Source organism: Mobula birostris, chromosome 4, assembly GCF_030028105.1.
Source record: "Mobula birostris isolate sMobBir1 chromosome 4, sMobBir1.hap1, whole genome shotgun sequence".
Classification (NCBI taxonomy): Eukaryota; Metazoa; Chordata; class Chondrichthyes; order Myliobatiformes; family Myliobatidae; genus Mobula; species Mobula birostris.
The window spans coordinates 189,074,970-189,147,058 of NC_092373.1; positions in this window are offsets into that span (position 1 = coordinate 189,074,970).

The following is a 72,089-nucleotide window of genomic DNA, read 5'->3' on the forward strand; positions in this document are numbered from 1 at the left end:
AGGTGTGAAAGAAAGAGCTGGGAAGTTGATTGGTGGAAGAGATTGGCAGAATTGTTCCAGAGTAATGGAAAGTTGCAAATGTCACCCACTTTTTAAGAAGGGAAGTAGGCAAAGGACAGGAGTTTATAGGTCAGTTAGCCTGACTTCAGTGGTTGAGAAAATATTAGAGTCCATAACTAAAGGTGCGATTTTGTGGTACTTGGAGGCATATGATAAAATAGATCAAAGTTGACATGGTTTTCTGTAATGGGACATCAGCATTTGGGCTCCTTATCCAAGAAAAATATTTTCTTGGACAGAGTCCAGAGGAGGTTCATGAGAAGGTTTTTGATTAATAAGGATGTTAAAATGTTACAGGGACAAGGCAGGAGAATAGCTTTGAGAGGGATCATAAATCAACTATGATGAAATGGTGGAGCAGACTCGATGGGCTGAATGACCTAATTCTCCACCTATTTCTTATGGCCGTATGGTCTATTTGCTCTTGGCACAGCTACTGCATTAATATGCAATGTATCATGTCTTGTCTAGAATAAAACAACACACACAAAAAGTTCAAGAAACTTAACAAGTCAGAGAGCACCTATGGAGCGGAGCAACAGTCGACACTTCGGCCGAAGATTCTTCATCAGGACCATAACTTCGATAGTTTACTCTTCTCCATAGATGCTCTCTGATTTGCTGTGCTCTTCTAGCATTTTGTGTGTGTTACTCAAGATTTCCAGCGTCTGCAGAATCTCTCATGTGTTTCTGTCTATAGACTCGAACCTTCTGAAGATTTCATCAATGACAAAGCTTCTTAATAAATTATATTTTACAAGATGCAAACTTTAACCACAATCTTAAAGTTCAGGGATGCTTCTGAGGGGCCAGGTTGGCTGTTTTGCTCTGCATGGTGTCAGGCTTCTTAAGTGTAGTGGGAGTTGCGCTCATCCACGTAAGAGAAGAGTTTAAATTGACAGAGGAAGAGAATCCTAGAAGAGGGAATGATTCAAAGCTGGAAGTGGAAATGAGAAATGTAATGGACATAACAAAAAAATCAACAGAAACAAAGGCAAGAAGCAAATTATACAGAAAATGTTTAAAAAATAAGAACTGAGAGAGAGTTTATCTAAATGTAAATGAAGCCACGAAAGGGTGAATGGATTAGCAACACAAATGGTGTTAAATGGACGTGAACGAGTTGCCATGAGAGGATACACAAAATGCTGGGAAGTAAATATTTTAGGGTCAATGGTATGAACTAAAAGTGAAGAGAATTACGACTGGCAGTAGAAAATATTTTTTTATTTTAACCAGCATACAGTTGGAATCTGGAATGTACTGCTTGTAGTTGCAGTGGAGGAAGATTCCACTATGTCATCCAAGACGGGACTGGGTAAATATAAGATGGAGAACAAATTTCAAGGCTATGGTGGGGCTAGCGGGTTGGCCTCATAGGGATGTGCATGATGCGCTAATGGCATTCTTCTGTGCTGTAAGCATTCTGTTGTTAAAGGCTGTGTAATAGGTAGGTAACATCTAGCATTTAAGCAAATAATACATAACTTCCAGGCAAGATGGTGTCAGTGAACAACAATTCCTTGGGTGCCTTCTTCCAGGCAGCCAACCTCTTCAATTATTTCACATTTTCTACACCGTCTGCTTGTTCTTTTTGTCTTGGTTGTGTTATGGGAACTGTTGGAGACTGTGACGTGAGGTTTGGAATTTGATTCAATGATCCAGCGTTCTGCTGTGTCCAGAGAGCTGCCCTGCCTCGTGGAGAAGATCAGAGACAGAAACCCAGAAATGGCTGAGAGCATGAGCTGCCTCATGGAAGTGACCAGAAACAGGCTGCAGGGTCGTGAATGATTCAATATCAAAGCATCAAGGAAGGCTGAAGCATCGAGGCAAATGCAGAAGGGGTCAGCAATCGCTCTCAAAGGAGGCCATGGGGGCAACCATGGTGGGTAGCTGGGTTGGCACCATTGGGACCTGGCATGATGGTCACTCTTCACAGACTGAGTTCTTACAGCCACTCTCCTCAAATGTTGATGGGAAGATGTTTTCGATATTCTGAGATTTATGTGACTATTTGACTGTACTTTACACTGGTCTCCTTCAGTTTTTTTTGGTGTTTTATTTCTTGTAGCCAATTGGTGGGTGAGTGTTCTGTTAGTTTTTGTGTGTGAGATAGGGGGTTGTGGTTTTGATACTACTGTCACTGTTGTTTGTTGTGAGTAAGGGGTTTGAGGATTAGATGCTATTGTCTGATTTTTTTTCCTGCAAGGGAGGGGTGGGGGGCTGTTGGGGTTTGCGAGTTTAGTTTCTTTTTCTTTTTCATGCTGGGGGGCGTGGAGTTGGGGAGTTGATGTCTTTTCTTTCAAGAAAATCTCATGACCTTTGGAAATTTCATGGCTATCTGGAGAAGGAGGATATCACAGCTGTATTGTACATGCATACTTTGACAATAGAATGAACCCTTGAACTTTTGATTTGCAGCTAACGTAGACTCCCTTTGACAAAATGGCAGTTCAGTAAAAGTGGATTATAGTTAGCATTAAATTGAAACAAAATGCACAGGGAGTGGCCAGGGAAAGCAGTAAACCTCAGGATTGGTAGTATTTTAATATTCATCAAAAAATGGGAACAATCTTATCAGATGAAGACAACATGGTATTGTGAAAGGGACATCATGTTTGACCAATTTATTGGAGTGATTTGAAGAAGTGAGAAGTAAATTACTATCCCACATTTCCAGAAGATGCAGCAAACAATCTGCTGGAGGGACTCAGTGAGCCAAGCAACATCTGTGGAGGAAGGAAGACTTGTCCCCATTTTGAGTTGAGAACCTGCATCAGAATTGTCTCCATTTCAGAAAGTGTTTGATGAAGTGATGTATCAAGGCCACGGTAGTGTAGCAATAAGCAAAATGCTATTACGGCTCAGGGCTTCAGAGCTTGGAGTTCAATTCCAGCACAGTCTTTAGGAGTTTGTTCATTCATGTGGGTTTCCTTGGAGCACTCTGGTTTTATTTATTTATTTATTTGTTGAGCTACAGCGTGGAGTAGTTCCTTCAAGCCGCACCACCCAGATACCTGTGATTTAACCCGAGCCTAATTACGGGACAATTTACAATGACCAAGTAACTAGCAACTGGACTGTGGGAGGAAACTGGAGCACTTGAAGGAAACCAGTGTGGTCACGGGGAGAATGGACAGTGGCAGGAACCCCCCACAATCCACAGACGTACCAGTTAGCAGGATAATTGGTCATTGTAGGTGGCCCTGTGATTGACTGAGGCATCCATTAGTCTTGCGAGACCATGGATCTGCGCCTGGAAAGTCTTCACTGGGCAAGGTTGTATGGAAGACCAGCAGTTGTCCATGCTGCAAATCTCCCCACTCCACGACACCAATGTTGTCCAAGGGAAGGGCATTAGGACCCATACAGCTTGGCACCGGTGTCGTCGCAGAGCAATGTGTGATTAAGTGCCTTGCTCAAGGACACAACACATTGCCTCGGCTGGAGCTCGAACTCACAACATCCAGGTCGCTAGTCCAATGCCTTAACCACTTGGCCACTTGGCCTTGTGATTAGCCTAGTGTTAAATAGGTAGGTTGCTGGGTGCGGAGGCTTGTTGGGCTGGAAGGGCCTATCCCACAATGTATCTCTAAATAAAACAAAATAAAAATTATTCCAGAGAAAATAAATATTTTATGTTGTAGGATTCAACATATTGGGGTGGATACAACAATGGCTAACTAATAAATACATTTTTTTACTGGGTGGCCTCATCCGTGAATGGTGTGCTATGTGGATCGGTACTGGATCTTTCACTTTTTACTGTTTATATATATCAATATGTAAAGTCCATAGGGTACCAGAGGTCAACAGTGAACCTAGGACACTCAGCAGATCTACTCACTGCACCAGTGTGCAATCATGTGATTCAGCACTATCAAAGACATAGACGTTTAACTTCCTCTTCAGTTCAAAGACAATTGGGGATTAACAATAAGTGTCACCATTGCCAGCACTTTTCCCATCCTGTGAATAACTACAGAAGGAGTAACTTGAAGAAATCCTCCTCCACCGATGATATTACAAAGGATATTCTGCCAAACTTGGAGTCTGATACGCAACCTGTTTCATTAACACGGTTATTGACTCAACCACACAAATGCTGGAGGAACTCTGAAAGTTAGGCAGCATCTTTAGAGAGGAATTTATATCAAAAGGAAGGAATGGAGAAGTTGATGTTTTGATCAAGTCTCAATGAAGGGTCTCATTCCAAATCATCAGCTGTTTATTTCCCTCCATAGATGCTAGTTGACCTGCTGAGATCCTCAGCACGCTCAATGTTTCCAGCATCTGTAGAGCCTCTTGTGTTTATTGTCTCATCTGTGACAGTCAATACTTCATCTTAAAGTCTTCATGCAAACCCAGACTACTTTCAGGCAAAAAGACAATAATATTCAATCTAACACCTGTGACGTTGGTGCAGAATCTGCCAGAACCCTCATCTGCGTACCTCTTTGATCCAGACAAAATTTATTATGTTTTTTTCCTATTAAAATTAAAGAATACAGTAAATTGATTGTTCATACCAACTAAGCTCCATTTTCATTTTTGTGTGACTCCTAGTGTACCTGATCATGCTTCAGGCAATGGTAGCACAATACAGGTACCAGCTATTCTTCTCTTTACAGCTGGGAATCAATTCATTCTGGCTGAGCCATTGCATTGAAAGCAATTGTTAAAAATAATGCATGCAAAATGAAATGAAACATTGAAAAATGTCAATATTATTTTTTAAAGGTCAAGGGAGATGGTTTTTCAATTTCCTGACAAAGTATATTTTATATATATATCGCTGGATGACGTTGTAATTTTTTCACAGTATTTTTACAGTAGTTTTATGTACCATTAAAGTTAAAGCTTAAGGTGCGGACAAATGGTTGGATATAAGTTCTGGTTAGCACAATGCTTTTACAGCTTGGGAAATTCTGCAGTTCAATCCCAGTGGTGGTGCTATCAATAAGGAGTTTGTCTATTTTCCCCATGATAGTGTGGGTTTCCTCCAGGTGCTCCAGTTTTTTCCCCGCAACTCATAGACATATTGATTAGTAGGATAATTGCTACTTTCTCCCATGATTAAGCTAGGATTAACCCAGAGCATAGAACATAGAAATCTATAGCACATTACAGGCCTTTCAGCCCACAACGTTGTGCCAACCATGTAACCTACTCTAGAAACTGTCAAGAATGACCCTACCACATAGCCCTCTATTTTTCTAAGCTGCATGTACCTCTCTAAGAGTCTCTTAAAAGACCCTACTGTATTTGCCTCCACACCGGCAGTGCATTCCACACATCCACCACTTTGTGTGAAAAACTTACTCCTGATATCCCCTCTGTACCTACTTCCAGGCACCTTAAAACAATGCCTTCTCGTATTAGCCACTTCAGCCCTGGGACGAAGCCTCTGGCTATCCATGCGATCAATGCCTCTCATCATCTGATATACCTCTGTTGGGTCACCTCTCAACCTCCATCACTCCAAGGAGAAAAGGCCAAGTACACTCAACCTTTTCTCATAAGGTACGCCCTCCAATCCAGGCAACATCCTTGTAAATCTCCTCTGCACTCTCTCTCTATAGTATCCACATACTTCCTGTAGTGAGGTGACCAGAACTGCGCACAGTGCTCCAAGTGGGGTCTGACCACGGTTTTATATAGCTTTAACATTACCTCTCGGCTCTTGAATTCAATCCCATGGATGATGAATATCAACACACCATATGCCTTCTTAACAACACTATCAACCTGTGCTGCACCTTTAAGTGTCCTATGGACACGGACACCAAGATCTCTCAGATCCTCTGCACTGCCAAGAGTCTTACCATTAATGTTATATTCTGTCTTCAAATTTGACCTTCCAAAATGAACCACTTCACACTTATCTGGGTTAAAGTACTCTGATTAAATCAGGGGACTGCTGGGGGTGCATGGCTCAGACAGGTCTATTCAAATGGTTCAAAGGCTTTAATTTAATATCAGAGAATGGATACAGTATACAACCTGACATTCCTACTCTTCACAAACTTCCATGAAACAAGAAGCCCCGTAGAATGAACGATAGAAATATCAGAACCCCAAAGGCCCGCCTCCTCCCCACACTCGAGCAGCTGCAGAAGCATTGACTCTCACCCCACTTCCACCAGCAGCACTGACTCCATGCAAGCAATAGTAAAAACACCCCAGAGAAACTTTGATCAAGACTCCATCAAAATCTACAGTCCACAACCCAACACCTCGGTTTCTCAAACAGGCCCTTTCCCCCCATCGAGGGAGAGAGAGCCCACCCCTGCAACAGTGAGAGTGGAGACCAGCAACCTGATGTTTTGATGTTACAGCTTTCCACATCATTTCTCCAGGCCTCCTGAATTGAGGACCAACAGGCTCTCACTCTGTACTAGAAAGAGAGAGGGATTGCTTCAGTACAGAGGCCTTCCTCTAACAGTGGTGCACACCACTTACTGTCTCAATGTTTTAGTCTTCCACGATGCTTCAGTCAACAAAATCGTCTATTGGGGCATTATAGACATTATAAGAGAAAGATGGGATTCCACAGATGCTGGAAATCCAGGGTAACATACACAAGATGCTGGAGGAACTCAGACAGCACCTGTGGAAGGAAATGAGTCGTCAATGTTTCAGTCTGGGGCCCTTCAGGACTGGTAAGGAAGGGGAAAGAAGCCAAAATAAGAAAGTGGTGGAGGGGAAGGAGTACAAGTTGGAAAGTGACAGGTGGAGCTAGGTGAGAGAGAAAATAGGTGGGTGGGGGAGGAGGGATGAAGTGAGAAGCTGGGAGGTGATAGCTGGAAAAGATGAAGGACAGAAGAAGAAGGAATCTAGAGAGGGGACCAATGGAGAAAGGGTATGAGGAGGGGCACCAGAGGGAGTGGATAGGCAGGTGAGGAAAAGAGAACAGGTAAAAGGGGTGCCAGAAAGGGGAATGGTAAAAGAGATTAAGAAGAGGGGGAGAAATTACTGGAAGCTTCAGAAATCAATGTTCAGAAGGGAAATTGAAATTAACAGAACTTATACCTAATATTACTGAACAAAATAAGTATAGTGACATTAGTGCAAGCTGAGAGAGGGAGATAAGTCTGAGGTAGTTTTAGGGTTTTTCAAAATAGTTGGCAGCGAGGGAGAAGCTAGTGTTGGACATTGATGTGTGGGTGTTTAGGCTCTTGTAGCACTTGCCTGAGAAAAGGGCAGGACCCAGATGGTTTCCATGAAGGTAGATGTTGCCCTCCTGAGACATCAACTCTTATAGATGACTTCAATGTTGGCAAGTTCTGTACCCTTGATGGTCACCTCAGCCTTCACAGAAGGTTTTTAAGAATCAACGACATCAGTCAGTCTGGAATCACATTTAGATTGGGGCTGTTAAAGGTAACATATTTCCTTTGCAGTAAAGAATATTAATGCTGCAAGTGGATTTTTATGACAATCTGTTAGCTTTATGATCACTATTACTGATTCTAGATATTTTTATTCCAGGTTTATTTGATTATATGAATTTAAATTATGGACTTGGTGGGATTTGAGCTCACATCTCTGGATCAATATTCCAGCCATTTGGATAGAAGCCCAGTTAACAACAGCAGGCAAAACTCATCACCTCACTTTACAATATTAAGTCCCTGTCCACTCATCACTAACCTTTATAATCCCTTTAGATTTCTACAAAATGACTCTGCCGCCTTTCATGAAATCATCAGTAAATCTTGATAAGTCCCTTGTGGACATAAATTGAAATCTGTACAGATGCCCTGAACTGTATATTATGGGTCTCCTTACTTCCAATCATCATTGAAATAAAGTTCAAAGTTCAAAGTTCACTGGCAAGCTCACCTTCCTCTTTTCCAACAGATCTTTAACTGGCTTATTGTTCTTCTCATGTATCCATCCCGTTCATCACCTCCAGTAAGTTAATATGCTGAAGGTTTTACTGAGTTACACTAGAATTCCCCTCTCTCTAATATTCACAATTTCCCTGAAGAACTGTGTGAGATAAGAGAGACACAAGAGTTTGCAGCAAAAACAAACTGAGGAACCCAACAGATCAGACAGCATAAGCTGTGTAGAATTATTTCAAAACATATCTCCCTTTTAAATCTTTACTGACTACCCAAATTTGTCACTCAGGTTGGAGGAGCAACACTTTATATCCCATTTGGATACCCTCCAACCTAATGGCATGAACATCAATTTCTCAGACTTCTGATAATAATCCCACTCCCTCTCCATCACCATTCCCTATTCCCATTTCCTGTTTGCACCTTATCTCCTTACCTTCCCATCACCTCCCTCTGGTGCTCCTCCCCCTTCCTTTTCTTCCATGGTCTTTTACCCTCTCCCATCAAATTCCTCCTTCTCCAGCCCTTTATCTCTTCCACCAATCAACTTCCCAGCTATTTACTTCATCCCCTCCCCTTCTCCCAGTTTCACCTATCATCTGCTACCTTGTACTTCTTCCTGCCCTCCCCCCACCTTCTCCTTCTGGCTTCTTTCCCCTTGCTTTCCAGTCTTGATGAAGGGTCTCGGCCTGAAACATTGACTGTTTATTCCCATCCATAGATACTGCCTGTCCTGCTGAGCTCCTCCAGCACGTTGTGTGTATTGCTCGAGATTTCCAGCATCTACAGTACCTTGTATCAACTCAAATTTGTTCCTTTTAGCTAAATGCAGAGTAATTCCATTCTTAATCAAAGATTATAAAAACTCCTTACAATATAAGTTAAATTATAGTTACCAAGGTGAATACAAATCTCTCACTTTAAACATAGGAATCTCTTGACACACATCTATACTACAGTGCCTATAAAAGTCTGTTCCTCTCCACAGATGCTGCTTGACCTGCTGAGATCCTCCAGCACTTTGTGTGTGCTCTTCAAGATTTATTTTTGGAGTTGAGCAGGAACAGATCATGTGTCCGCTCAAGCCTACTCTGTCATTTTGCAATATAACTCAAGGGCTTTTGTTATAGAAAGAGGTTGACATCGAAGAGTTTATTCCTTAGAGTGTAGGAGACTGAAGGCTGACATAGAGGTGTATACAATCATGAGGGCCAAAGATAGAGTGACGACTCATAGTCTTTTTCCCATGGTAAGTAATCAAAGAGGATAGATTTAAGGTGAGAGGGAAAAGATTTAAAATAAACCTGAGGAGCAATTTCATGCAAAATGTAATGTGTATTTGGAAGGAGATGCCTGAGGGAGTGTTTCGGTCAGATACAGTACCAACATTAAAAAACAGGTACGTGGATCGGAAGGGTTTAGAGGCATATGGGTCAAATGCTGGCAAATGAAATTAGGTCAGTTGGGAATTCTGTTCAGGGAAAACATGATATATATCATAGTCTTCCTTACCACCCTATCAACCTGCCAAGCCACTTTCATAAGATATGGGCATGGACCTCAAGATCCCTCTGTGTTCCAGGGTCACGTATAGAGCAAACCGGGTAAGATCAGCAAATTTCCTTCACTAAAAGGCAGTCGTGTAGAAGATGGATTTTCTTTTTAACAGTCTGGTCGTTTCAAGTTCTCCATTACCGATACTAGTTTTTTTCTTTAATTCCAGACACATTTAATTATTGAATTAAATTCATTAATCATTCATTAAAGTTCCAGCTACCACAGTAGTATTTGAACCATTCTCATTAATCCACGCCTCCGGATATGATTCCAATGAATTATCCACTGTGTAGCTTTGCCAACTATGTGAGAATTAGCCTCATCATTCTATCCTTTCTGTGAAATACTTTGCCATTGTCTGAGCAACATGATTTTATGAAGACAAAAAGAAGTGTAGATGTTGAAATTTGGAAGGTAAGACAAATGGCAGATATAACTCAATGGGCCAGTTGGCATCTGTGGTGTACAGAAGGTGGTTGATGATATTTTTTGTCTAGATATTTTATGCATAGTATTGAGAGGCAGGACAAAAAAAATTACTGGTACCTAGCATTCTGAAGGGCAGTGGGATTGATGCTGGGTGATAGGTGGAATCAGACAGGGAGGGGAACGATGAACAGATGAAACTAGATAGAAAACGGTGAGCAAAAGGAGGAAAAAACCAAGTAGATAGGTGGTTTGAGGGAGGAAGAAAATGGGTGTTGTGTGTTGGAAATTGGAGAATGCAATGTTCATACAATTGGGTTGTAAGCTACCAAGTGCAATATCAGATGTTCTTCTTCCATTTTGTACTTGGTCTTTCCATAGCAATGGAGAAAACTGAAGACAGAGCAACAGGCTGGTGTTGGTGTCAAAATGTTGTGCAACTGGCAGTTTCCAATCTTGAAATGGGTGCCAAACAATCATCAATGTCTTTCTTCAATCCTCTGAACATTTCATTTTACTTTTGGTTCAGTTCTGAGGAGAGCAATTGCATTTTTATTTTGTCAAAATTAGCTATTTTCCATTATTAAAATGAGCCAGCAGAAGCAACAACGTTTGACTGCTAAAAAGTGCAGACAAAAAAATCCATTCTTTGCTTTACCCATGTCATTTCTTTGGCATTATCTCAATTTTCTTTTATATCTCTTTTTGTTCTGTCTTGCCCCATTTTCCTTCCATTCACCGTTCCACTTATTTTTCTTGATGTCACAGCATTAATTGCCGCAGTGCACACACGCCTGGGATCAGTTAGTCAATAATATGAGCATTTTGAAAGCCCTGTGCAGCATTGCTGAAGAAAAATGGATGAGAAAAGTAAGTTCTACACCAATTGGCATTTATCATCGCATGGAACTTTATTGAAGAAAAATAACATTTATAGCTAGCCTTTGGGAATGTTTTATGGATTAAAATTGAAAAATGGAAGTCCTTTGTAAATGTTCTTGTCATTATATTCTGGATCATTTTCATCCTTCTTAAAACAACATGGGCTCTTTGACCCTTCAGAGATGCCCCACCACATAGTAAGATCATGGCTGATCTTCGGCCTGACTCCATATCCATCTTGGCCCAAGTTTTATATAATAAATTTATATCAACGTAAAATGTATGTCAACACACAAAAAAACTGGAGGAAGTTAATGGGTCAAGCAGTGTCTACGTACGGAAATTGACAGCTGATACTTTATGTCGAGACACATCATCTGGACTGTCGACTGTCCACTTCCACCCACTGAGAAGCTGTTTGAATTCCTGCAACATATTGTGTTTTGTTCCAGATTGCAGTATCTATGGTTTCTTACGTCACCATCAAACTTATACCTATGATTAATCAGAGCCTAGCCATTCCAGATTTCAACTTATTAATACAATTTGTATCTAGTGCTTTTTGTAGCATAGTGCTGTACCATTTTTTGAACAGATTGTTTTAGTTCCAAAATGTTCTTGTTGTGATATTAAATTTATTTCACTGATCCTTGGCACCTTTTTTTAGTGAACAGTGGTTATTTCTCTTGACACCACTGAGTTCTTTCAAATTTTTGATAAGCAATAAATTTTCAGTTGATATTACTGTTTTCCAAACACTACCAGCTCAATTTATAAACTATCATGCTGTCGTATAATCCTTAGAATCTAAGTAACAATCTGGTGGACCTGCCCCACGTTATTTCCAAATGCAGCCTAACCCATCCTCCACATTGATCTTTTACCTCTTCTCGCCTCTCTATTATTTCCCCCTGAATCTGCTCCTTCTTCTCTTTCTCTTATGGTCCACTCTCTTTTCCTAACAGATTCCTTATTTTTCAGCCCTTTTACTTTTCCCACCCATCTGGCTTCACCTTATCATCTTCTTCTCCTCCACCCACCTTTTTATTCTGGCATCATTCCCCTTCCTTCCCTGTCCGGAAGAATGGCCTTGGCCTGAAATGACAACTGTTTCTTCATTTCCATAGGTGCTGCCTGACCTGCTGAGTTCCTCCAGCATTTGTATGTGTTGCAGTGTATGTCTGTTTTAAAGTGCATTGACAAAGCTCTATACAATTTAACTGAGATCTTCTTTCTTTATATTCAACCCCTGCAGATAATGTTTAGAAACATAGAAAATAGGTGCAGGAGTAGGCCATTTGGCCCTTCGAGCCTGCACCGCCATTTATTATGATCATGGCTGATCATCCAACTCAGAACCCCACCCCAACCTTCCCTCCATACCCCCTGATCCCTTTAGCCACAAGGGCCATATCTAACTCCCTCTTAAATATAGCCAATGAACTGGCCTCAACTGTTCCCTGTGGCAGAGAATTCCACAGATTTACCACTCTCTGTGTGAAGAAGTTTTTCCCAATCTCGGTCCTAAAAGGCTTCCCCTTTATCCTCAAACTATGACCCCTTGTTCTGGACTTCCCCAACATCGGGAACAATCTTCCTGCATCTAGCCTGTCCAATCCCTTTAGGATTTTATACATTTCAATCAGATCCCCCCTCAATCTTCTAAATTCCAATGAGTACAAGCCCAGTTCATCCAGTCTTTCTTCATATGAAAGTCCTGCCATCCCAGGAATCAATCTGGTGAACCTTCTTTGTACTCCCTCTATGGCAAGGATGTCTTTCCTCAGATTAGGGGACCAAAACTGCACACAATACTCCAGGTGTGGTCTCACCAAGGCCTTGTACAACTGCAGTAGTACCTCCCTGCTCCTGTACTCGAATCCTCTCGCTATAAGTGCCAGCATACCATTCGCCTTTTTCACCGCCTGCTGTACCTGCATGCCCACTTTCAATGACTGGTGTATAATGACACTCAGGTCTCGTTGCACCTCCCTTTTTCCTAATCTGCCACCATTCAGATAATAATCTGTTTTCCTATTTTTGCCACCAAAGTGGATAACTTCACATTTATCCACATTAAATTGCATCTGCCATGAATTTGCCCACTCACCCAACCTATCCAAGTCACTCTGCATCCTCTTAGCATCCTCCTCACAGCTAACACTGCCACCCAGCTTCGTGTCATCCGCAAACTTGGAGATGCTGCATTTAATTCCCTCATCCAAGTCATTAATATATATTGTAAACAACTGGGGTCCCAGCACTGAGCCTTGCGGTACCCCACTAGTCACCACCTGCCATTCTGAAAAGGTCCCGTTTATTCCCACTCTTTGCTTCCTGTCTGCTAACCAATTCTCCATCCACATCAATACCTTACCCCCAATACCGTGTGCTTTAAGTTTGCACACTAATCTCCTGTGTGGGACCTTGTCAAAAGCCTTTTGAAAATCCAAATATACCACATCCACTGGTTCTCCCCTATCCACTCTACTAGTTACATCCTCAAAAAGTTCTATGAGATTCGTCAGACATGATTTTCCTTTCACAAATCCATGCTGACTTTGTCTGATGATATCACCGCTTTCCAAATGTGCTGTTATCACATCCTTGATAACTGACTCCAGCAGTTTCCCCACCACCGACGTTAGGCTAACCGGTCTATAGTTCCCCAGTTTCTCTCTCCCTCCTTTTTTAAAAAGTGGGGTTACATTAGCCACCCTCCAATCCTCAGGAACTAGTCCAGAATCTAACGAGTTTTGAAAAATTATCACTAATGCATCCACTATTTCTTGGGCTACTTCCTTAAGCACTCTAGGATGCAGGCCATCTGGCCCTGGGGATTTATCTGCCTTCAATCCCTTCAATTTACCTAACACCACTTCCCTACTAACATGTATTTCGCTCAGTTCCTCCATCTCACTGGACCCTCTGTCCCCTACTATTTCTGGAAGATTATTTATGTCCTCCTTAGTGAAGACAGAACCAAAGTAATTATTCAATTGGTCTGCCATGTCCTTGCTCCCCATAATCAATTCACCTGTTTCTGTCTGTAGGGGACCTACATTTGTCTTTACCAGTCTTTTCCTTTTTACATATCTATAAAAGCTTTTACAGTCAGTTTTTATGTTCCCTGCCAGGTTTCTCTCATAATCTTTTTTCCCCTTCCTAATTAAGCCCTTTGTCCTCCTCTGCTGAACTCTGAATTTCTCCCAGTCCTCAGGTGAGCCACTTTCTCTGGCTAATTTGTATGCTTCTTCTTTGGAATTGATACTATCCCTAATTTCTCTTGTCAGCCACGGGTGCACTACCTTCCTTGATTTATTCTTTTGCCAAACTGGGATGAACAATTGTTGTAGTTCATCCATGCAACCTTTAAATGCTTGCCATTGCATATCCACCGTCAATCCTTTAAGTGTCATTTGCCAGTCTATCTTAGCTAATTCACGTCTCATACCTTCAAAGTTACCCCTCTTTAAGTTCAGAACCTTTGTTTCTGAATTAACTATGTCACTCTCCATCTTAATGAAGAATTCCACCATATTATGTTCACTCTTACCCAAGAGGCCTCTCACGACAAGATTGCTAATTAACCCTTCCTCATTGCTCAAAACCCAGTCCAGAATAGCCTGCTCTCTAGTTGGTTCCTCGACATGTTGGTTCAAAAAACCATCCCGCATACATTCCAAGAAATCCTCTTCCTCAGCACCTTTACCAATTTGGTTCACCCAATCTACATGTAGATTGAAGTCACCCATTATAACTGCTGTTCCTTTATTGCACACATTTCTAATTTCCTGTTTAATACCATCTCCGACCTCACTACTACTGTTAGGTGGCCTGTACACAACTCCCACCAGCGTCTTCTGCCCCTTAGTGTTACGCAGCTCTACCCATATCGATTCCACATCTTCCCGGCTTATGTCCTTCCTTTCTATTTGCGTTAATCTCTTCTTTAACCAGCAACGCCACCCCACCTCCCCTTCCTTCATGTCTATCCCTCCCGAATATTGAATGGTACTCTCCATTAGCATTTTCGAGTAATTCTGTTTCACTCCACAGCAACTTTTGATCTGTGCAACTGGGTCATGAATCCATTTGGGCCGCCATTGCTACTGAACTAGCAAGCTACTCATTCTTGTACTTTTCTGATTCATAAGAGGTGACTTAACTGGTACTAGAAAAGACAAACCTTCACAAATAAAAGCAGTAAATGCTGGCAACTCTCTGTAGGTCTGACATCAGTTGTGAAAAAAAATGAACAACGTTAATATTTCAGGCCAAAGAGCCTTTATTCTTCAAGCATAAACGTCAACTGCTCTTCTTTCCACAGATGCCACCTGACCTGCTGAGTGTTTCCTGTGATTTTCGTTTTTTTCAGATTTCCTGCAGTTGCTTGATTTTCAGAAAAAAAAGTTAATGCTTTGGTAGTAGTGATATAACTGGAAGAGAAGGCTCTGTGGGAGCCCCTCTTCTCTGAGGCAGACAGTTCTGAATTTGGAAAATAATCAGGAAATCAGACATTATCGATGGAGGCAACACAATATTCGTCTATTCAGGATAAGATCCTGCATCAGTTCTGATGCTGGATCTCAACTGGAGCCGTTGACCCATGGTTCCATAGATGCTGTTTCACCCACTGAAAACCTCCAGCAACTTGTTTTCTTTTTATGCTCAAGATTCCAGCCAGGAGCCTCTTAGTGTCTCCTACTCTTCAGAATCAGAATCTTAATATGAGCCATTCCACAGACATCAAGATTGATATTTCAGAACCCCATTGAAGGATTGCTGGAGTGCCACCTTTCTGATCTCGCAATATATGAAAATTACAGAGAATTGCCAGGTCAGCAGAAAAGATCATTAGGCTGCAGCCTACCATCGCTGCAGGAGTTGTATGTGTCTAGGACAAAAAAGCAGGGCAGAAAAAAGTCATTTCAGACACTACCCTCTCAAATTTCCCTCCTGGAAAGCATTATAGGACTATTAAAACAAAAACTTCGCACTATCTTAGGATTTTCTGTCCCCAATACAGTTAATCTTATCAACCATTCTAGTTGGCCCCCCAGCCACATCTGTCTATTATCTGTCACCGCACTGTTCTGTAAACACTTTAAACCACTTTCTGGAATACTGTTTACATTATAAATACATGATGGTATTTATGTATTTAGGTTTATTTAATTTCATATCTGTACTTTAACCTCTAACTATTTTATGCAATTCTTTATAATTGTTGACTGTTATTTTTTGATGAATATCACGCCCTGATCAACCCACTACAGCAAATTACTAATATGTGAAAATGCTCACTCAGTGGCTATGTTATTAGGTATCTAATTAAGTGGTCGTTCAGTGTATGTTCATGATCTTCTGCTGCTGTAATGCATCCACTTCAATGTTCAATGCATTCTGTATTCAGAGATGCTGTTCTGCACACCACTGCAGTAATGTGTGGCTATCTGAGTTACTGTCACCTTCCTGTCAGCTTGAGCCAGTCTGGCCATTCTCTTCTGACCTTTCTCATTAACAATCTTTTTCACCCACAGAACTGCTACTCGTTGCATGTGTTTTTTGTGTTTTGCACCATTCTCTATAAACTGTTGTGCATGCAAACCCAGGCAGATCAGCACACCATCCAGTACCAACAATCATTCCATGGTCAAAGTAACTTAGATCACATTTTTCCCCATTCTGATGTTTGGTCTGAACAACTTCTTAACCATGTCTGCATGCTTTTATGAGTTTCTGTCACATGGATTGGTTGAATGAATGAATGAAATTTATTTCGGTTCGTACAAACATAACAAAAGCATCATTTTCTACGATGATTTCATAAGACAAAATTATAGCAAAAAACATAGATATTCTTTAAAACAGACTGAAAGGGAGTAGGCTGAAGCTACAGCTTATTACGCCTACCCCTCTTACTTATACAACAACATATTTGACGTCAATCATCACATCAAAACAAAAAAATTTGTAATCCTTTAACACAAAATTCAATTCCAAGTATCATTTATTTGCATTACTCCCATTCATTTTAAATCACATATTTTATATTTGTTCATTAAATTATTTTTGAATAATTTTTTAAACTTGTTAAGTGTGGTGCATGTTTTTAAATTCTCACTACAACTGTTCCATAGATTCACCCTTCTGACTGAGATACAATGATTTTTTACATTTGTTCTTATCCTTTGTTTTTGAAATATACATGTTCCTCTCAAATAGTTGGTTGATTAGATATTTGCATTTCTGAGCAGGTGTACCGGTGTACCTAATGAAGTGGCCATTGTGTGTGTAAGAGCCCATGCCACAGCTTCATAGAAGAGGCAGGGGACAATATTAATCCTTCTAATGGCACCATTTAAAGCAGACCATCTGATCATTTTCATGCACTAATTTGGGAGATTCCTGTGACCAGATTTGGCTGCTACATTCGCTGGAATACAACAGTGACTGCACATCAGAAGTGATGGCTATAAGTCACATTGAGATATTCTGAGCCTGCAATGAACACTACTTACATGCCTTCAGGTTTCCTTTTAGCTTCACCGTGCAGCTGTTCTGAAGAAGTGTGAAGTGATTATCTGTCCAGACCAACAATTGCACCAGCCCACTGTACAGTGATCTGTGCCTCACTGGGATCTAAGAGCTCTATACCTGCTTATACCAAGAATGGAGCCTCTGCCCACTTTTAAGTGCCTAACACAATCAACATCTGCTTGGGCTAACAAGTGGGTGTATTTGAGGTGTTCTGAATATCAGGTCTTCCAAATCAATTTAAGAAGATCACACTCATGCCAGCACCTGATAATAAGGGCTTCAGGAATCTAAACTACTTGACTTGCTGCCAATAGATTATAAACACAAGAGACTCTGCAGATGCCGGAAACCTTGGACAGGAATACACATCCGTGGAGGAGAATAATCATTCTCGGCCTGAAAAGTCTGCTGTTTATCCACTGTATAGGTGCTGCCTGATTGGTTGAGCCCCTCCTGCATTTTGTGTGTGTTGCTCTGAATATAAGCCATGTTGGCTGTGACAAGTGTGAATGTCCTCTTTCCTCAGCCAGACTGCTGACAAGCTCTTCATACTTTCTACCTAGAACAACAGTTATACCCTGTTGTGACTGTGAACAAGGTCGCTGGAGAGACATTGAAGCTGGCGACATAGAAGCCTTTATTCAGCAAAACAAGCAGGCACCATACTGGAGACACTCCTGGAAGAAGAGGCCTCCTAACTTCAAAGTACATCACATTTTTATACTTTTAAGATCAATAGTAACTCAACATAATTTCAATAGTTACAATGACATAGTTTACTTCAATACTTTGGGTTGACAATGCTTCCTTTGAGTTGCATATAATTTTCAGACACATAGATCTTCAGACCAGCTCTCCAGATAATCTCGAGTGAATGTTAATTACCGCCGTCTCTGAGCTGCATTCATGCATATTCAGACATCTCAATTCAATGGGATGTTTCCTGGTTTGCAGTTGACCCCAGTCTGCAGCTCCAAGAAGACCATTGTTCTAAGCTGCATTTTAAATTCAATCTCCAATCCATATTCAAATCTGAGGACTGGTTGCTGTTGAAACTAATATTTGCTATATTCCATTACTCCAGAATACACCCATGCTTTCCATTCACCGTGTGAGTACCTTCAATACCACTTCTAATGTTATCTAAACATGTCAGCACATCATTGCATGTACCTCAAAAATCTTCTCAACAATTGGTTGGATGGGACTTCAAAAGTTAAAAGCAAAGGTCCTTCCAGGTGAGGGAACACTTCACCTGCAAGTCTGTCAGGGTCATCTACTGTAGCTGGTGCTCCCAATATGGCCTCCTCCACATTAGTGAGACCTGATGTTGAATGGGGGCTGCTTTGTTGAGTATCTTCGCTCCATCCACAACAAGCAGGAATTCCTGGTGGCCAACTATTTTAATTTCAATCCCCATTCCCATTTTGACATGTCTGGTTTGCTGCTACAGTGAGGCCACTTTCAGGTTGGAAGAATAACATCTCTTATTCCGCGTGAGTAGCCTCCAACCTCACAGCATAAATAATGATTTCTCTAATTTCTAGTAATTTCTTCCTCCAACCTTTTCTCCTTTTCCATTCCCCTTCTATCTTCCCTCTTACGTATTCTCTTCTTCCCCACTGCCTATCACCTACCCCTAGTAGCCTTCCTACTTCTCTTTCTCCCATGGTTCACTCTCCCCTCCTAGCAGATTCTTTGTTCTTCAGCTCTTTACCTTTTCCCCTTCTCACATCCTAGCTTCTCATTTCATCTCTCCTCCCCACCCACCTATCTTCCCTCTCACCTGGTCTCACTTATCACCTTCTAACCTGTCCTCCTTTCCTCTCCCCCCTCCTTCTTATTCTAGCATCTTTCTCCTTCCTTTCCAGACCTGATGAAAGATCTCGGCCTGAAATGTCAGCTGTTCATTTCTTTCCATAGCTGCTGCCTCTCCTGCTGAAGTTCCTCCAGCATTTTGTTTGTGTTACTCTCAAAAACAGGGTGGCGGGGTGGAGATAAGTCTCGGCCAAAGGAGGTGTAAGACAGTCCTTCCCACCACTAGTCTGCAGAACACCTTTGGTCAAGGCATAGCATCTGTATAGCCCCCTGATCAGGGTCACGTGAAGCCATGGGAGCAGGTGATGGATGGTCATATGAACAGCTGGTGCATGTCACAATTCCTGGTTATGCAACCACTGACATCAGGCAGACAATCTCTGAAGTGTATCAATAATGACTGGGGTCACCCATTTTGTAAACAGACTGCCCAAAGGAAGACAATGGCAAACCACTTGTGTAGAAAACTTTGCCAAGAACAATCATGGTCAAGAGACCATGATCGTCTATGTCAAACAACATGGCACATAATCATGATGATGACTGGTGAAAAAGTGCTGCCCAATAGCACTGTCAATGACAAATTCCATCACTTTACTAACAAAAGACCATGATTGCCCACGCCATACAACACTGCACATAACAACTGAATGAACTCTTAAAAACAAAGGTCGTCTTGTCCAAATAAATATAGTTACAGTAATGAATGTTCCAAAATTAAAATGCTGGAAAAACTCAGCAGGAAAATTCCAATGTTTTCTGTTCTGTTTCAGATAGCGAGTTCCTGCAGCTTTTTAATTAGATTTTCATTTACTGATGAGTGTTCTAATTCGTCCTTGTATCATCCTGATATATACAGCCTCACATTCCATCTTCACAAACCTGGTTGCTATTATTTTTAGAAGGTGGCATAAACAGATTTTGAATGCGGCAAACAACATAGAATTATACAACACTGGAGGAGGCTATTTGTCCCTTTGTGTCTGTGCCAGAGATTTTTTTAAAAAGCTCTCCAATTTGTCCCCCTCACCTGCACATTCTCAGTATTCATTCAATTTTTCTCCTTTTGTGTTTTTGCTTTTGAGCTGGCTCTATACCATGATTGACTGGTTGTCCATCATATCTGACGATGACTGATTTGTGCAATTCTTCTCAGATGATGTGAACTGCATGAAGAAACCTGTGCCGGAGAGTTTTGAAAGTGGAAACGTCAAAGCCCTGAGGCAGTTCCATTCTCTCGATCTAAGAAGTCTGGGTCCAGTGGTAGGAATAATCGTCACAACTGGGATCCTCCCTGGTTGCAGTGGAGGACCATGGCCACTCCTGTGCCTCGTCATGCCCTTTGCTCTCCACAAAACAGTACAGAAACACCTTTCTGGCCATAGGACCTCGCTGCTGATTTTATCCACCCAGCTTGCTGGAGGCGACTTTGCATGCTAGGGCAGGAATGTCTCTATCTTTCCTAGATATGAAGCCCAACAACTGCTCCCACCTGTTTTAGCCCGCCTGTCAAAATGGCGTACCAGGGTGTGGCTGCTGTCACAGGCAAACAGCTACTCGGAGCCACAGGTGAGAGTTGAGTGTCCAGTGTGGGCCAAAGGTGAGTGAGCTGCCCTGAAGTGGATGTGACAAGCCCATTCTCTTGAGGTGCTATCCCTCCCTGGACACCATAGGCTCGCTGTTAAGTACAGGGTGGAACAAGTACTAATGAACGGGAAGCAAACATTAGAGATGCTGAAAATCTCAAATTACCACAGAAAGGAAGTACTGGAAAAATTCCAGCCAGTTAGTCAGCACCTGTGGAGAGAGAAAGGGAATTTCAGGGTCAGGTTGCAACTCAAGATCAGAATAATTGCCCTAGTGGCATGTGTTTGAAAATAACATTGAGTTTACTTTTGAATAGCAAAAAAAATGTAGTTGCTAAAATTCTAAAAATTGAAATAAAAAATGCTGGAAATACTCAAGAAGTCAGCAGCACCTTTGGAGAAAAGATGAGCTAATTCTTCATAACGAAGGTCACGATCAGAATATAGTCAATGCACTCAGTAATGTTAACATCTTTTTTTAACCATAGCACCATCAGCACTGACGTCACCCCGGGTTAATACACCCTTTCAACAGTTGAGAAATGTCCCCACCTGACTCAGCCACTCCAATAGCAGAAGGAACCTAGACTGGGGTCCTTTCCCACAGAGCCTTGTGTTGGCTGCTGCAGGCTTCAGCACATTCTGCAACACATATACCTATATGCAGCTTAGTTGGCAGCCCTCCCTTACGGACATCTCACTGTGACAGAGGGCAAGCACATTTGGTCAGACCAGACACTGTATGAATGTTTCTGTACTTCTCTGGACTGTTTTGAGGATAGACAGTTGTTGGTCACCATGCTTTCAAGTATCTTCACAGTCACAATGCTTTAGACAGAAGAGAAGGCTACAATCATGAAAATACACTCAGTGGCCACTTTATTAGGTACCCCCTGTATATTTGTGGTCTTTTTTGCCGCTATAGCCCATTCACATTAAGGACCAATATTTTGTATATTTATTGATGCTCTTCTGCACAGTACTGTTGTAACATGTGGTTATTTGAATTCCTACCCCTTCCAGTCAGCTTGTTTCAGTCTGGCCATTCTCCTCTGAATTCTCTCATGTATAAGGCATTTTCACCCACAGAACTTCTGCTCACTGGAGCTTTTTTAGCTTTCTACACCATTCTCTGTAAACTCTCGAGAACGTTGTGCATGAAAATCCCAGGAGATCAGCAGTTTCTAAAATACTCAAACCAACCTGTCTGGCACCAACAATCAATCCACGATCACCGTCACTTCATCACATTTCCTCCCCATTCTTCTGTTTGGTCTAAACAACAACCGAATCTCTTGACTTCGCCTACATGCTTTTATACATTGAGTTGTTACATGATTATCTGATTAGATACTTGCATTAATAAGCAGGTGTACAGTTGTACTTAATAAAGTGGCCACTGAGTGCAGGTTCAATGGTGGATTGTGGTCTCTGACCTATCTGCAATGCTATCAAGTCTTTGCATTGAATATCTGCTACAATTGATGTTGTAATTTTAATACATTTTGACGCGGATGTACATAATTAAGATTATTAATAATTGAGTAGGATTTAGTTATTCACTGAAATCAGTCAAGGAACCTACTCAGCCTGCCACCTATAATTACCTTACAGCTAATTATTTATCTTTAAAACCTGAACAATAAACTGTTATGTAAATTTAAAATAGTAATGTGCCTGCCTTTGATGGATGTTTTCAACCTTGCTTGAGTACAGTTCAAGTGCGCTATAAATTTACCTGGTAAAACAATAAAAACAGAGGCTTTATTTACACTGGCCATTAATGCATTTCCAAAGAAACCATTCAAACGTTTTTGGATTGAATTTCAGGCAAGGGCTGTGTGTTTACACTGCACATAGGTAAACACAGTAGCCATTTTGTGTGAGTTACAGAAATGATGCAGCTAAACTGATCGTTGATTTTCTATCTGGGAGAAATGAGGGAAATGGGAATTGGCGCAGAATAGGAGATATGGCTTGGGGCAGGTCAGGTGTGATCACATTGAATGGTGAGGTTTGAGGAGCCAAGTGACCTATACAGATTTTTGTATTTCCTATATATCTGGCATGTCACCAAAGTCTCCAGAAAACTTCTACAGATGCACAACAGAGAGATTTTGACTGGTATCACCACCTGATATGGAGTCTCCAATGTATAGGATCGCAAGAGGCCGCAGAAGGTTGTAGACATATCCAGCTCCAACACGAGCACAACCCTCCTCACTATGGAGGACACGTTCAGAAGGCAGCATCTGTCATTATAAACCCTCACTGTATGGGAGATCCTTCTTTTTACTACTGTCAGGGAAGGAGCTAGAGGAGGCAAAATACCCGCACTCAATGTTTTAGGAACTGCTTCTTCATCTCTTCCATCAGATATCTGAACGGTCCATAAACCCATGAACACTACCTCACCACTCCTCTTTTGCACTGCTATTTATGGTTTGTAACTTGTAATTTTTATATCTTGCACTCTACTGTGGCCGTAGAATATCCCAATAAATAAAACAGATTCCAATAATATTAATAGATTAGGCGATCTTCGGGTTAATGAGCCCACCACGAGACTGATCTCTGTCGGCTTGAGGATTTTCATAGCAATTAATAATTAATCTCCAGGACTTCACTCAGAGCAGCCCTGAAGAAACATCATTTAAAAAAATGTAACTGGTTTGAACAATGTCATATGGACTGCAGAGAGCGGAAATAGTTAAATGACTGAGAGGAAAGAGTCAGGTTATGAAGAGTATGTTAGCCACATGTTGTGGTGTATAACCATACCCTGCGGTTTATGGTAGGAGTGTGTGGGCAGGGCAGCAGGTGACACCTCCAGGAACCTGTCAGACCTGAGCTGGGACGGGTGATACTTCCTGAGAATGAATTAAACAAAAAGATACCTGTCAGCCAGGTCTTTGGCACAGAATTGACCAAATGGAAGGTCTGCGGGACTCTTGAACCCACAGCCTAGCCAAGCCATTGTGTTGACTCTTCCTTTAAACAGTCCAATGCTTATTTTGTGTTTTTTCTCTCTCTCAAGAAGCAATTTCTTTTTCTTATTACATTTACACGCAAAGGAAAAAAAAACCTGCTCTGAAGTTGTGTTTTGTATGCCTTGGTCAGATCACATTATTTACAAAGACAAACAGACGTCCAAGATAAATGACTCTTCGCATTATTAATAGCTCCTATCTCGCTGAGCGCTTCATGCTCGATGTCACCTTTTCGCAGCGCAGCAGTATTCGGCTCAGAGTAGGCCATGGCTGTAAATGTGCAATTCCAGATTTATGTATAAGACACTGCTCCATCTATCACAACAATGTCACCTTCTTTTGCCAGATTCATATACCCACCCCTAATAACCTGTGAAATAACAACCTCTCCCCCCAGCATTGAAGAGGAAAATCTGCAGAACTCGCTATAGTACTGTTCAGTGTGTGAAATGATGACTGAGATTAATCTGCAGGAAGTGGATGTTGCCTAACATTATTCACTGAACTGAATTAACTCTGAATTATAATGGTGTGAAGTTATCCTTGGATAAGCAGGATGGAGAGAGAGCAGAATTACTCACTGGGCAGAACTGGACCAGCCCTTGACACTCCACCTTCTCAGTCCACCTGGCCTGGCATTTAAATCGTCCAAACCCCGGGTCGTTTGTGTTTATGTTTAGTTTATGGAATAAATTTCCTATGTGAAGCAGGTTCTGGTTTGGTTCTCTTCACTGTGTGGTAAGGTAGCGTAACGCTATTACAGCACCAGAGATCACTGATGGCAGTTCGATTCCCGCTGCTGCCTGTGAAGCGTTTGTACATTCTCCCCGTGATTATATGGATTTCCTCCAACTGCTCCAGTTTCCTCTCACAGTCCAAAAACATAGGGTTAGGATTAGTGATTTGTGGGCACGCTATGTTGGCGCAGGAAGTGTGGCGACATTTGCCTAGCACAATTCTTGCTGATTTGTGTTGACACAAGTAATATATTTCTATGCGTGTTTCCGTGTGCATGTGATAAATAAAGCTAATCTTTAATCTTTGAGCTCAAAAGTATTGTGGACAGCTTCACCTTGCCTTTTGTCATGTACATGCTTACATCATAAAGTAGAAGAAAAGATTTTGATGTTTTTAAATTTTCTTTTATTCAGCATCTAGGGATCACCACCAAAAACAGAATTTCTGCCCTTGAGAAGGTGGTGTTGAGCCTCTTTCTGGTTAATGTTTTCCTACAGTGCTGCTGCAGAGCATTCCAGGAGTTAGATCCTGCATCAGTGAAGGCACGGCAAGGTACTTTCAAATCAGAGCAGCTTGATGGGAATCTGCTGACAGAAACATTCCCCTGCACCCGAGGCCCTTGTTCTTCATGGTGGCCCAGGGCTGTAGTTTTAGGAGATGCTGTAGGAGTAGCACCTGCCAGTAACAATGGAGCATTTTGTAGGTGGAACATACTGAAATGATTAAGGAATCAATGATTGTTTCAGTAATTTCTCCAGAAGGAAGATTATTCAGTGGAGCAGAAGACTTTTAGCTGTTCTCATTGTTTGCTAATCTTGGCCACTGGAAACACTTGCCCTTAATTACTGATATTAAACATGAAATAGAAGGGGCCAAAAGCAAACGGCTGAAGGAACTCAGTAGGTCAGGTGAATTTTATAGGTGGAAATGGGTAACTAATATCAGAGTAGACCGGGGAGGAGAGGCACTGTCTCACAATACCAGAGACCAAACCTAACTTCAACTTCAGTCGGAGATGAAGTTTTCATGTTCTCCCTGTCACCAGAATCTGAATTAGATTAAGTTTCAAAAGCACAAGAAGATCTGCTGGAAGTCCAAAGTGACACACACAAAATGCTGGAGGGAACTCAGCAGGTCAGGCAGCATCAATGGAAATGAATAAACAGTTGATGTTTTGGGCTGAAATCCTTCTTTAGGGCTGACATGTATCATGAAATGTGTTCTTTTGCAGCAGCAGTACAATGCAAGACATACAAAATCACAATAAGAAAAAATTAAGTAGAGCAAATAGTGAGGTAGTGTTCATGGACCATTCGGAATTCTGATGGCGGAGGCGAAGATGCTGTTTCTAAAACATTGAGGGGCTATTTCCTCCTACGTCCCAAAGGTGTGCAATTTCATAGGCTAATTGTACTGTACTGTAAATTGACCTTAGTGTGAAGGTGTGTGATGCAATCTGGGAGGAGTTGATCAGAATGTAGAGGAAATTTAAAAGCAAATGGGAGTAATGTAGGATTAATGTAAATCGATAGTTGTTGGCTGCCTTGGACTTAGTGGCCTGAAGGCCCTGTTTCTGCTCTGTACCTCTCTGTGACTGTATCACTCAATAAAGTCCATGTAATCATCTGTAGCTGCCAGTTTAGTGATCAAAACATAAATAGATTACAGCATATTTTGGTATTGTAGCTAGAGAAAACTGTCCAGCACATCTTTAAATTACTGTTAGCGATCCAGCAGACTGCACTCGATCAAGAATTTGATTCACTCCACTTTCTCACAGGATGGGCAATAAGGCCTTACCACAATGTCCAAATACTAAAGATAATGTGAAAAGACACAAGTACATAGGAAAAGAATTAGGCTGTTCAGCCCATTGAGTTTGCTCTGCCGACGTTGATTTATTGTCCTCTCAACCCCATTCTCCTGCTTTCTCCCCTTAACCTTTGACGCACTGACTAATCAACAAATATTTAACCCCTGCTTTAAATATATCCAAATTTTCTGTCAAATTAAGGTTAGGATCACAGAAAAAGAATCCTCTTGTTAGTACATAATACATTGAAGGGATCAATTCAGCCCAACAGTCTATACTGGCTCCTAGCAGTGCAATCCCATCTGTCCCATTCCCCAACTCTTTTCTCTACTCTTTCAAATACGGCTCCAATTCTCCCTGAAACTTTAATTGTTAACTGAATAAATCCTACCTTGTCCTACCTAATCTGATCTTCAAAGAAAACATTTTTCTATCACACCATAATATTCCCAAGTGCCAATTTTTGGAAGAACATAAGAACATAGAACATACAACATTACAGCAGAGTACAGGCCCCTTGACCCATGATATTCTGCCAATGCTTAGCCTACTCTGAGATCAATCTAACCCTTCCTTCCTGAAAGCTCTCCATTTTTCTTTCAGCAGCCTATCTCTTAAATGTTCCTAATTTATCTGCCATAGATATATTAAGCAGTATTAAGTTGAGATCACATTTGCCCTGGAATAGCAAATGTTATTTTGAAGTCAAAATGTGGTCTTCTCCCCAAGCACACAGGAGCATAAGCTTTTTATATATTACCTATAAGACCATAAGATAGCGGGGCAGAGAAGGCCATTTGGCCCATCGAGTCTGCTCCACTATTTCGTCATGGCTGATTCATTTCCCTCTCAGCCCCAATCTCCTGCCTTTTCCCCATAAGCCTTCATGACTTGACTCTGTCAAGCTCTGCCTTAAATATACCCAATGACTTGGCCGCCACAGCCACTCGTGGCAAAGTATTCCACAGATTCATTACTCTCCAGCCAAAGAAATTCCACCTCATCTCCATTCTAAATGGATGTCCCTCTATTCTGAGGCTGTGTCCCCTGGTCTTAGACTCCCCCAGCATAGGAAACATCCTCTCCACATCCACTCAGTCTAGGCCTTTCACTACTCAATAGGTTTCAATGAGGTACCGCCTCATTCTTCTGCATTCCAGTGAATATAAGCCCAGAGCTATCAAGTGCTCAATATATTGACTCTAAATTAACAGCTAAATCAGATTATATGGTGATGTATTTTATTGATGCTTGTGGGAGTTCAGAGTATAGAAATTTGTTGTTCTGTCTACCATTTAGCAATCATTAGTACATTTTGGATGTCCTTTTCTGGTGATCAGGAGCATAGGGATGTCTTGAGAATATTCCGTGTGGAGAATCTTCTCTTCTGTCATGTGCATTTGTGGAGCCTGGCCCCAGAAGGCACCTGTTTCATACCTGACCCCACAATACTGAAATCATCAAAGACTAGGAAACAGAAAAATACATGTTATGCCATCAATCATCATGAGGATTATACATATTCACAAACAAATAAATAAATTGCTTGGTTGAAGCTTCCATCCATCTGCAGCCTAGAGTAAGAATAAACAAAAGTCGCATGAAACAGTTACACAGCAAAGAAACAGCAAAGTGACTAGGCAGCCGTGAAATGATTTATCACAGGCAATATGCTTAAACACAACTGACTGGACAGAATCAGCAACAGGAAACAGGTGGGGCTGAAACACTGCAGCTGCAGAAGAAATAGATTGTGCAATTGAGATTGCACCTTTTACTGAAGCGGAGCTGAATGATCTGGTCATCTACGCAGCTGACAATCATTGCTTAGCACCGCCTCTCCAGCCTCCAGTGTACAATGTAAGACTATATGACATAGGAGTAGAATTAGGTCATGTTCAATTTCCCCTCTCTTCGAAAGGTGATAACTACATCTCTAGCCTTGGAGACACAAGAGATTGGAGATGCTGCAATTTAAAGCAACAGTATGATCTCAGAACATTGGACACCATGCAGAGTTCTGACATGAAACAAAGACAATTCCTTTTCAACACGCACAAATTCTGGAGGAACTCAGCAGATCAGGCAGCATCTATGGATGAGAATAACAGTCAATGTTCTGGGCCAAGACCCATCTTCCTTTTCCCCACAAAAGCTCTACCAGTTTGTTTATTGCTATGACTCCAACCTTGCCGTATCTTGTCACTCAACTGGCAAATCTCTGAAGTGGATATTGTCAAGCCGTGGTAAAGGTTGTCCTTACATTGTGTCACTGTTCATTGTTTAGTTATCAGAAAGTGAGGACTCTTTTCTAGGCTGCAGACACCAAAGTAACAAGACGACAGCAGAGATCAGCTCATGCAGTATGAAGCCAAACGCCTCTTGATCAGGAAAATCTTCCCCATTGGCTTCCCTTAGCTGGATGAGAAGAATATGGGCAAGAAAGGTTAATATTTATTGTTGCATTAGACTGGATTTCAGGCTGAAATCAGCTTCAGTTACCAGAGAAACATTGAACATAGAACATAGAACATAGAACAGTACAGCACCGTACAGGCCCTTGGCCCACAACGTTGTGCCAACCCTTAAACCCTGCCTCCCATATAAGCCCCCACCTTAAACTTCGCCATATACCTGTCTAGTAGTCACTAGTGTATCTGCCTCTACCACTGACTCAGGCAGTGCATTCCACGCACCAACCACTCTCTGAGTAAAAAACCTTCCTCTAATATCCCCCTTAAACTTTCCACCCCTTTCCTTAAAACCATGTCCTCTTGTACTGAGCAGTGGTGCCCTGGCGAAAAGGCGCTGGCTGTCCACTCTATCTATTCCTCTTAATATCCTGCATACCTCTATCATGTCTCCTCTCATCCTCCTTCTCTCCAGAGAGTAAAGCCCTAGCTCTCTTAATCTATGATCATAATGTATACTCTCTAAACCAGGCAGCATCCTGGTAAATCTCCTCTGTACCCTTTCAAATGCTTCCACATCCTTCCGATAGTGAGGCGACCAGAACTGGACACAGTACTCCAAGTGTGGTCTAACCAGAGTTTTATAGAGCTACATCATTACCCCGCGACTCTTAAACTCTATCCCTCGACTTATGAAAGCTAACACTCCATAAGCTTTCTTAACTACCCTATCTACCTGTGAGGCAACTTTCAGGGATCAGTGGACATGTACCCCCAGATCCCTCTGCTCCTCCACACTTCCAAGTATCCTGCCATTTACTTTGTACTCTGCCTTGGAGTTTGTCCTTCCAAAGTGTACCACCTCACACTTCTCTGGGTTGAACTCCATCTGCCACTTCTCAGCCCACTTCTGCATCCTATCAATGTCCCTCTGCAATCTTCGACAATCCTCTACACTATCCACAACACCACCAATCTTTGTGTCATCTGCAAACTTGCCAACCCACCCTTCTACCCCCACATCCAGGTCGTTAATAAAAATCACGAAAAGTAGAGGTCCCAGTACAGATCCTTGTGGGACATCACTAGTCACAACCCTCCAATCTGAATGTACTCCCTCCACCACCACCCTTTGCCTTCTGCAGGCAAGCCAATTCTGAATCCACCTGGCCAAACTTCCCTGGATCCCATGCCTTCTAACTTTCTGAATAAGCCTACCGTGTGGAACCTTGTCAAATGCCTTACTAAAATCCATATAGATCACATCCACTGCACTACCCTCATCTATATGCCTGGTCACCTCCTCAAAGAACTCTGTCAGGCTTGTTAGACACGATCTGCCCTTCACAAAGCCATGCTGACTGTCCCTGATCAGACCATGATTCTCTAAATGCCTATAGATCCTATCTCTAAGAATCTTTTCCAACAGCTTTCCCACCACAGACGTAAGGCTCACTGGTCTATAATTACCCAGACTATCCCCACTATTTTGAACAAAGGAACAACATTCGCCTCCCTCTAATCCTCCGGTATCATTCCTGTGGACAACGAGGTCTTAAAGATCCTAGCCAGAGGCTCAACAATCTCTTCCCTCACCTCGTGGAGCAGCCTGGGGAATATTCCGTCGGGCCCCGGGGACCTATCTGTCCTAATGTATTTTAACATCTCCAACACCTCCTCTCCCTTAATATCAGCATGCTCTAGAACATCAACCTCACTCATATTGTCCTCACCTTCATCAAGTTCCCTCTCATTGGTGAATACTGAAGAGAAGTATTCATTGAGGACCTCACTCACTTCCACAGCCTCCAGGCACATCTTCCCACCTTTATCTCTAATTAGTCCTATCTTCACTCCTGTCATCTTTTTGTTCTTCACATAATTGAAGAATGCCTTGGGGTTTTCCTTTACCCTACTCACCAAGGCCTTCTCATGCCCCCTTCTTGCTCTCCTCAGCCCCTTCTTAAGATCCTTTCTTGCTACCCTATATTCCTCAATAGACCCATCTGATCCTTGCTTCCTAAACCTCATGTATGCTGCCTTCTTCCACCTGACTAGATTTTCCACCTCACTTGTCACCCATGGTTCCTTCACCCTACCATTCTTTATCTTTCTCACCGGGACAAATTTATCCCTAACATCCTGCAAGAGATCTCTAAATATCGACCACATGTCCATAGTACATTTCCCTGCAAAAACATCATCCCAATTCACACCCGCAAGTTCTAGCCTTATAGCCTCATAATCTGCCCTTCCCCAATTAAAAAATTTTCCTGTCTTCTCTGATTCTATCCTTTTCCATGGTAATGCTAAAGGCCAGGGAGCGGTGATCACTGTCCCCCAGATGCTCAGCCACTGAGAGATCTGTGACCTGACCTGGGTCGTTACCTAATACTAGATCTAGTATGCCATTCCCCCTAGTCGGTCTGTCAACATACTGTGACAGGAATCCGTCCTGGACACACTTAACAAACTCTGCCCCGTCTAAGCCACTGGAAATAATCAGGTGCCAATCAATAATGTCTAATAAAATGTTGCACTTTCCACTTAAGTGCATTGTGTTCTTATAAGTTTTCATAGGAAATTTCTGAAGCAGAACATTTGGCTCAAAGCCAACCAAACTGAACTAAGAGTTTGTTAATCTGTGGATTAATAGGGAAGCTCCTGTTCTTTGCAGATGTTTAACTGACATCACTAACCTGTCTATCAAGCTTGAGGGCTCAAGGCAACCTGATCATTTCCTAATCACAGTTATAAATGGTATGGCATGATCGCTCTGTTTTCATGTCTAAGAATATGTGAGATGTTGATAAAATGATTGCATGAAATCTATAAAAGTTAACTAGGGACTTTCTGTATTTGCTTTAGTCAATAAGCTCATTTAAAGGAATGTGATCCATGCTGAGCTGACATTAGGAGACATTTACCTTTGTATCATGAGAGAAAGATAGAGAGAAAAAGAGAGTGAGAGGGAAAGAGGGGCAGAAAGGTAATGATAGAAAGAGAGTGAAAGAGAGCATTAGAAAGAGAGAGATAAGGAGAGAAAGAAAGGGAAAAGAAAGAAAGAAGAAAGAAAGTGTAATTATATTTCATTCCACATCCTCAAAATAACCTAAAGATTTCTATAATACAGTTTTTGACCTGGGCATTGTTAGAAAGGCCAGCGTCTCTGTTCATCCTTGGAAAGCTGATGATGATGACCCATTTTCTTTGACTACACACAGCTCCAGCCAATCAGATAATTTTGGAGTCCAGTCGCTGTTATAAAACCTGGAGGAAATGGAATAAAAGAACTAAAAGACGATGAGAGAATAGCGAGAACGCTGGAGAGGACAGGTGCTGACTGGAACCACCTCTATTCAGTGCACAAGCATGAACCTGAGGTACCAGTTCCTTATTACTTTAATTCTCTGTTCCTGGTGTCTAACTCAGTTTCACTGAAGCTCAGGATAAGTTACTGCCATTGCAATGACTCACCAGACTCCTCTCTACAAACCTGCATGATAGTGTTGTGTTAAAATCAGGAACTTCATTCTAAGACACTTCGCCCCTCACGGTCTGGAAAGTTTTGCACATCAAAGCTGTACAAGATGAAAAGTGGTGCAGATGGAGCAGTCAGCCAGAGAATCTTTTCCTAGGGTGGAAATGCCTAATATGGTAGCTTACCGGTTAGTGCGGCATTATTACAACTCAGGCTGTTGGAATTGGGAGCTCGATTCCAGCGGCATTTGTAAGGGGTTTGTATGTTCTCTCCATGTGGGGTCTCTTCCGGGGTGTTCCAGTTTCTTCCCACACTTTAAAGGCCTACTGGTTAGTAGTTTAATTGGTCATTCAAAATTGACCACTGATTAGGCTAGTGTTAAATGGGTGGGTGCTGGGTGGTGTGGCTCGCTTGGCTGGAAGAGCTTGTTCTGTGCTGAATTTCTAAACAAATAAATAATTTAAAGGTGATTGGAGAAAAGTGCAGCAGGGATATTAGCAGTAAGTTCTTTACATAGAGAGTGCTGGGTGCATTGAACACCCTGACCCGGGTGGTAGAAGAGACAAATACATTAGGGGCATTTAAAAACTCTATGGATAATAGAAAAATGGAGGGTTATGTAGGAGGGAAGGGTTAAATTGATCTTAGAGTAGGTTAAAAGGTCAGCACAACATTGTAGGCCTGTGGTATGCTGTAATATTCTATGTTCAATGCTGTAAAGAGGAAATGCTGGATGAATAAATCTGTATTAGGAGACAAAGAATCTAGAAACCTGGAAAGGCCAGAGCATGGACTCTAAGCTACATGTTCATAAAATGTAGCCAATATATCCCTCCCATGTTTTGAGGTAGATGGGGTATGTGGGAGTCAGAAGAGGTTTTGAGGGCAGGAACTGTTAAAATATAGAATAGCAGAATGATTACTGTGCAGAAATAGATCATTCAACTCATGGGGATATTAGCGCAGATGGACAAACGGTGGATCAAAGAAGTGGGTTTTAAGGAGTTTCTTAAAGGAGCAAGGGTGTTTTGGGAAGGCATCAACAGCTGAAGAAATGCTTTACAGTGATGAGGTATTTAACTTCAGAATGATCGAGAAGCCAGAGTTGGAGGAGATATCTTGGAACACGTTCTAACAACATAACCGGCACTATAATAACTCACTACGTTTGATATTTCACTCTCAATATTTTTCTTGGCTTTGGTGTGTGAAAAGACACTAAGCAGAAGCTGTTGCAGCTCACTGGTTATTCTACATGCTCTCAAATGAAAGGCGTTGACGTTGGAAGGTAGCAGGATCAGGTGTAGAAGATTTTGAAACAGTTCTATTAAATATTAAGCAGATAAGTCAATAGAAGCAGCATAGCATTCTAGTCTTATGAGAGTTATAAACTGAACTTCAGTCATCATGGCTTGGCTTCGCGAATGAAAACTTAGGAAGGGGGCTGCCCACATCTGCTGCAGGCTCGCTGGTGACTGATGAGGCTGATATGGGACAGGCAGGTCCGGCCACAGCGGCTCAAGGGAAATTCTGTTCTGGGTTTGGTGCTGCTGTGTCACGGTTCTTCTTCCTTCTCCTTTTGTCCTAAATGCCAGCCCCGTGTGTGTTCTTGAAAGAGGAGACAGACTGGTGAATGGTGTGTCGCCAGGCCTCGCGATCGGAGGCTAGATTAGACCACTGGTGACGGTCAATGTGACAGGCACCAAGGGATTTCTTCAGAGAGTCCTCGTACCTCTTCTTCGGTGTACCTCTGTCATGGTGTCCAGTGGAGAGTTCGCCATACAGTACAATCTTGGGCAGGTGATGATCCTCCATCCTGGAGACGTGCCCTGCCCAGCGAAGCTGCATCTTGAACAGCACGGCCGCTATGCTAGTGACCTCCGCCTGTTCGAGGACTTCGATGTTGGTGACAAAGTCACTCCAGTGGATGTTGAGGATGGTGCGGAGGCAGCGCTGGGGGAAACGCTCAAGAAGTCGCAGATGGTGACGGTAGGTGACCCATGACTCGGAGCCGTACAGGAGGATGGTCAGTACAATGGCTCTGTACATGCTGATCTTCAGTGCCACCAGTAGAAGTCACAAGGGTCCTGAATATTAACTTTCTGATATTCTTCTTACTGATCATCTCACTACTAACTCAGATTCATTCAATTTTAATACATATTTGATAAACCTAGGGCAAACTTGAATCAGATTCTGTATGTCATTACACAGATATTGCAAGAATTGCCAAACTACAATAAACTGATTGACCCCCTTTACCTCATTCTCCACCGACACCCAACCCTGAAGTTTGACTGGGTCTATTTTCTGTGTACTGAAGTATTACAATCAGCACTACTGTCAAATTATGTCTCTTAAAACATTGTAAAATTGCTCAAAAGTTACCAAGTTGTACTGATGCACCAAAGAAATTATCCTAACTGGATGCATATGGCAAATCCTTAGCCCAAGAGCACAAGAAGCTGCTGGAAATTGTGAATTCTGCTCGGTCCTCCATGCAAACTAACCTCCCCTCCATTGAGTTTGACTACTCTCCCGGCTGCCTTATAACTGACATAATCAAGAATTGCTCCTATGCTGATTATCCTCTCTTCTTCCATCCTAAAAAAGAGTAGTGGATTAGGCCTAGTCCATCATAAGTAAAGCTCTCCCCACTATTGAGCACATCTACATGAAACAATGTCGTAGGAAAGCAGCATCTATCATCTGGAATCCCCACCAACTTGGTCATGCTCTCTTCTTGCATCTTCCATCAGGAAGAGGGTACAAGAGCCTCAGGACTTGCACCACCAGGTTCAGGAACAGTTACTACCCCTCAACCATCAGCCTCTTGGACAAAAGCAGTTAACTTTGCACAGCTTCACTGCCGCATTATTGAAATGGTCCCACAATCAATGGACTCACTTTCAAGAACTCTTCATCTCATGTTCTCGATATCTATTGCTTTTTATTTATAATTGCATTTTCACTGTTTGTTGTCTTCTGCACTCTGGTTGAACTCCCTAGTTGGGTGGTCTTTCATTGATTCTGTTATAGTTTCTTTTCTATAGACTTGTTGATCTCAGGGTTGTATATGGTGTCATATATGTATTTGGATAGTAAAATTACTTTGAACATTCATGTCAGAATAAGATACAAGAGTTTGAGAGCACATAATACCTGGCTCAAGGTCATAGAACATAGAACATAAAAATCTACAGCAGATTCCAGGCCCTTCGGCCCACGATGGTGTGCCGACCATGTAACCTACAGGTCAACTTCTACCCTGCTGTCATCTCAGACTCTTGAATGGACTTTAAACTTTTGACTTTCTGATCTACCTCAGCATGGCCCCTTGCACTTTCTTTGTCTACCTGCACTGCACTTTCTCTGTAATGGCAACATTACATTCTGCTTTCTTTATACGACCTCATCTGTCTAAATGGCATGCAAAACAAAACATTTTCACTGTACATATGACAATAATAAATCATACAATACTAATAAGATGTTTATAACCTGCACTGATGGTACCGAGCATCAAGTTCAAGGGTCACGATGTTATAGAAACTATAGAAACCATAGAAAAACTACAGCACAGAAACAGGCCTTTTGGCCCTTCTTGGCTGTGCCCAACCATTTACTGCCTAGTCCCACTGACCTGCACACGGACCATATCCCTCCATACACCTCCCATCCATGTATCTCTCCAATTTATTCTTAAATGTTAAAAAAGAAACCGCATTTACCACCTCGTCTGGCAGCTCATTCCACACTCCCACCACTCTCCGTGTGAAGAAGCCCCCCCCAATGTTCCCTTTAAACTTTTCCCCCTTCACCCTTAACCCATGTCCTCTTTTTTTTTTCCCTTTGCCTCAGTGGAAAAATCCTGCTTGCATTCACTCTATCTATACCCAGCATAATTTTATATACGTCTATCAAATCTCCCCTCATTCTTCTACGCTTCAGGGAATAAAGTCCTAACCTATTCAACCTTTCTCTGTAACTGAGTTTCTCAAGTCCCGGCAACATCCTTGTAAATGTTCTCTGCACTCTTTCAACCTTATTAATATCATTCCTGTAGTTTGGTGACCAAAACTGAACATAATACTCCAGATTCGGCCTCACCAATGCCTTATACAACCTCACCATAACATTCCAGCTCTTATACTCAATATTTTAATTAATAAAGGCCAATGTACCAAAAGCTCTCTTTACATCCCTATCTACCTGTGACGCCACTTTTAGGGAATTTTGTATCTGTATTCCCAGATCCCTCTGTTCTACTGCACTCCTCAGTGCCTTACCATTTACCCTGTATGTTCTACCTTGGTTTGTCCTTCCAAAGTGCAATACCTCACACTTGTCTGTATTAAAGTTCATCTGCCATTTTTCAGCCCATTTTTCCAGCTGGTCCAAATCCCTCTGCAAGCTTTGAAAACCTTCCTCACTGTCCACTACACCTCCAATCTTTGTATCATCAGCAAATTTGCTGATCCAATTTATCACATTATCATCCAGATCATTGATATAGATGACAAATAACAATGGACCCAGCACTGATCCCTGTGGCACACCACTAGTCACAGGCCTCCACTCTGAGAAGCAATCCTCTACTACTACTCTTTGGCTTCTTCCATTGAGCCAATGTCTAATCCAATTTACCACCTCTCCATGTGTACCTAGCAACTGAATTTTCCTAACTAACCTCCCATGTGGGACCTTGTCAAAGGCCTTACTGAAGCCCATGTAGACAATATCCACTGCCTTCCCTTCATCCACTTTCCTGGTAACCTCCTCGAAAAACTCCAATAGATTGGTCAAACATGACCTACCACGCACAAAGCCATGTTGACTCTCCCTAACAAGTCCCTGTCTATCCAAATGCTTGTAGATTCTGTCTCTTAGTACTCCCTCCAATAACTTACCCACCACCGATGTCAAACTCACCGGCCTATAATTTCCTGGATTACTTTTAGATCCTTTTTTAAACAATGGAACAACATGAGCCATTCTCCAATCCTCCAGCACCTCACCAGTAGACACCGACATTTTAAATATATCTACCAGGGCCCCCGCAATTTCAACACTAGTCTCCTTCAAGGTTGTAGGGAATACCCTGTCAGGTCCTGGGGATTTATCCACTTTAATTTGCCTCAAGACAGCAAGCACCTCCTCCTTTTCAATCTGTACAGTTTCCATGATCTCACTACTTGTTTCCCTTAATTCCATAGACTTCATGCCAGTTTCCTTAGTAAATACAGATGCAAAAAAACCATTTAAGATCTCCCCCATTTCTTTTGGTTCCGCACATAGCCGACCACTCTGATCTTCAAGAGGACCAATTTTATCCCTTACAATCCTTTTACTCTTAATATACCTGTAAAAGCTCTTTGGATTATCCTTCACTTTGACTGCCAAGGCAACCTCATGTCTTCTTTTAGCTCTCCTGATTTCCTTCTTAAGTATTTTCTTGCACTTTTTATACTGCTCAAGCACCTTATTTACTCCCTGTTTCCTAAACATGTCATACAACTCTCTCTTCTTCTTTATCAGAGTTGCAATATCCCTTGAGAACCAAGGTTCCTATTCCTATTCACTTTGTCTTTAATCCTGACAGGAACATACAAGCTCTGCAATATTTCTCCTTTCTCCTTTGAAGGCTTCCCACTTACCGATCACATCCTTGCCAGAGAACAACCTGTCCCAATCCACGCTTTTTAGATCCTTTCTCATTTCTTCAAATTTGGCCTTTTTCCAGTTTAGAACCTCAACTCTACGACCAGATCTATCTTTATCCATGATCGAGTTGAGACTAATGGTGTTATGATCACTGGAACCAAAATACTCCCCTATACACACTTCCATCACTTGTCCTAACTCCTTTCCTAATAGAAGATCTAATATTGCATCCTCTCTAATTGGTACCTCTATATATTGATTTAGAAAACTTTCCTGAACACATTTTACAAACTCTAAACCATCTAGACCCCTAACAGTATGGGAGTTCCAATCAATATGTGGAAAATTGAAATCCCCTACCACCACAACTTTATGTTTCCTGCAGTTTCCTGTTATCGCTCTGCAGATTTGCTTCTCCAATTCTCGCTGACTATTGGGTGGTCTATAATACAACCCCACTAATGTGGCCATACCTTTCCTGTTTCTCAGCTCCACCCATAAGGACTCAGTAGACAAGCCCTCTAATCTGTCCTGCCTGAGCACTGCTGTAATATTTTCCCTAACAAGCAATGCTACTCCCCCACCTTTCATTCCTCCGCCTCGATCACATCTGAAGCATCAGAACCCTGGAATATTAAGCTGCCAGTCTTGCCTCTCCTGTAGCCAAGTTTCACTAATTGCTATAACGTCATAATTCCACATGTCCATCCATGCCCTCAACACGTCTGCCTTCCCTGCAATACTCCTAGCATTGAAATATATACACCTCAGAAGATTTTTACCACCACTCACAACCTTTCTATTTGTGTCTTTGCTTGAACTTTTAACATCATTTATTTTCACCCCAGCCCCACTGTCAGCTCTGGCACTCTGGTTCCCATCCCCCTGCAAATCTAGTTTAAAGCCTCCCCAATAGCACTAACAAATCTCCCTGAAACGATATTGGTCCCCTTGTTGTTCAAGTGTAACCCGTCTCTCTTGTACAGGTCCCACCTTCCCCAGAAGAGGTCTCAATGATCCTGAAATCTGAAACCCTGCCCCCTACACCAGTTCCTCAGCCACTTGTTCATCCTCCAGAGCATCCTATTCTTACCCTGGCTGGCACGTGGCACAGGTAGCAATCCTGAGATTACCACCCTCGAGGTCCTGCTTTTCAACTGTTGCAGCATTATAAAACTTTGGTCCGGCTGCACCTGGAGTGTCACATTCAACTCCAGCCACCATATTATAGGAAGAATGTGGAAGCTTTGGAGAAAGTGCAGCAAAGTTTTACCAGGGTACTGCCTAGATTAGAGGGCATGTGCTGTTAGGAGAGGTTGGAGAAACTTGCATTGTTTTCTCTGGAGATGAGGAGGCTGAGGGAAGACTTGACTGAGGTTTATAAGATTCTGAGAGGCATCGATAGGGCAGACAGTTGGTATTTTCTTCCCAAAGGTGAAAATGTTTAATACTAGACAGCATGCATTTAATATGATAGTTGAAAGCTGAAAGGAAATGCGTGGGACAAGTTTTCACACAGAGAGCAGTAGGTGCCTGTAATGTGATGCCTGGGGTGGTAGTGGAGGAAAACACGATAGAGGTATTGAAGAAGCTCTTTGATAGGCACATGAAGGAGAATAAAGGGACATGGACATGGGTGATCTTGTTGCAATATTGCAGACTGCCAGGTATGATGTTGTGGCCATCACTGAATCATGGCTGAAGGATGGTTGGAGTTGGGAGCTGAATGTCCAAGTTACACATTATGTCAGAGGGATAGGAAAGCAAGCAGAGGGGGAGGCATGGCTCTACTGGTAAACAATGGCATCAAATCATAGAAAGATTTGACATAGGATCGGAAGATGTTGAATCCTTGTGGGCTGAGTTAAGAAACTGCAAGGGTAAAAGGACGTTGATGGCAGCTACATACAGGGCTCCCAACAGTGGCTGGGAGGTGGACCACAGGTTATAACAGGAAATAGAAAAGGTGAGTCAAAAGGCAATGTTATGGTAGTAATGGGAGATTTTAACATACAGGTCGATTGGAAAAATCAGGTTGGTAATAGATCTCAAGAGAGTGAGTTTGTTGAATGCCTAAGAGATAGCTTTTTAGAGCAGTTTGTCGTTGAGCCTACTAGGGGATCAGTTATGCTGCAAAGGTGTTATGTAATGAACTGGAGGCCATTAGAGAGTTTAAGGTAAAAGAACCCTTAGGAGCCAGTGATCACAATATGATTGTGTTCAACTTGAAATTTGATTGGGAGAAAGTAAAGTCTGATGTAGCGGTATTTCAGTGAAGTAAGGGAAATTACGCTGGTATGAGAGAGGAGTTCGCCGAATTAAATTGGAAGGAGCTGCTGGCAGGGATGTCAACAGAGCAGCAATGGTGTGTGTTTCTGGGGAAAATGAGGAAGGTGCAGGACCTGCGTATTCCAAAAATGAACAAGTACTCAAATGGTAAAATAGTACAACTATGGCTGACAAGGGAAGTCAAAGCTATTGTAAAAGTAAAAGAAAGGGCAGACAACAAAGCAAAAATTAGTGGTAAGATAGAAGATTGGGAAGTTTTTAAAAACCTGCAGAGAACAACTAAAGAAATTATTAGAAGGGAGAAAGTGAAATATGAAAGCAAGTTAGCAAATAATATCAAAGTGGATAGTTGAAGTTTTTTCAAGTATGTTAAAAATAAAAGAGAAATGAGAATGCATATAGGACCGGTAGGAAATGAGGCAGGAGAAATAATAACGGAGGACAAGGAGATGGCTGATGAACTAAATGAGTATTTTGCGCGAGTCTTCACTGTGGAGGACACTAGCAGTATGCCTGATGTTGTAGTGTGTGAAGGAAGAGAAGTGAGTGCAGTTACTGTTACAAGAGAGAAGGTGCTCAAAAAGCCGAAAGACCTGAAGGCACATATATCACCTGGACTAGAGGAACTGCACCCTAGGGTTCGAAAGCGGTAGTGTTAGAGATTGTAGTGGCATTAGAAATGATCTTTCAAAAATCATTGGACTCTGACATGGTGCCAGACGACTGGAAAATTGCAAATGTCACTCCACTCTTTAAGAAAAGAGGGAGGCAGCAGAAAGGAAATTATAGACCAGTCAGCCTGACCTCAGTGGTTGGGAAGATCTTAGAGTCAATTGTTAAGGATGAAGTGATGGAGTATTTGGTGACACAGGACAGGATAGTGCAAAGTCAGCCTGGTTTCCTTCAGAAAAAATCCTGCCTGATGAACCTGTTGAAATTCTTTTAGGAGATTACAAGTAGGATAGATAAAGGGGATGTAGTGGATGTTGTATATCTGGACTTTCAGAAGGCCTTTGACAAGGTTTCACACATGAGGCTACTTACCAAGTTAAGAGCCCATGGTACTACACGGAAGTTACTAAGATGGTTAGAGCCTTGGTTGATTGGTAGGAGGAATAAAAGGATCCTTTTCTGCTTGGCTGCCAGTGACCAGTGGTGTTCCGCAGGGATGAGTGTTGGGACCCCTTCTTTTTATGCTGTATATCAATGATTTAGATGATGAAATAGATGGCTTTGTTGCCAAGTTTGCAGATTAAATGAAGATTGGTGGAGGGGCAGGTGGTGTTGAGGAAACAGGTAGGATGTAGAAGGCCTTAGGACAGATTAGGAGAATAGGCAAGAAAGTGGCAAATGAAATACAATGTTGAAAAATGCATGGAAAATGTGCCAATTCTTTTCTAAACAGGGAGAAAATCCAGGAATCTGAGATGCGAGTTAGGCTGGCAAGAAGGATATAAAAGAATACAATTTTTATCCTCAGCGGTTTGATCAAGGCATGACTGTGCAAGCACGTGGATGTCAGCAAGTTAGACTGGTGAGAAGGATTTAAAAGAACGGGCACATGAGGAGTGGGCAACAGAGTAGAGGGAGACAGAGTAGGAGGGCCTTTGTTCAACAGGGCTTAGGTGATAACAGGTTGAGGCGACGTAAACTACTTGTGAGGAATAGGGAGTATGTCTGTGAGGCCAGTGTCCTGTACTGGGTGTCAGACGTTAGATGTCCGAGAGACACCCAGCCTCCCGGATGGCTACATCTGCACTAGGTATGTCAAGCTGCAGCTCCTTAGGGACCGGGTTAGGGAACTGGAGATGCAGCTCAATGACCTTCATCTAGTCAGGGGAAGCGAGGAGGTGGTAGAGAGGAGCTAGAGGCAAGAGGTCACACCGGGGCCTCGGGAGATAGATAAGTGGATAACAGTCTGGAGAGGGAAGGGAAAGAGTCAGATACTAGAGAGTACCCCAGTAGCCCTCCCCCTTAACAATAAGAACTCCTATTTGAGTACTGTTGGGGGGGGACGGCCTACCTGGGGGAAGCAACAGTGGCCGCGCCTCTGGCACAGAGTCTGGCCCTGTGGCTCAGAAGGGTAGGGAAAGGAAGAGGATGGCAGCAGTTAGGGGGTCAGACAGACAATTCTGTGGACGCAGGAAAGAAACACAGATGGTAGTTTCCCTCCCAGGTGCCAGGATCCAAGATGTTTCTGATTACGTTCACGGGAAGGTGAACAGCCAGAGGTCATGGTACATATTGGTACCAACAACATAGGTAGGAAAAGGGAGGAGGTCCTGAAAACAGACTACAGGGATTTAGGAAGGAATTTGTGAAGCAGAACCGCAAAGGTAGCAATCTCGTGATTACTGCTTGTGCCCCGAGACAGTGAGTATAGGAATAGAGTGAGGTGGAGGATAAATGTGTGGCTGAGGGATTGGAGCAGGGGGCAGGGATTCAGATTTCTGCATCATTGGGACCTCTTTTGGGGGAGGCACCTGCACTTGAATCCAAGGGAGACCAATATCCTGGCAGGGAGGTTTGCTACGGCTATTGGGGAGAGTTTAAACTAGAATTGCTGGGATGTGAACCGAACTGAGGAGACGGAGGAAGGAGCGGTTGGCTCACAAATAGAGAAAGCTTGTAGACAGCATGAGAGGGAGAATAGGCAGGTGATAGAGAAGGAATGCACTCAGTCTGATGGTTTGAGATTGTCTATTTCAATGCATCATATAAAAATCAGGTAAGCTTAGAGCGGGCATCAGTACCTGGAGCTATGATGTTGTGGCCATTACAGAGATGAAGACTACATTTTCATGTCAAGGTAGATGTTAAAGGTTAGTGGCTAGTTGAATTTGTGATGGGTGAACCTTGTGTTGGAAGACAATGCTGGCATACAGAGCTGGAAAAATGCCAGCCAGCGCTGAGACCAACTTCATGCTTGACAGGACTTCACTGGGAAATAATCACCAATGCAATTTGTTCTTTAATTGTTAATTAAGAATTTAATTGTCAATTTATTAAACTGTTCCTTTCTCTGTTACTGTAATACTATTCCGTACGCTGTATTTGTCTTTTTGTTCTAAACTTCAATGCACTGTTGTAGTGAATTGATCTACACAAATGGTATGCTAGACATGCTTTTCACTGTATTTTGATAGATGTGACAATAATAAACCAACTTACCAATTTATCAGTTTGACATTGGATCATATTCACTGAGAAGTAACAGTATTTTACCATCCAGATTCAAGACCAACTGAATGAAACAGCCCAGACTAATATCTGCAAGCAAAATTGGTCATAAGCCCAGTGTCCTTGTCACTGAACTGAAATCATTAAGGCAAAAGTACTGCCTGGTTCCGCTGGCTGTGCTATCTCCCAAGAGTAAAGGTTTGTCACTTTGTAATAAACACAGAGTCATTTTAACAGGAACGAGCCTTTTAGGAGACATGTGTTTCAGTATAATTTACTGTGGATCTTGATCTAGGCTGTTATCAGCTAGACTATCTGTGCTTTCTGATGCCTTTGTTGGGTGACTTGAGGTCATTAAAATTTGATCATTTATGTAGTCTTCAGTAAAACGGTCCCAATGTGCTATGTACTTTGGTTTTGACTGAAGATGGCTGAGGTTGATAAGCACTTTCATGCAAGGGTTTTTATTAGATATGTCAAAAATTGAACTTATAAAAATTAGTGAAAATTGTGAAAAGAAAACCACCAATATTTACAAAAAGACATTTACCAGAAAACACAATTATAGCTACATGCAATGTCCATGTGAACTCCTGGCAGTTCAATCTCTCTCCCTTATCGAGAGCAAACCGCCCCGTTGATTTAGGCACCAGGAGATGGCGTCTTTAATTACCTCCAAAGTTAACTTAAGACGACACATGAATTAGAATTTGATGCACCCCACAATGTAGTTACAATCATATTACAAAATAAACTGAAGTATCTACCTTAAGTATAGTATATAAACAATATATATACATTTACACATCCCCATTACTAAAGACATGGAATATTCCACCGTGTATGTTAGGAAAGTTCAATTGCATTGTGTGATTCATGCAGTTAAAAATGAAATTATACCACAGCAGAAATGTGACCAGCCATTTCCTCTCCCCAATGAAGGCTGGATAGACCATCTCATTTCCACATGTCAGGCATATAATGACGACATTCGTGGTGCAATGCCATATTTCAAAACAAGAGAAATCATATCTTTCAGTAGAAAGTGCTAGAAACTTCCACACTATCACGAGGATCAGAATCAGAATCAAGTTTACTATCACTGGCATATGTTGTGAAATTTGTTAACTTTGCAGTAGCAGTACAATGCAATACATATGATAAATACAGAAAAAAACTGAATTACAGTAAGTACATACAGTATATGTACATTAAATTGCTGAGTTATAATAAGTGGTGCAAAAACTGAAGGAGGTCAGGATTAATGATATTTTTTCTGCAGCACCATTATTTAATGGGCCTCCCTGAGAAGGCCCCTTTATAGGAATCTCACATCAGGGATATCTCCTTTCACCTACAGTATTCATTTTCTTGATTTCCATTGGGTCTCCAACACCTCTCAGCACCCATCGTTCTTCAGATCACAAGCTTACAACTCCATGAAACCGTGAATCAGCAGTACACCATCCCATGCACAAAACCCAAGCCCCAACTCCACTATCTCTCACTCATCTGGATCCTCAGGAGCCGTCCAAAGTTCAAAGTACATTTATTATCGAAGTATGTATACCATATACAACCTTGTCATTTCTCTTCTTATAGGCAGCCACAAAACAAATAAATACAATAGAATCGATAAAAACTCCCACACAACAAAGACCTTCAAATACCCAATGAGTGCAAGAAAGAACAAATCGTGCAAACAATAAAAAAAGTAAACAAATAAGACTCAGAACATGAACTGAAGAGTCTCTGAAAGTGAGTCCACAGCCAGTCCAGGAGCCCAATGGCCGCAGGCCACAACCATGGAGCTGCAGTCAGTCCAGGAGCCTGCCGGCTGCAGGCCACAGCTGCAGAGTCAGCTCAGCGCTGTGTTGAGTAAAGCCTCATGAAGTAGCGAGTTCAACACTAGTGAGGTGAGAAACCTAAGTCCACTGCCAGTCATCAGACCCCAGGTCTGGATCACCTAAATCATCTCTAATCCCCTGACCATTAGCTCCTTGCTTCACCCTTCTTTCCCATCCCTTACCCTGCACACCACCTTTGCTACAGGACCAATCATACCAATTCAATAACATCCAATACTTGGGCCCCATCAAACCTTCATGTGGCAGAACCCAGGAACCAAATGGATATTGATGCAGCAACGAAAACAAAATGCTGGAAGAACTAGCAGGCCAGGCAGCATCTATGGAAAAAAGTACAGTCGACGTTTCTGACCAAGATCCTTCGGTAGGACTTTGGTGCAGCATCGTCACCAAATGACATTTCTAGACCACTGTTTAGAGATAAGGAGAGAATGAAAGGGGGATGAAAGAACAGGATACTTGGGAGGGGAAAGTAAGGGGTAATGGAACTAGTAATCAAGCTAAATCAGGTTGTGCCCATAGACTAAGTATATCTAGCAACCTGTGTTATATTGAATTTTATAAAACATTGGATAAATGTCTGAACAGTTCAAAATGACAATTTAACTGTTTCTGAACCCTTATCATGTGGGGTCTATGTGTCATAGTGGGTAATGTTTGTGAAATGTCTGAACAGATTAAACACTCCTAATGTCTGTAGAAGGTCTGTTAGTGATTAAATGTCTGTTGGTCAATTTAAGAACTGTGTAGATGGAGTCTCAGGCAACATTAAAATGCGAACGTCTGTCAATTTCGCTTAATAGTTCTTTTTTGCATTCAGGCTTATCACTAATATGTAATATTAATGCCCTTTTTTAAGTCCAAAGGATTGTTGTGTACGATCAGATAATGGGGAGTGACCATTGAAGTGTCTAATTGATTTCTGAGGGCATGCTGAACACTGTGTTAATGTATACAGGATATGTTTGGAAAAAGACTGACTGCGTTGAGACAAAAGATCAAAGAGTTTGTCTGTTTCTGGGTCTCTCTGCACTTGTGATTTATTGGGCTGCTTTTCATGGCTTCATTGGACTTCAACCGAATGCACAATAGGTGCCTTGGACCAGGGGTGGTTACACAAGTGTGTCAGAATTTGGAGTTCCCCCGAAAACAGCAACAATCAGGTAGTGATTAAAAATCGTGAGCCCTGAAATCTTTGTGACTTGCTATGTAGCATTTTGTGTGGTCTATTTGTGCTTCTATTTTATGAGAATGAACTGGGCTGTTACTTTGTTGTGATTGTACACTGATTACTACATCTCCTGGACGCTCAAAATGTTGGGTCTGATTAGTCCAGCCTATTACACAACCTACAAGAGGAAAGATTGAGAAAGCAGTTATCATAAGCTAATTATTTTGAGTGAGTGAGGCTGGTGCTCTGTGCTCGGTGTCAGATGTGGGAAGTCCGGGAGACTCCCAGCCGCCTGGACGACCACACCTGCGCCAGGTGCGTCAAGCTGGAGCTCCTTAGGGATTGTGTTAGGAACTGGAGTTGCAGCTCCATGACCTTTGTCTGGTCAGGGAGAGTGAGCGGGTGATAGAGAGGAGCTAAAGGCAGGTAGTCACACCGGGGCCTGGGGAGACAGATAAGTGGGTAACAGTCAGGAGAGGGAAGGGCAGGAGGCAGGTACTAGAGAGTACCCCAGTGGCTGTCCCCCTTAACAATAAGTACTCCTGTTTGAGTACTGTTGAGGGAGATGGCCTACCTGGAGGAAGCAACAGTGGCCCCTGGCACAGAGTCTGGCCCTGTTGCTCAGAAAGGCAGGGAAAGGAAGAGGACGGCAGCAGTGACAGGGGACTCTATAGTTAGGGGGTCAGACAGGCAGTTCTGTGGATGCAGGAAAGAAGCACAGATGGTAGTTTGCCTCCCAGGTGCCAGGGTCCGGCAGGTTTCTGGTCAAGTCCACAATATTCTGAAGTGGGAAGGAGAACAGCCAGAGGTCGTGGTACGTATTGGTACAAATGACATAGGCAGGAAAAGGAAGAAGGTCCTGAAAACAGACTTCAGGGAGCTAGGGAGAAAGTTGAGAAGCAGGACCTTAAAGGTAGCAATCTTGGGATTACTGCCTGTGGCACGTGACAGTGAGTATAGGAATAGAGTGAAGTGGAGGATAAATGCGTGATTGAGGGATTGGAGCAGGGGGCTGGGATTCAGATTTCTGGATCTCTTTTGGGGCAGGTGTGACCTGTCCAAAAAGGACAGGTTGCACTTGAATCCCAGCAGGACCAATATCATGGGGGGGGGGGGAGAGGTTTGCTAAGGCTATTGGGGAGAGTTTAAATTAGGAGTGCTGGGGAGTGGGAACCAAACTAAAGAGACGGAGGAAGAGGCGGTTGGCTCACAGATAGAGAAAGCTTGGAGACAGTACAGGAGGGGAGATAGGCACATTATAAACAAGGGACATGCTCAGACCAATGGTTTGAGATGTGTAAATTTTAATGCAAAGAGTGTATATGAACAAAGCAGAGGAGCTTAGAGTGTGGATCAGTACTTGGAGCTATGATGTTGTGGCCATTATAGAGACTTGGATGGCTCAGGGGCAGGAATGGTTACTTCGAGTGCCAGGCTTTAGATGTTTCAGAAAGGACAGGGAGGGAGGTAAAAGAGGTGGGGGTGTGACACTGTTGATCCGAGATAGTGTCATGGCTGTAGAAAAGGAGGAGTCATGGAGGGATTGTCTACAGAGTCTCTGTGAGTGGAGATTAGGAACAGGAAGGGATCAATAACTCTACTGGGTATTTTTTATAGACCACCCAATAGTAACAGGGACATTGAGGAGCAGATAGGAAGACAGATTTTGGAAAGGTATAATAATGACAGGGTTGTCGTGGTGAGAGATTTTAATTTCCCCAATATCGATTGGCATGTCCCTAGAGCGAGTCATTTAGATGGGGTAGAGTTTGTTAGCTGTGTTCAGGAAGGGTTCTTGACACAATATGTAGATAAGCCTACAAGACCAGATCAAGCTGATGTACTTGATCTGGTATTGGGAAATTAACCTGGTCAGGTGTCAGGTCTCTCAATGGGAGAGCATTTGGGAGACAGTGATCATAATTCTCTCTCCTTTACCATAGCATTGGAGAGGGGTAGAAACAGACAAGTTAGGAAAGTGTTTAATTGGAGCAAGGGGAAATATGAGGCTATTAGGCAGGAACTTGGAAGCATAAATTGGGAACAGATGTTCTCAGGGAAATGTACGGAAGTAATGTGGCAAATGTTCAGGGGATATTTGTGTGGAGTTCTGCATTGGTATGTTTCAATGTGACGGAAAGGATGGTAGGGTACAGGAACCGTGGTGTACAAAGGCTGTTGTAAATCTAGTTAAGAAGAAAAGAAGAGCTTATGAAAGGTTAAAAAAAAACTAGGTAATGATAGAGATCTAGAAGATTATAAGGCTTGCAGGAAGGAGCTTAAGACAGAATTTAGGAGAGCTAGAAGAGGCCATGAAGAGGCCTTGGTGGACAGGATTAAGGAAAACCCCAAGGCATTCTACAAGTATGTGAAGAGCAAGAGGATAAGACATGAGAGAATAGGACCAATCAAGTGTGACAGTGGGAAAATGTATATGGAACTGTAGGAGATAGCAGAGGTACTAAATGAGTACTTTGCTTCAGTATTCACTACGAAAAAGGGTCTTGCGATTGTAGGGATGACTTACAGCATCTGAAAAGCTTGAGCATATAGATATCAAGAAAGAGGATGTGCTGGAGCTTTTGGAAAGCATGAAGTTGGATAAGTCACCGGGACCAAACGAGATGTACTCCAGGCTACTGTAGGAGGCGAGGAAGGAGATTGCTGAGCCTCTGGTGATGATCTTTGCATCATCAATGGGGACAGGAGAGGTTCTGGAGGATTGGAGAGTTGCAGATGTTGTTCCACTATTCAAGAAAGGGAGTAGAGATAGCACAGGAAATTATAGACCAGTCAGTCTTACTTCAGTGGTTGGTAAGTTGATGGAGAAGATCCTGTGGGGCAGGATTTATGAACATTTGGAGAGGCATAATATGATTAGGAGCAGTCATGGCTTTGTGAAAGGCAGGTCGTGCCTTACGAGCCTGACTGAATTTTTTGAGGATGTGACTAAACACATTGACGAAGGTAGAGCAGTAGATGTAGTGTATACGGTTTTCAGCAAAGCATTTGACAAGGAACCCTATGCAAGACTTATTAAGAAAGTAAGGAGGCATGGGAACCAATGGGAAATTGCTTTGTGGATCCAGGACTGGCTTGCCCACAGAAGGCAACGAGTGGTTGTAAATGGGTCATATTCTGCATGGAGGTTGGTCACCAGTGGTGTGTCTCAGGGATCTGTTCTAGGACCGCTACTCTTTGTGATTTTTATAAATGACCTGGATGAGGGAGTGGAGGGGTGGATTAGTAAATTTGCTGATGATACAAAGGTTGGGGGTGCTGTGGATAGTGTGGGGGGCTGTCAGAGGTTACAGCAGGACATTGATAGGATGCAAAACTGGGCTGTGAAGTGGCGGATGGAGTTCAACCCAGATAAGTGTGAAGTGGTTCATTTTGGTAGGTCAAGTATGATGGCAGAATATAGCATTAATGGTAAGGCTCTTGGCAGTGTGGAGGATCAGATGGACCTTGTGTTCAGAGTCCAAAGGACACTCAAAGCTCTTGTGCAGGTTGACTCTAAGGCGAAGAAAGCATACGGTGCATTGGCCTTCATCAATCGTGGGATTGAGTTTAGGAGCCGAGAGATAATGTCGCAGCTATATAGGACCCTCGTCAGACCCCACTTGGAGTACTGTGCTCAGTTCTGGTTGTCTCACTATAGGAAGGATGTGGAAACCATAGAAAGGGTGCAGAGGAGATTTACAAGGATGTTGCCTGGATTGGGGAGCATGCCTTATGAAAATAGGTTGAATGAACTCGGCCTTTTCTCCTTGTAGCGATGGAGGATGAGAGGTGACCTGATAGAGGTGTATAAGGTGATGAGAGGCATTGATCGTCAGAGGCGTTTTCCCAGGGCTGAAATGGCTAGCATGAAAGGGCACAGTTTTAAGGTGCTTGGAAGTAGGTACAGAGGAGATGTCAGGAGTAAGTTTTTTTATGCAGAGAGTGGTGAATGCATGGAATGGGCTGCCGGAGACATTGATGGAGGTGGATATGATAGGGTCTTGTAAGAAACTTCTGGACAGATACATGGAGCTCAGAAAAATAGAGGGCTGGGGGTAACTCTATATAATTTCTAAGGCAAGGACGTGCTCGGCACAGCTCTATGGGTCGAAGGGCCTGTATTGTGCTGTAGGTTTTCTATGTTTCTATTTTTTATTGTTAAAATAAAGAAGGAAAGATCCCAAATAAAGGAATTGAAATGGTCATATGCCATTTCCAAAATAATGAGAAGAGGTTTAATGCAGAATAATTTGGAAAGGGAATTATGGCAGATGATCGTCAGGCCAATAATGAAAGGTATTCAAAGAGAATCACCTACTTTACACCCAACCGGCTTCCTGGTGCTGTAGGGCAAGAGAAGATTTAATGAGTTGCAAGTGGTTAAGGTGAAACTTAAATCGTAAATCCCAAAGTTAAATCAAGCAACATGGGGGCAGCAGTTCTTCACTTCCACATGAGCTCAATGGTTTCTCTGCTTGCTTTGAACATCAGAACCTCCAACTCCTGATGATCCTTTGGTGTCTGTATCTGAAGCTGATGTGTGGGCTGCCTTCAGGAGGCTGAACCCAAGGAAAGCATCCGGACTGAACTGTGTAACCGGCTGAGTACTGAAGATCTGTGCTGACCAACTGGCTGGTGTGTTCACTGATTTCTTTTGCTTCATCATTCTGAGGTACCCACTTGCTTCAAGCAGGTTTGCATTATATCAGTGCCCAAGAATAGAGTGGTGATCTGCCTCAATGACTACCACCCACTTGCACTTACATCCACAATGACAAAGTGTTTTGAGAGGTTGGTGATGAAACGTATCAGCTCCTGCCTGAGAGGTGACTTAGATCCATTCCAATTTGCCTACTAGAGCAATAGGTAAACAGTAGATGCCATTTCACTGGCTCTTCACACAATCCTGGAGCATCGGGACAGCAAATATGCATACATCAGGATGTTCTTTATTGATTACAGCTCAACGCTTAATACCATCATCTCCTCAAAACTGATCAAATTTCTATAGGTGTATGGTGAAAAGTGTGTGGACAGGCAGCATCACGGCCTAGTATGGGAATACCAATGCCTTTGGATGGAAATTCCTACAAAAGGTAGTAGATTCCATCCAGCACTTCGCAGGTAAAGCACCCCTAACTGTCAAGCAGCATCCATTGTCAATTATCCTCGTCACCTCGGCCTTGCTCTTTTCTTGCTTCTGCCATCAGATGGAAAGTACAAGAGCCTCAGGACTTGCACTACCAGTGTCAAGAATAGTTACTACCTCTTAATCATCAGGCTCTTGAACAATAGCAGATAACTACATTCATCTATTAAGATGTTCCCACAACCAAGGACCTCACTTTAAGGATTCTTTACCTTGTTATTTCATGTTGTCATTATTTATTGCAATTTATTTATATTTGCATTTACACACTTTGTTGTCTTCTTCTCTCTACTTGATCTTTATATTGATCCTGTTATAGTTACTATTCTATAGATTTGCTGAGTATGCCCACAGGAAAAAGAATCTCAGCGTCATATTTTGTGATATATATGTACTCTGATAATAAAATTTGTTTTGAATTTTAAACTTGAAATTTGAAATGTTGCTGATTAGTAAGTAAGCTGTTGACAAACCTTTATTTTTCTTTCAAGGCCCATATACTTTGTGATTATTTCAACAAACAGAGCCCAGCCGGAAGTGGTTGCATCTTTAAATCTACAATAGCAAGGAATTTGATAAGGTACCCCATGCAAGGCTTATTGAGAAAGTAAGGAGGCATGGGATCCAAGGGGACATTCCTTTGTGGATCCAGAACTGGCTTGCCCACAGAAGACAGAATGGTTGTAGACCGGTCATATTCTGCATGGAGGTCGGTGACCAGTGGTGTGCCTCAGCAATCTGTTCTGGGACCCCTACTCTTTGTGATTTTTATAAATGACCTGGATGAGGAAGTGGAGGGATGGGTTAGTAAATTTTGCTGATGACACAAAGGTTGGGGGTGTTGTGGATAGTGTGGAGGGCTGTCAGAGGTTACAACAGGACATTGATAGGATGCAAAACTGGGCTGAGATGTGGCAGATGGAGTTCAACCCAGATAAGTGTGAGGTGGTTCATTTTGGTAGGTCAAATATGATGGCAGAATATAGCATTAATGGCAAGACTCTTGGCAGTGTAGAGGGTCAGAGGGACCTTGGGGGTTCGAGTCCATAGAACACTCAAAGCTCTTGTGCAATTTAACTCTGTGGTTAAGAAGGCATACCGTGCATTGACCTTCATCAATTGTGGGATTGAATTTAGGAGCCGAGGGGTAATGTTGCAGCTATATAGGACCCTGGTCAGACCCCACTTGGAGTACAGTGCTGAATTCTGGTTGCCTCACTACAGGAAGGACATGGAAACCAGAGAAAGGGTGCAGAGGAGATTTACAAGGATGTTGCCTGGATTGGGGAGCATGCCTTATGAAAACAGGTTGAGTGAACTCGGCCTTTTCTCCTTGGAGCAACGGAGGATGAGAGGTGACCTGACAGAGGTGTATAAGATAATGAGAGGCATTGATCATTGATCCTGAGGCTTTTTCCCAGGGCTGAAATGACTAGCATGAGAGGGCATATTTTTAAGGTGCTTGGAATCAGGTACAGAGAAGATACCATGGGTATGTTTTTTTATGCAGAGAGTGGTGAGTGCATGGAATGGGCTGCCGGTGGTGGTGGTGGAGGCAGAAACGATACAGTCTTTTAAGGGACTTTTGGATAGGTACATGGAGCTTAGAAAAATAGAGGGCTATGGGTAAGCCTAGGTAGTTTTAAGGTAAGGCCATGTTCGGCACAGCTTTGTGGGCAGAAAGGCTTGTATTGTGCTGGAGGTTTACTATGTTTCTATGTTTCTAATAATTCACTTTTGAATTAAGCAGCTCTCTGATCAGTGAGGTTGAATGTATCTGGTTATTAATGGTAAGGTACTGGGACCTACCCAGCAGGCTAGAGTGAAATGAATAAAACAAGAAAAAAATCTGAACTTAAACATAATAGAAAATACAGAAAAGCACTGGAAAGGTTAAGCAGGTCAATAAGCCTCTTTGGAAACAGAAAGAGTAATGTTTTAGATGAAGGAGCATTCATGAGACCAAGTAGCTTAAAGCGTTGGTTACTAATACCAATGCAATTAAACCTTTTTGTCTGCTGGCATAACAACTTAATATAAGTTACAATAAAAAATAAACAAGTAGTGCAATAAAAGGAGTAGTGAAGTTGTATCTATTGACTCATTGACTGTTCAGAAATCTGATGGCAAAGGGGAAGAAACTGTTTCCAAAACATTAAGTCTGTGGCTTCAAACTTCTCCCTGATGGCAGTAGTGAGAATAGATGAAGGGTCTCGACCTGAAACATTGACTGTTCGTTTCCACGGATGCTGCCTGACCTGCTGAGTTCCTCCAGCTTGTTGTGTGTGTTGCTTTGACCCCAGCATCTGCAGAGTATTTTGTGTCAGTGAGAATAGAGCATGTCCCAGATGGTAAGGGTACTTCATGATGGATGTTGTCTTCTTGAGGCCTTTTGAGGATATGCTTGATGGCAAGGAAGCCTGACTGATTTCATGACTTAAAGAATGTTGGTGACAATAAATCTGATTCTGATGATGATTCTGAAATTTGCTTTATTCTGCACATCCTTTCCCAAAGTAAGTGAAAATCAAACAACTGCAGATACTATAAATCGAAAATAAAATCCAAAAATGCTGGACCCAAACCATTGACTCTGTATCTCTTTTCACAGAGGCAATCTGACCTGCTGAATATTTCCAAAGTTTTCCCTTCCTCAGCTTCTCTCTACTAAAAACTAGCTTTAATTTCTCTTTTCCGGTTGTGACGTAGGGCTGCAGATGGAAATACTGGCCTTCCCAGTGAAGCTTTCCAACTTTTTCTGTTTTTGCTTTAAGATTTCCAGCATCTGTGTGTTTTTTTTAGTTTTGTTTACTGTATCTGTGCAACTATGTTAGTTCGCAGGAAAAATATTTTATGTTAATTAGCAAATAAACCAGCGTTGGTCTCGTTAAACCAGTAAATTGCTCTGAACCAGCATATGAATTCTAAAAGAGAAATGAAAGAAGAACATGGAATATAGAACATAGCAGTCTCTGGTGAATAAAATCGATGATCTGAGAGCTAGGGTGCTGAATCAGAGGGACATCAGGACCTCGTGTGTCCTTTGTTTCACGGAATCCTGGTTAACCCCTTCCGTACTGAATGCAGCGATTCAGATTGACGGGTTTACTCTACAGTCAAGATAGATGTATAGAGTCTCTCAAAAGCAGAGAAGTATGCCTCATGATCAACTCTACTTGGTGCACAAATATATCAATGCTGTCCCAATTCTGCTCATCAGACCTGGAATATCTAGCAGTAAAATTCGTTCCTTTTTACCTACCACGGGAGTTCTCTGGGGTCATTTTGGTACCAGTTTACATTCCACCTCAGGCCAATGTCAATTAGGCTTTAGGTGATCTGAGCAATGGGATCAGCATGCACGAAACAGCGCACCCTAATGCCTTCACCATTGTTTTGGGAGATTTTAACCAGGCCAGTCTGAAAAAATCACTAAGCAATTACCATCAACAGATCACTTGCAGTACCACACACTGGACCATTGCTACACCACCATCAAGAATGCCTACCGTGCTATTCCATGCTCTCTCTATGGGAGGTCTAATCACCTGGCTGTACTCTATTTCCTGAGTATAGGCACAGACTGAAGACTGCAGCAGCAGCAGTGAGGACCAAGAAGGTTTGGACAAGGGAAGCATAGGAGCGCCTACAGGACTGATTTGAATAGGTGGACTGGACTGTATTCAGGGATTCATCTTCGAACCTGGAAGAGTATGCTGCAGTTGTTACCAACTTCATTAAAACCTGTGTGGGTGGGTGTGTGGCTACAAAGACTTACTGTACATTCCAAACCAAAAGCCATGGATGAACCAGGAGGTACGTCGTCTGCTGGAGGCTAGATCTGTGGCATTCAAGTCTAGCGATCCAGGCCTGTATCAGAAAACCAGGTATGATCTGGAAGGGCTATTTCAAGGGCGAAGACACAATTTTGAATGAGTTGGAAGCAACATTGTATGCACCAGAACTCTGGCAGGACTTGCAAGACATTACTTCCTACAAAGTGAAACCCAATAGCATGAATCACAGCAATGCTTCACTACCAGATAACTCAACGCCTACTCTGCCCGCTTTGAAAGGGTGAATATAACTACCACTGTGAAGATCTCTGCTGCACCTGATGTCCCTCTGATCTCTGTTTCAGAGATAAATGTTAGGCTGTCTTTAAAGAGAGTGAACCCTCGCAAGGCGGGAGGTCCCAATGGGGTACCAGGTGAGGCTCTGAAAACCTATGCCAACCAACTGGCGGGAGTATTCAAGGACATTTTCAGCCTCTCACTGCTACGGGCAGAATTTTCCACTTGCTTCAAAAAGGCAACAATTATACCAGTGCCTAAGAAGAATAACGTGAGCTGCCTTAATGACTATCGCCTGGTAGCACTCACATCTACAGTGATGAAATGCTTTAGACTGAACGCTTGCCTCAACAAGGACCTGGACCCATTGCAATTTGCCTATCACCACAATAGGTCAACCGAAGATGCAACCTCAATAGCTCTCCATGCGGCTTTAGACCACCTGGACAACACAAACACCTAGGTCAGATGTGCTATTGATTATAGCACAGCACTTAGTACCATTATTTCCACAATCCTGCTTGAGAAGTTGCAGAACCTGGGCCTCTGTACCTCCCTCTGCAACTGGATCCTTGACTTCCTAACCAGAAGACCACAATCTGTGCAAATTGGTGATAACAACTCCTCCTCACTGACGATCAACACTGGTGCACCTCAGGGGTGTGTACTTAGCCCACTGCTCTTTTCTCTATATACACATGACTGTGTGGCTAGTCATAGCTCAAATACCATCTATAAATTTGCTAACGATATAACCATTGATGGTAGAATCTCAGGTGGTGATGAGAGGGCATACAGGAGTGAGACATGCCAACTAGTGGAGTGGTGCCACAGCAACAACCTGGCACTCAACATCAGTAAGATGAATGAGCTGATTGTGGACTTCAGGAAGGGTAAGATGAAGGAACACAAAACAATCCTCATAGAGGGATCAGAAGTGGAGAGAGTGAGCAGTTTCAAGTTCCTGGGTGTCAAGATCTCGGAGGGTCTAACCTCGTCCCAACATATTGATACAGCTATAAAGAAGGCAAGACAGCAGCTATACTTTATTAGGAGCTTGAAGCAGTTTGGCATGTCAACAAATGCACTCAAAAACTTCTGTCGATGTACCAAGGAGAGAATACTGACAGGCTGCAACACTGTCTGGTGAGGGTGCTACTGCACAGGACGGAAAGAAGCTGCAGAGGGTTTTAAATGTAGTCAGCTCCATCTTGGGTATTAGCCTTCAAAGTACCCAGGACTTCTTCAGCGAGCGATGTCTCAGGAAGGCAGCATCCGTTATTAAGTACCTCCAGCTGCCAGGACATGCCCTTTTCTCACTGCTACCATCAGGTAGGAGATACAGAAGCCTGAAGACACACACTCAGCAATTCAGGAACAGCTTCTTCCCCTCTGCCATCTGATTCCTCAATGAACATTGGACCCTTGGACACAACATCACTTTTTTTTAAATATAGAGTATTTCTGTTTTCTGCACGATTTTTAATCTGTTCAATATACGTATGCTGTATAAAGTACACTGAATAAGATTTACTTATTCGCTTATTATTTTTTTTCTTCTTCTAGATTATGTATTGCATTGAACTGCTGCTACTAAGTTAACGAATTTCACGTTATGTGATAATAAACCTGATTCTGATTCTGATTCTGAGAACAGTAAGCACAGTATAGGCCCGAAGATTCAATAAAACCTGTTAACAGTGTAGTAGATAAATTCTTGAAAAATAGGGCTACTGAGATCCAATTAATTCCTTAACCTATGGGATATTAATAATTGATGAGGGTGAATATTCAGTATATTTCAGTTTTTCTATCTTGGAGGAGTTAAATGTCCCTTTGGAGCTTCTAGTTGTTTCCAAAAGGGATTCTGACTTTGTTCTTCATTTATCCTACTGGATAATGATCCAGGCATTACTCGCATTGAGTCTGAAGAAGAATATCTCCATTAAGTTAAGGTCCAAATTCAAATTCTGTTTACTGTCATTCAGCCTTATACATGTAAGTGTAATGGCTTCTCTGTAATGTTCACAGCTGAGATAAAGTTTTCTCTATAGCAGCAATGTTTGGGTTATGGCTAGAGATAATGGGACTGTTGTATGCCTGTTAGCTAATCAGGGTTTATTGTTTTGTCTTGTGTATCTGGAAGGATGTTGTTTATTGTGGTCTTTTGTCGAGGAGAGATGAAGAGGAAGGATGCGTGTGGAGAGAGCTGGTAGATCACCGGACGGACTGGACTGGGATCTGAGGATCTGAAGGTTGGTGATGTTCGGAGGAGACCGATGGTGGGAGAATGACGACTGAGTGAGCTCCAACGTGACTTTGACTTGACTTGGGCCCTTTTTTATTTTCATTACTAACCCTATATTCAGATTAAGTTTCTTAAAGTTCTATCATTTAATTGCATGTGGTGTACTGTCTGATGTTCTGTGTCGTGGGTTTGTATCGGGGAGGGGGGTACATTACACAGCATCCACACAAAGGTGATTACCAGTTTGGCAGGGCCGAAGGCTGTTTCCCCAAGATGAACACAAACTGGGCAAGCCTGAGGGTTACAATGGTGGAGGCTACGTCCTGGATTGATTCCGTTGGATTCTATGTCATTGCCCTGTTTAAATCTGTGCTGGTATGGATGCTGCTGGGGTGGAGCACTGGCGTGCCTCTGTGGGATTGCTGGTAATTAATACGTGCGTGTTGAGTGGGATGGATATTCTTACCCCAGGTAAATTGTTAATTTGATTTTTGAGTATGGTTAAAGCTGTTGGCAGAGTTGAAATCATAGCGCAAAAGTTTGATGAAATGGCGGGCTCAGACCTTATTTTAGTTCAGACTAGCGCTGACGTACCAGCGTCTATCGGTGCCCCAGGTGAGGCAGGGCCATGGCCTGTCCATACTGTCAGGGAGGGAGAGAAGAGAGCCCAGCAGGCTGGGGCACAAGCTGAGTTGCCCGCAGTTGGGGGAAGAGATTTCAGAGACAGGGTTCTATCGTTTCTGCAGAGTGAGGAGAAAGAGTGGTCGGATTTGGGAAGTTTAATTAGTCCCTATCCCCCAGTGAAGAGTAAGGGTTCTGAGTTGGCATCAGCCCTTACCTCCATGGCGAATCAGTGGCCCAGTGCACAGGCAGCAGGTCCCTGCTGTAAGCTAAGAATTTTCTCTGGAGTAATGCCCACCCCCGAGGGGGAAGAGGAGTATGAGACGCGGGTGGAGCAGACCTGTCAGTTGCTGGATGAGTGGCAGTGCTCTGTTGTTGAAAGGCGACAGTCATTGGTTGAAAATTTGAGCAGGTTGGCGGCTGATGTAGTCAGAGGCGTGACAGTTAACCAACCCTCTGCTCCCCTTGCTGAGTATTTAGATGCATTAGAGAGTGCTTTTGGTACAACAGGGAGCCCACCGGAGCTTCTGGGGGGTGGTTTCAAAACATGTGTCAGGAGAAGGGGGAGAAGCTTTCCGCGTCTCTTTATCGGATAGAGAGACAGCTAAATAGTTTGCGGCACTGGGGGTGGGGGATCATTCAGGCAGCTGATTTGGTGATGCAGCTGGTCAGAACACTCTGATAGAGATCCTGGAAAAATTGGTAGATTGGGGGGGTGGGGGGGGAGGGAGCCACGCGCGCTTCAGTCTCCTCATTAAGTGCAGATATTGTGCTTTCTTGATGAAAGGGGAGGTGTTGAGGGACGAGCTGAGATCATCTGCTATGTGTTCTGCTCAAAACTTGGTTCTCCAAACTCTCTCTCCACAGGGAAGCTGATTATGTGCTGTAAGGTGTGGTCAGCCGACACCTTTCCAAAACGCACTATCATTTATTTAGTTTTGTCCACATTGAGACTCAAGCTGTCATGCTCACATTATCCTACCAGCCACTCTACCTCCTCTCTGCACACCGTCTCGTTGCCGTTGTTGATGAGGCCAACCACTGTAGTGTCACCAGCAAACTTGATTCGGTTTCAATTGGATCTAGCAGTGCAATCATGTCTTCCCACCCTGCTACTTGTAAAAAATGCCATCCCTTCTCTCAATTCCTCCATGTCTGTCATATCTGCTCACAGTATAGGCTTTTCACTTCAGAACTAAGAAGATGTCTGGCGTCTTTCTCTCCACCATGAATGCTGCTCTTATTTCTTCCATTTCACACACATCTGCCCTCACCCCATCCTCCCGCCATCCCACCAGGGCTAGAGTTTCTCTTGATATCACCTACCACCCCACTAGCCTGTGCATCCAGCACATAATTCTCCATAATTTCTGTCATCTCCAATGGGATCCCGTCACCAAGCATATCTTTCCCTCCACCCCACTTTCTCCTTTCCGCAGGGATCGCTCCATACGCGACTCCTTTGTCCATTCATCCCTCCCCACTGATTTCCCTCCTGGCACTAATTCTTGCAAGCAGGACCAAGTGCTACAGCTGCCCCTGCACCTCTGACCTCACCACCAAACAATCCTTCCAAGTGAGGAGACACTTCACCTGTGAGTCTGTTGGGGACATCTATTGTATCTGGTGCTCCTGGTGTGGCCTCCTGTATATTGGTGAGACCCAACATAAATTGGGAGACTGCTTCGCCGAGCACCCACGCTCCATCCAACAGAAAAAGCGGGATTTCCCAGTGGTCACCCATTTTAATTCCACTTCCCATTCCTATTCCGACTTGTCAGTCCATGGTCTCCTCTACTGTTATGATGAGGCCACACTCAGGCTGGAGGAACAACACTTTATATTCCGTCCTGGTACCCTCCAAACTGATGGGATAAACATTGATTTCTTGATCTTCTGGTAATGACACCCCCCCCCCCGCACTCTTTACTATTCCCCATTCCCATTTCCCTCTCTCACCTTATCTTCTTACTTGCCCATCACCTCCCTTTGGTTCTCCTCCCCCTTCTCTTTCTTCCATGGCCTTCCATCCTCTGCTGTCAGGTTGTCAGATTCTCCCTTCTCCAGTCCTGTATCTCTTACACCGATCAACTTCCCAGCTCTTTACTTCACCCCTCCCCCTCCTCCTGCATTCACCTATCACCTTGTGTTTCTTCCTTCCTCCCCCCACCTTCTTTGACTCCTCATCTTTATTTCTCCAGTTCTGATGAAGGGTCTCAGCCCAAAACGTAAACTGTACTCTTTTCCATAGATGCAGCCTGGCCTCCAGCACTGTGCGTGTGTAAGTTAAAGTCTGATTTGGTCTTTCTTCTCCCAGATACAAGAAGTAATACAAATAATGAGAGCTCAGTTCCATTAGAAGTAGATGCTGGACAAAGCCAAAAAGCCCCTCAGGATGCTCCACCATGCAGTAGGATCCTGATCTTGACTCCATTTTCCTATTGAATTCCCATATCTCTTACCTCTCTATAGCTTTGGTTATCATCATTAACTCCAACTCCATAACACTCTAGGCTATAGAATTCTAACACTCACCAGTATTTCATGAAAGGTAGATCATGGATTTTTTTTGCTCTGTACTCTTTGTGTCCATTCGTAAAACCCAGGTGCCCATGTGCATTTTTTAATCAATACTATCAAATTGCACTGCCACTTTCGGTGAAATTAACAGTATCCTTCCTTGCTTGTACCTCCATTTAGAAACGTGCCTTCTGATCTATATTTGTCATTTCCTCATAATTCCTAACCAGGTGTAACACTTCACATTTCCCAGTATTAAGCTTCACCTGTCACCACTTATCAGTTCCAGAGTGTAACCATTTCTTTTTGAAATCCATTACTAAACTTCTCATAGTTCAATACAACTTGAATTTTTGTGTTTTCTATGAATTTGGAAATTGCATCCTGTGCATCGAATTTCTCTGAGAACTCTGCTGTACACTTCACTCCTTTCCAAGAAGCATACGTTATCACTAATTACTCTCTGCTATCTATTGTATTTTCTATTCACACTGCTACAGAATTTAAGCTTCAATATACGGGCAAGCTCATTATAGGCAGTTTGTACAATACATCGTCAAAGCTTATACAGTTCATCAACCACACTTACCTCTTTTGCACTTCATCAGAAATATCTCTTAAGTTAGGTAGATGAAATTTGCAAATCTTGCTTTCTGATAAATGTTGGTTTTCTCTCATCAATGCACACTTGTCCCAGTGATTCTAATTGTAGAACATCCACACCACTAAGTGAAATGCCACACCTTCTTTGAACAAAGGTGTAACAGTTCTGAGGAGCCACAGCTGACGCTCCAGATGTTTGGAGGATCCTAGACAGAGACTCTCAAATTTCCTCCCTTCCATCCCTCAGCAAATTGGGATGTATCCCATTGAAATCCAATAACTAATCCACTTAGATAGTGCAAGCCCTTCTGGTACTTGTGTTCTTGTTTGAGAATCAGGCTGTAATCTCAGATGTGCTGTTCAAATGGAAGATTGAAGTAGATTCAACCATTGGTTTCAAAATTAAAATTGAGTAAAGATTTAATGGAAGTGAACTCCAGAAAAGACTATTGAACAATTGGTCAGAGCATCAGAAAGCAACACAGGATTGAGGGCCGAATATCTTCCTTTACTGCTGTAAGATAATAAGATACTATTATTTTTCACAGTCTGCAGGCAGCGATTTCCCATCAGTGTTGAAATTGTGATGACTTTGAGCTCTGCTTTTATCCTTCACATTACTAATCTTTTGTAAAATCAATCACTGTATTTTGATTAAAAAATCTATTTTTATAAATGTGTGCATTCAACAAAAGGAATTCAGTAATGAAAGGCTTTGTCACATCCTTAATAAGGCATATGTGACATTTCAACATGCACTGAGCAACTGGCTCATTTTGTACTTGTTTAGGATGCTTTGAGAATTGCACTACCAAGCTTTTAGAGAATCTACCTGCAGCCCATTGCCATTTGTTGAGCATTTTTGCTCCATCCACAACAAGCAAGATTTTCTGGTGGTCAGTCATTTTAATTCCACTCCTTGTTCCAATTCTGACATAAAACCATAAGAATAGGAGCATAATTGGGCCACTTGGCCCATTGAGTTTGCTCTGCAATCCATCATGATTAAATTATTTTCTTTTTCAACCCCTTCTCCTACCTTCTCCACATATACTGTGATGCTCTTACTAATCAAGAACCTATGAAGCTCTACCTGGTCTCCACAGCTGTCTGTGGCAATGATTTCCAGTTTTCACACCCTTTGGCTAAAGAAATTTCTCACCATCTCTGTCCTAAAGGTACGTCCCTCAATTCTGAGGCTGTGCCCTCTGGTCCTAGATTCCCCCAGTATAGGAACCATCCTCTCCACATCCACTCTATTGAAGCCTTTCTTCTGAACTCCAGCAAGTACAGGTCCAGAGATATCAAATGTTCCTTATACCTTTCATTCTCAAAATCATTCTTGTGAACCTCCTCTACACTCTCTTAAACGCCAACGCATCTTTTTTTAGATAAGCGGCCCAAAACAGCTCACAGTACTCCAAGTGCAGTTGGTCCATGGCCCCCTCTAATGTCATTCTTAGGAGCAGCATCTCATATTCTGTCTGGGTTGCCTCCAACCTGATGCCATGAACATCAATTTCTTCAACTTCTGATAATTTCTCCTTCCTCCTCCTTTTCTATTTTCCTACTCCTCATTTTGGCTTCCTTTCTATCCTTCTCTTCTCCTCACCTACATTCCCCCTCCCGCTGGTACCCTTCCTCAGTCTCCTTTCCCCATGGTCCATTCTCATCTTCCACCTTCTTCTTCTTCAGCTCTTTACCTTTTCCACCTATCACCTGCCAGCTTGTACTCCATCCCCTCCTTCTTGATCTGGCTACTTATCCCATCCTTTCCAGTCCTAATAGAGGATCTCAGCCTGAAATGTTGACTCTTTTCCATAAATGCTGCCTAAACTGCTGAGGTCCGGCAGCATTTTACATGGGTTACTGTGGATTTCCAGCATCTGCAGGATCTCTTGTGTTCACCATTTGCCAGTTACTTTACTTTACTTTATTGTCGCCAAACAATTGATACTAGAGCATACAATCATCAGAGTGATATTTGATTCTGCGCTTCGCGCTCCCTGGATTACAAATCGATAGTAAATATTAAAAATTTAAATTATAAATCATAAATAGAAAATAGAAAAGGGAAAGTAAGGTAGTGCAAAAAAAAAACTGAGAGGCAGGTCCGGATATTTGGAGGGTACGGCCCAGATCTGGGTCAGGAGTCTTATCATAATTGGAAAGAAGCTGTTCCCAAATCTGGCCGTACGAGTCTTCAAACTCCTGAGCCTTTTCCCCGAGGGAAGAGGCACAAAAAGTGTGTTGGCTGGGTGGGTCGTGTCCTTGATTATCCTGGCAGCACTGCTCCGACGGTGTAAAGTGAGTCCAAGGACGGAAGATTCGCTTGTGTGATGTGCTGCACTGGGTTCACGATCTTCTGCAGCTTCTTCCGGTCTTGGACAGGACAACTTCCATACCAGGTTGTGATGCACCCTAGAAGAACGCTTTCTACAGTGCATCTATAAAAATTAGTGAGGGTATTAGGGGACAGGCCAAATTTCTTTAGCTTTCTCAGGAAGTAAAGGGGCTGGTGGGCCTTCTTGGCAGTGGAATCTGCTTGGTTGGACCAAGTCAGGTCATTTGTGATATTGACCCCGAGGAACTTAAAGCATTTGACCCTAGACTTGTTTATGTTTCTCAGACATCTATTGGTTTTGAAACAATTGGGCTTTCCTGCATCTTGTTACTGTTCTCAACTACCTGGATCACAAGCTGCCCAGTGAAATAACACTGTGAGATAATCTCCAGAATTTGCAAGTGAGTTGCACCTGGCCATGCTAGCGATAATATATTGCATCCTGTGCCAGCTGAACTTCCAGAAGCTCCCAATGGAAATCTATGTGAGCATTACTGCAGCGCCTATCAGGATGGTGCATTATTCACCATGCTGCTGGTTTATGTTTATAACGAGCCATAGCTGATTGAAGTCAAGCTTCACCTCTCAAGTGTCAGATATTCAATGCCTCCAATATACAATAAATCAAAACATATCACCCCTTCAGAACAGAGATGAGGAGGAATTTCTTGAGCCAGATGGTGGTGAATCTGTGCAGCTCATTGCCACAGTGCCTGTGGAATACAAGCCATTGGGTATTTCCAAAGTAGCCATTGATAGGTACTTAATTAGTAAGGGCGCCTAAGGTCACGGATGGGAAGGCACGAGAATGGGGTTGAGAAGGAAAATAAATTAACCAACATTGAATAGCAGGGAAGACTCGATGGACCAAATGGCTTAATACTGCTCCCATTTCTTATGGTCTTACATTCTTGCAAAGGTTTACTCAAACTATTTCCGGCCAGGAGTGATCTAGAAGAACATAGGAAGATAAAATAGAGCTTGAGGAATCCATTTATGCCTTTGTGCTTGCTCTGATTTTCCACATAATGATTTTATTTATTTCTTTGTTTATTTATTTAGAGATACAGCGTATAACAGGCTCCTCCAGCTCAACAAACCACACTGCCCAGCAACCCACCTATCCAACACTAGCCTAATCACAGGACAATTTTACAGTGCCCAACTAACCTACTACCTGTTACGTCTTTGGACAGTGGGAGGACACAGGAGTGCCCTGGTCATCATGGATAATCTTTAATTCAAACATTACTTTTCTGCACCGACCGACCCCGTATTGTATAATTTCTTTATTGCTTGGTGAGCTATCATGGACTTGATAGGCATAAGGCAGCATGCAAATATGACCAGGAAGGTCAACAGGCAGGAGCAAGACACAGTGGATTTGGATGCTGTACCAGAAGAGATGCAATAACCTGTCAAGTGTGGTCAAGGTCAATAAAAAGAAATCCCATTCATTAATTATTGCTAACATACTGCTGCATGCAACGAAGCTTCAGATTTCAAAGAACAGTGATTGCTGTCGATCACCATTCAAGTCAAGTCAAGTCACTTTTTATTGTCATTTCGTTGCTTCCACAGCTGTATTTCAGAATGCATTCAAAGGTAGACAAAAATCTTGGCAAACTTTTATAGATCGCAGTGGAGAGTATCCTGACTGATTGTATCACAGCCTAGTATGGATACAGCAATGCCCAGGAATGAAAAAAAGCTACAGAAAATTGTTGATGCAGCCAAAACAATCAAAGCCCTGTCCACCTTGAGCACAATTAAATGGAGTATGAATGCAGAAGTAGAATTAAATATACTTACTGATACATAGCATTAGAGACACGGCATTCATAAGACAAGTCTAGAGTAGAGATGAATTATACAAAAATATACAAAAATGTACAATCAGAACAACAAAATGTCCAGCGTGGTACAAAATAGTCAACGTGCTGCTATATTAGGGTCGTGATTATGGTGGTTTTGGTTGCTGAGAGCACTGAGGCACTGAGGTTGATAGAGGGGCTTTGAAGAGGGAGATGTCTCACTTGTGTCACATAGTCCTTCTAAAGTGGCACCAAGAGATATACACGGTATTCAAGTTGTCTTCAAAGTCCTGTTGTATTCAGTTGCATCATAGTCTTCCTCCTCCTCCTACCTCCCAAATAGAGAAAATGTATCCTCACACCTTTTCAAAACACCTGATTGATGCAATCTGTGGAAATACATCTCTATCAAAGGATGTTGAAGGTGTTCCTTACCCCTGTTAGCCTGCTGAGCCCCCCAGCCATGGTCATGTGAAGCCATGGGACAAAGTAGTGGATGGTCATATGAGCAGCTGATGTATATCACATGTCCTGGTTATGCAACCGCTGACACCAGCCAGACAGTCTCTGAAGACTATTGATAATGGCTGGGGTTACCCATCTTTTAAAGGCACTGCCTAGAAGGCGGCAAAGGCAAACTACTTCTGTGGAAAAATTTACCAAGAACAATTATGGTCAATAAACTATGATTGCCCACGTCATATGGCAGGACGCATAATGATGATAATGATTGATGTAAATCTACAATGAACAGCACTTTGTTGCCTCTACTTGTCACCTCCTAACCTCTATTGCTACCTCCACTCTTCCTTCCCAGACCTAACTCCATCTGCTCCTCAACCCCTTCTCACCAAAATCCACATATCAGCTTGCCAGCTCCTGCCTCGCCCCTGTGACTCACTGGCTATCTCCCCTCTTTACTTTGTCCAGCTGACTGGTCTTGATCTGAAATGCTGTCTTTTGAATCTGAAATACTGACCTGTTGAGCTCTGAAGCATTGTTTTGTTCCAGATTCCAACATCTGCAGTCTCTTGTGTCTCTCCCTTATTGATTCCGTCATACTATATTTAGACATAGGCCACAGGGCCCTTCTCTTTCTCCACACCACATCTTGTACTGCCCTTGCCGTGATGCACCTCCCCAAATGCATTACCTCACACTTCTTTGGATTAAATTACGTTGGTAATTTTTCTCCACAAACCCCAGACCATTTGTATTCTCCTGCAGTCTATTGCTTTTCTCCTCACTATCAATTGCACCAGCAGTTTATGTATCATGTGAAACGTCCTCATCTCCTACATTTAATTCTAAATCAATGATACGTAGAAAAGAAGCAAGAGACTGTGCACTCTAACATTCTTATATTTCTAAACTACTTGTCATTTGGAATCAACCCCATTTTCACATGTTGCTGTTTATCTGAAATCTTGCAGTCCCTTCACTCTGTCTAGCGTCATGAAGTTTTAATTTAATATGCTTTAAGTTATACTTGCTCAGTAAGAATGGCTCATGAAATATTTAAATGAAAATCATTTAAAAATTAAATGTGCCCCCTCTGATCTGGGATGCATTGCCTGAAAAGTAATCGGAAGCAGCTTCAATTCAGTGAGTACAGAGAGAATATTTGCGGACTCATCAGTCAAGGCAGTGAATATAGGAATTGGGAAGTTATGCTGCAGTTGTAGAAGACATTGGTGAAATCAAAGTTCAAAGAACATTTATTATCAAAGTATGTATACTTTATACAAGCTTGAGATTTGTCTCCTTACAGGCAGCCGCAAATAGAAACCCACTAAAACAAAGGAACACCCGATGTGCAAAGAATAAAAGCAAATGAAAGTATGCAAATAGCGTTCAGCACAAAAATCAATCCCCACTCCAATAGTTACAGACCACAGCCACGGTTCAGAGCAGAGATGAGTAAACCTTGCAGAGCAGTGAAGTTTACTTGGAGTATCCGATACAGTTTTGGTCACCTTATTATAGGGTAAGCATCATTCAATTGGAAAGAGAGCAAAGAAAATTTACAAGGACGCTGCCTGGAATGGAGGGCTGGAGTTATAGGGAGAAACTGAACAGGCTAAGGCTTTCATGAGCGATTGAGAGGTAGGCTCATAACATCATGAGGGGCACAGGTAGAGTGAACGTACATCTTCTTCTTCCAAGGGAAGAGGGCCTAAGTTTAAGGTGAGGGGGGACAAATTTAATAGGAGCCTCAGGAGCAAACTGCTTCACACAGAAGGTGGTGTGTATTTGTAATGAGCTGCTAGAGGCAGTGCTTGAATAACAATATTTAAAGGACATTTGAATAGGAAGGATTCAGAGGGATATTGTCCAAACACAGGCAAATGGGACTACCTTAGTGGATGATGTTCTAATGTGAACAAAATCATCGGAGAGCCCCTGAAACTAATGGATATAGAGGTATTTTATTCAACAAAAACACACAGCAGGTATTATATTGAGACCCTCTTGGAGGAAGTCATGACATTTTTATATACTAAATGTTGAAGGCAACAGCAGGATAATTCTACAGTTACAATATATCTACAATACTTCCTTTGAATTACATATAATTTTCAGACACGTCCTTCTTCATACCCACACTCAAGGCACCTAAAATGAATTGTAATCAGCTTTGTCTGGTTTGCAAACAACTCCCATCCACAGCTCCAGGAGAACTATTGTTCAGAGCTGTATTTTAAATTCAATCTACAATCCATGTTCAGGTCTGAAGATTGGCTGCTGGTGTTAATATTTTCTATATACTCTAACCTCAGAATACACCATAAAAGGTAAGTTGGATAGAAAGTCTTTTTGTTTCCTGTTGTATTACTCTATGCATATGGCATGGAAACAATTAGATTCTCTTTTCAAAGAGCCAGCATAAACATGGTGAGCCGAGAAAACCTTTTACTTGTGGTGTGCTGACCTAAGATCACAATAATTTTAAAAAACATTGATGAAAATCTGCAATAGAAGTACAGTAAACATAAGGCTGTGTGAGCAAAAATGCATGCATAAAGCCTTATTAAGAGCTTGGGCACGCAAGGCTTTGGTCAGTAATCTACTAATTGTCAATTTAATTCAATAACTGTTTGGAAGTATACTGCTCTTTGAGGCATTATTCAATGTTTTATTAGTAGAGGGGAAAATCCCTTTCATTTAGACCCAGGAGCTGAAACAATGTTTTGAGACTTTCAAACCGGCTTCAATGGAGCAGAATCAGAATGTCCAGATGCACAAAATAGCAAAGTGAATGGGAAAGCACTAGAAGCCAATGAATCAAGGTAATTTACTTCACTAGACTAGTTCAATTCAGCTTCATCTTAACTCCTTCAGGTTATCTGTCAGAGCAATTTAATTAATTAACATAGAACAGTACAGTACAGTACAGGCCCTTTGTCCCATGATGTTGTGCCGACTGTTTAACCTACTCTAAGGTCAATCTAATTTCTCCCTCCTACGTAGCTCTTTACTTTTTTCTCATTCATATGCTTACCCAAGAGTTTCCTAAATGTCCCTAACGTATCTGCGTCTTGCACCATTCCTGGGAGGGCATTCCATGCACCCACCACTCCCTGTGTAAAAAAAAATACTGTAGACCATATGACCATAATGCATAGGAGCAGAATTAGGTCATTTGGCCCATCTCTGTTCTAAGGGGACAACATGTTAGGACTTCTTGCAGAGTTGAAGGCATTGAAAATCTCACACTTAAGAGGTGCAGGCCTGACTTACATCAGCTACGGCTCGTAATCTTACCCGATAACTTAGCCTCCACAGCTCTCAGTGGCAATAAATTCTACAGATTCGCCTACCTATACTTTCCTCCAATCACCTTAAAATTATGCTGCCCCCTTCCACTGTATTACCCATTTCCGCCCTTCATTCTCCCTTTGTAAATTCGTATGTTATTTTAGAATGTTACAAAGTGTAGTCTTTAGCCAACATATAACCCACTCGTGTAAGCACACAGAACTTGCAACATGATCTTTCCAGTCAGTTCCATGTAGTTGTGATACTTAGTGCCACACCACATATGTGCTATAAAATTGCAATAATCCGTTATCCAATGAGCAATTAGCTGATGGACAATTATGAACAGAAGAGATTCTACAAACGTTGAAAAACCTTGAGCAACACACACAAAATGCTGGAAGAACTCAGCATATCAGGGAGCATCTCTGCAGGGAAATACACAGAGGACATTTGGGCCTTGATTGGAACTAGTGGAGGGTTTAGACACGAAACATAAACAACTCCTTTACTCCCACAATTTGTTATTTGACCACTCTGATGAAGAGCGTTGACTTTTGTTCCTCTCGATAGGTGCTGCCTGACCAGCTGAGTTCCTCCAACAGTTTGTGCGTGGCAGGCTGATTTTGCTGAAGGCCAATGAATACTGGGATCCCACATCCACTAACCAAATAATAAATTCCCTGTACTATGGGAATCAATATAAAAGAATGGTTGAATTACCCTGTCCCTTTCAGAATATTCCAACATGCTCCACAAACAACAATAAATAGATAACTTGTTTCAATATAATAGAGTGCACACAATATATTGGCCATGATATTAGGACAACTCCCCTTCTCTTCATAAAAGCATCATGGGATCTTTTGAAGGCTCCCGAGAGAACAGAAAATATCTCAGCTATTTTCTTCATCAGAAAGCAAATTTTCCATCTACACTGAAGATTCAGCAGCAAAAATTCTGTGGTAGATATGAAAGGATTCTATGAAAAATGTTGCTTGCAGAGCCCTGAATTGTGGAATTATTACAGAACGAGAGGCTACTTGTCCCATCAAGTCTATGCTGTCATTGTCATGATGTGCAGTGGCAAAATCGAAACCCAAATGCAGTGAAAAGACAGACTCCGACGTAGAAAGTTTATTCATAATTCCAAAAGAACATCAATGGTTTGGGCTGAGCAACACCATGAGAAATAGCATTCACAAAACTAGGACCCCACGACTAGTGCTAATTGGGTGTGCCCTTAAATAATACAAGTAACACAGAATCCCCCAGCCTACCAAAATAAACTTAACAAATTTAAACAGATAGGACCAGGAGGCCACATTACTGAGAGTGAGTGATTCAAGGAAAAGACAAGGAACTCTAAAAGATTCATGACTGTTATTAAACAAAAATTTACCAATTCAGGTACTCCAGAAACCTCGGAGCCCAATGCTCATTGGCACACTGCACAGGTCTGAAGGGTTCATTACAGTCACAGAGAAGCTGATGCAATTAGAACATAGAACACAAAACATCATTACAGCACAGGACAGGTCCATTGGCCCACGATGTTATGCCACATAGATAGATTTGAAGAGAAGCTCAGTAGACAAGTAGAAGAAAGGAAGGATGTTTTGGAGATAATGTTAAATGGTATGGGGGCAGGTGGCTGTGGTGGAACATAAACAAAAGGTGAGGTATGATGGGCTGAGTGGCCTATTTCTGTGCTGGAATTTCCAGCTAATTCCATGCCAACCTGCTCACTTCTTGCCATCTCGGCTTGGAAGAGGGAGCACATTGTGAGCAGGCCAGAAGACAGCCAGAGTGAATGCTCCCTTGAGCAGAAGTCAGGTGGGCTCATTGGTGAAATGATCAGAGCAGATTTTATCACAGCATTTTAAACTAATGAGTAGAGGAGATCAAGCAGAAGCCAATAAATTCTTTAATTACAGTAAGGGATTATAGGATGGGGCCCTTCACGCTTCAAAATAAGGAATTGCGAGTTAATCAAGCAATCAGAAAGAATTTCATCTTGATGTTGCTTTATTAACTGTTTAATGAGCTGTTCTCAAGCCTGAATCTATACTTTCCTTCAAAGTCCTCAGTATGTTTCAGCATATTGTTTTTAAAATTACTTTCCTCTTTTTAAATCTGCCAGCTATGGAATTATTAGAGTACTCAGCCTAAGAATTGTAGCGCCCTTTTCTACTGCAAGGAAATTGAATAAAAGCCTTGTGTCCACATCAGTGTAGAGGGGACAGGGTGGGAGGGGAGTTGGGGGAAAGACGTCCAAGCTTTCCCTTGCTTTATTTGATACTTACTCTTGAGTTCTCACTCTGCTTCCACCTCTACCACTTCCTGATCATTCTCACAGCATACAACTCACCTGGCATTACATGTTCACAGTTAATTACATGGCTGCATTGGCTATGATCTATGTAGCCAGTTCCATGTGTGTGTGTGTGTGTGTGTGTGTGTGAGAGAGAGAGAGAGAGAAAGGGAGAAGAGGGAAATAAAAAGGAAAGGGAGACAAGCAGAGGGAAAGAAAGAGAGTAAGAAACAGAAAGGGGCACAGAAAGAAAGAGGGAGAAGGAGAAAGGAAGAACATTCAAAATTAACTCTGTAGAAGTAGTAATGGAGGGA